We start from the raw sequence: 71,554 nt of genomic DNA on the forward strand, positions 1-71,554 counted from the left end.
AGCAGGAGCACTATGAACTAGGTTGCCCCTAGCTACTTCTAGAATCTAGATCCTCTTATTAATTATTTCCTCCTTTCTGGTTCAAGGCTTTTTGTAAGCATTAGGCATCATCATCAGTAGCCATTGATTCTAATCCACTTGACCCTCTAGCTTTTGTCCTCTTGGGCCTGGGCCTACGCTAAAGCACCAAGCAAAAACACACTAGATAAGAGACCACTAGGTGGTAGTCACTGTATGGTGCCCTATCCCTTTTGCTCCCACTAGAGAAAATCTCTCCTTCTTGTTAAGGCCAAATCACCAGACCAGCAGCAGCATGCAGTGTGTCATGCACGATCTCTCCGTTTCCTGCAAAGGTTTCTTTCTGTTGTTGTTGGGTCATGTACAGTCTCTGGCTTGCAAATGATGGTGCAGAGAATATTGCACATACAAGGGTCATCACAGCTCCAACTGCCAGGCCTACCTCTTCCAAACCTCGAGACTTTGGATGTCACAACTTAAATATATAACAAAAATACAAAATTAGTCAGGTAGCTCTGTCATTACGAGTGAATCAACTACCAAAGGCACAGGTTATTATATATATATATATATATATATATATATATATATATATATATATATATATATATATATATATATATATATGCGCGCGCGCCCGCCCAAAACGACCATATGCAAGCATATATTCTCTTGCAGTTGGTTTGTGTCGTAACATGCATGCATGCAACAGATCGGAGAGAAAGTGGCAATATGACAACAAAACCACGGCAGTAGCGAAAAGGGGCAGAGCAGAACAACTCCAGATTATTTCCGCTTTCCGGTGCATGAATTGGCATCTGTCTCTTGTTTTTCCGCAATACAAAGCATGTGAACTTTTGCAACTGGCATTCTGTATGTTTCTCTCGTGCCCCTTTCTGACTCAATTAGTGATGAATATGAATTATTATATTATTATAGTGGTAGCAACACTATAGTATGGTGTAGATAGGCTACACCGATCGGGCAATTATTCAACCTCCGCCGACAAGGTGGTTTTCAGTATTTTGTCGACACATTAGCTTAACTGCAGAATGAAAAATAAGAGAACAGTACTGCATAAGTGCATAATTAACAGCATACTATCTGAGTATATATTAAAAGTCAGGTGTACATGATGTTCCTTTTCTAAAGAACTAATTAAGGATAGTACAGCTGAGAATATGCTTAGGGTAATTATTTTTTTCGAGTATCTATAGCATGGGGTATACTATATCACCCTTTTCACTTAATTGTTTCTGTGGCTTATAAGCCGGCTGATGCTGTTTTGTTGTGAGAGAAAAACACCGTATCATAGCTGATAAGCATGGCTGATACAATAGGTGAATAATGATTTGGTTCACTGCCTTGTCAGTGTCATACTCTGAGAGGCAATAATTGCTGCACAGAAAGCTTGTTAAAATACTGGTCACCAACAGAAATATTCTGTTGCATACTACTATATTGATGCAGTCAAATCTCTAGATTGATAGCTCGATCTGGTCACTGCTAGGGAGGAGCAAGAAAAAAAATATTTGTGCCTAATCAATCTTTTCAGCGGGGATTTAGGAATTAGGACATGTTTGGTTCGAGGCTTTGAGCCCAGAAAAAACTTAATGTGAGATTATCGTATGGCTTAGTATGCCTATTCGTTTTGTTAGAAGCATTGTTAAAGTTCCCACATGCTTCTTTAGGCCTCTGAGTCTCAGGTGGACTTTCTAATTTCTTGAACTAATATTCATTGTAAATGTTTAAAGGTTACTACAATAACAACTCTTAAAGCTTATTTTGAATTTCAATATTTAATAAATACGGAATGAAAATGGATCTATCCCACCTAAAAATAGGATTTCGCAAAAGTAGACAAAAAGCACCTCATCCACTTCATCTCGTTCCACACTATAGAAATGGACAACATAAATATAGAAAACGTCATGTTCGCTTGAACTTATCATCCTAGCTTATGAGACATGGTACAATATTTTTCTCTCACAATAAATCAGATTTAGCCAGCTTATCAGCCGTAGAAACCATCAGCCAGACAGCTAGGAGTATGCATTTGTTATTGCTGCTCATTCTTGGCTTCTGCTGCTCTTGTTGATACCACCGTGTATGTTATTGCTGCTGCTCTTGTTGATACCACCGTGTATGGTATGACATGAGCAAAAAATAGTAGACGTATACTCCGGCCGTGTAGGGAGTATGCATGAACGGATCGAGGTCTCGCCCTTCATTCATGGTTGAGCAAAGATAGCAGCATTAACAGCACAATTGGCTGCTCAATGAATAACTCGATCGATACATTTTCTCATAAATCCATTTGTCCTTACTTCCACGGACAAAAGAAAGGAAAATTTTGCTGCAGGACACCACTAAAATGCATAATATGTTGATGGACACCGCCCGAACGAGAATTTGCCTAAAGACACCACAAATTCGTGGTTCTTTGATCAGACACGCCGCACCGATTATTTTAATCATTTATTAGATTTGTGGAGAGAGAAGGTGGGTGAAATGACTTTTTTGTCCTCGTCTTCAACCTCTGGCTGGTCACTGTTTTTCAGTATTTTGTCGACACATTAGCTTAACTGCAGAATGAAAAATAAGAGAACAGTACTGCATAAGGCGGCAGCGATGTGTCACAGCAAAAATCACTGACCAGCCGGAAGTTGAAGACAAGGGCAAAAAAGTCATTTCAGCCACCTTCTCTCTCCATAAATATGATAAATGATTAAAATAATCGGTGTGGTGTGTCTGGGCAAAGAACCACGAATTTGCGGTGTCTTTGGGCAAATTCTCGTTCTGACTGTGTCCATCAGCATATTATGTATTTTAGCAGTGTCCTGCAACAAAAAAGGTTAACTGTATCTATAACACTACCACACAACTAATAATTTTTTACAAGTGTCTCCTACTTTTTCCTAAGAAATTGTTTACTTAGCAAATCATTTCTAACTAAGGCCCGGGAGCACGGTTCTTACGCACCACCCTTAAAAACATATTTATTTTTAGAGATAGACGATTTAAGATACCTATTCCTAAAAATATAATTTCTAGGGGTGGTTGTTTATGTCAACCGCCGTTGAAAATGGATGATCTCTAGGCTAGTCATCAATCACCACAAGAAATTGATTTTTAGAGATGGTTGACTAAGTCAACCGCCCTAAAAAATTCAAGTAACATCGGATGGAGACATATCTTATAATCAAAGTTGTAGTGCTCAACTAGATTTAAAATTTTGTAGTTGATTTTTTTATTTAAGATTGTTTAGAAGTTAAAATAATTAATACAAGATGCGTACATGTTAATACTATGTGGAAATTTTTATGAATCCTATGTTTATGAGTATACAAGATTAGCAACGCATCTTTGATCACAGATAAAACCAGAAAATTCGCCCTCACAAGCCCCCGGTCGTCGTGAAAAATTGGCCGTGAAAGATTTTCAGCATCGAATCAACGCCGGGTTCCATGAGCCGTGGGCTGGATCGGGAGGCCCGTGACCAACCCAAGGGCCAAGGGTCCGCTGGGCTCGGCCTGGGTAGTTGGGCTGAGCCCTGTCCAGGTCCCGGGGACAGCGAGCCAGCGTTTCGCCCTACCCGGACGCACGGATAATTATCCACTGCCCCGCCTCGGTACCCGCGTCCCAGTAAAGTGACTGGGAGGGGGGGCCCACCCTGACGGCGTCGGGCCTGTCCGTTTCCACCCGACATGGGGTATTAGCAGCGGGCAACAGTAGAAAAAAAGGACTTTCTGCTGCTGCTGCTGCCACTCCACGCTTTTACTACCACCGCCTGTGCACGTATAAATGCGAGCTCAGACGATCTTGTACACCGTTTTTTCATCTCTACTGACCGATCAAAATTATATAGCTCTCCTCAGAAAAACCAAAATTATACTAGCTCTTCTTAGAAAAACGTCTCTATTGGGGGCCTTTAACTATTATGCACCTAGAAAAATATACTCAGAATTTCATCTCCATTAAAATTAAGAGCTAATAAAACACCAAAACTCAGTTGATGGAGCAGCTGCGCCAGGTGAGAATTGAGCCCGCTCGCCTTCTTGCTCCTGCTGCATTTTTTTTGTTGTATGATGAGAAATTACAGCTTCATTTTTTTATTTATTTTGGGAGCAGCATGTGACTGGGGGCGTGGTTGGCGGATCCGATCAGGTGAAGATCACCAAGCAGCTCGGCAAAACTGGTGACGAACATAGGCGCTTAATCATTGCACTGATATTGAACTCTGCAACGTTGGAAGTAATTGGTTTGTCCTTTTTTGTGATTACGTCTTCTCTAAAAACGGCCAGGTTGACACAAAAATGGCCACCTAATTTTTTGGTTCCTTATTTAAGGTGTATTCGCAAACAAGTCATGTAAATAACCGCAGATGAGACAAAAGTCTGAACTGTTCTAAATGTGTTGTCACGAATCGCTTTCAGGTTCTCTTTCCAGATCACAGATTAGTAATTTAATGTCTTGTTTATTTTTCTCTCATCGTTTGAAGGTCCTGGGAGTTGAGAAGACTGCTTCACAACAGGAAATAAAGAAGGCATATCACAAATTGGCTCTTCGCCTCCACCCAGAATGTTTTTCTACAGTCATTTAGTGCAATGTATCTCAAATATAATGTTATATGCTGCCAGGAAGCCAAAGAGAAGTTTCAGCAACTGCAGAAGGTTATATCCATTCTTGGAGATGCAGAGAAGAGAGCTTTATATGATCAGACTGGCATCACTGATGATGATGTGCGCACCTCTTTTGTAGCACTCCATTTCTACCTTTGAGATTCAAGCAATATTTTTCTGATTCTTCCTTTTCATCTTAGGCACTAGTGGGAGAAGCTGCAAACAATCTTCAGGAGTACTTCAGAATAATGTACAAGGAAGTATGGTTGCTTCTATGTCAGTTGCAGGCTAATGTTGCCTATTAATTTACAATTATATTTTTTTGGGGAAATAAAGTAGGGAAAACCCTTTTGTAGCCTATTAATTTACAATTATATTTTTTAGGAAATAAAGTAGGGAAAACCCTTTTGAGTTTAGTTTACCCTGTTTTATCTTATGAAACTTGCTTGCTTAAGAAAAGGAGAACGATGAACAACTGTAAAAAAAATGCTTCAGCATAAACATTGCAATTGGATTCTTTAGGCACATACCTCAGTATGATTATGTTTAGTTGGAACACTTATTCCTAATCTCCTGTCATGTTCTCTAATATTTTTGCTAATTTTTTGCCCTCTACGGGTCTGGTTTGGATGACGACGTACATTGACACAAAACCATGTACGCAATCCTAATCTGCTGCAGTGAAATTTGATTAGTTTCTTTGTGCTCAGATCAAGTTCAAAGAAACCTCTTCTCACTTCTCTCTTCTGTTTTATTTTTCTGTGGATGCTGAGGCAAGATTTAAACATAGCACATAAGTAACAGGTCTTTCAGGTTCTTTATGTATTGACAGTTTGGCTTGAGTGTCCCATGGCTACATATAACTACAAGTGGTGCTTACTAGATTTAAGGGGCTTTGAAGTTTGAAAAAATATGCTAATGAATTATAGCTCAGTGAAGTGCCTATTTTGTCAGTGTCCAGGTCAACTAATGTTGTTTTCACCAATCCTCTGAAACTGGCTTCATGGATGCAGACTGCAGAGTGATGTAAAAATTGGTAGAGAATTTTTATCGCATAGACTTATGCATTGGCTGACACATTGTTCCCTAAAACCTGCAGATGATGAAGCCAACAGAGGTCACTATGCAGTCCAAGAACAATGAACTTGCTAATGTTGCTAGCTTGCTTGAGAATCTCCAGTAGCTTAGCATGAACAACTCCTCCTCCTCCATAGCCGCCGCCCCCTGCCCTCGCCACATCCCCCTACCTCACAACAGGCGTGTTACAACAATACTTGAGCTTATTGTTGTTTGTTTTTTTAAAAAAAAAATTGTATCCTGATGCATAATCCAACACTTGATCCAAGGCCGGCTTCTGCCGAGCGAGTGATGCACAGACATCTCTGCATTTGAATCCTTAACATCCTTAACTGTATCTCTCGGTGTTTGACGTTGTTGAACTGTATCTCTGTCTTTTTCTTTGTATCAGATGATGAAACCTCGAAACAATCTTAGGACACCTTTTGACACAGTGCCGGTAGCTCTATGAGTGAGAAGGTAATTCTTTTTCTGATGATAATGCAAGTGCTCTTAATTTTGCCTTTTATTTTGGTTTTTGGGTATCTTTTGGTCTTTAAAATTGTTTGCTCTAGGTAGGTATCTTTACAAACTTACACTGTCATGTGATCTGTGGTATGCCAATCTAGAATTACCATGAGATTATTTATGCCAAAAATTGTCCGACTTGCTGTGGCTTATGTGACTATACATATTATACATTTCCTGTTTTGGTCATGTACTCATGTTAGTTTAATCTGATTATATAGACGTAGTTGTAGTCCCAATGAGGATCTCAAGACCTACCTATAGGAAGTGTTGTTTGACAATGTAAACAGCAGCTGCTTCTTTCTGCTGCAAGTGTCTATCCTTCGACCATAACCTCTGGTCTGATCTGGGATGGAACCCCATCTGTAGTTGTTTAATTCAGCTGTGGTGTGATTTAAATTGGGTCCCTAAGGGATTATAATAACTGTCTGTTAACTTATTCAACGTCTTTTAGTTTATGAACTGTAATAATATGCTATAGACAAAAAAACTACAATGAAATAAAAATTCGGGCCTAATGCCACGCTTCTGTTAGCCATGACATTGACTAGAGATGCTATGATTAGGCCGAAACAAAGTTGTTTCAACATTAGCATGGCACACTACTAGCGTTAGCATGGCGCGAGACCAATATTGTTCTAGAATTAACTTTTGACTTAATATGGTCCGTAGCGTTAGCATGTGCATCATACTAGTTAAAAATAAAAAAGACGATCTTGTACACTAAAAGGTCCTTATGTGGTTTTGGTAATTGATTGATAACCTAGGTGGACTAATTGTGTTTATGTGAGATACACAGGTGATTAGTTCACAGGTACATGTGTGTTAGCAGCATATGTCATGAAGGTGAAAATGGCTTGGAGATGTTGCAAAGCTCACACATGTGATGATGAAAGAGCTCATTGCAAATGATACATGACATTGAGTCATGTGATCAAGGTAGAGAAGATCAAGACAAGACTTGGCTTGATGGACCGGTTGTAAGCGTGAAGGGCAAGTCGGAGGCTTTGGAGTGATGGACCGCGTGGCGATGAAGTTTAAGTAAGACTTGGCACCGGTGAACGAAGGCAACGGTGAAAAGCAGGTGAAGTCAAAGATCGATGAACTAATATGATAACATGATGATATGAAGTGGATCATATTATTGTTGATTGTGTTGATGCATGTGTTGCATCGACATTGGAGGAGATGGAATGAAATGCGCAAGGCAAAGGTATAATCTAGGGCATTTCATTTGACCGATCATAGGTGTATAGAGAAGTTTATAACCGGGTTTAGGATAGATGGCCGTACTATCAAGAGGGGCAAATTTGTTTGCATATCGGTCATCTAGTGCCACTCGAGTGATCTAACTTTGCATTATCGCTAGGATTGAGTGGCGTGGCAAGTTGAGTGGCTAATCCTTTGGAAAATAATTGTGAAAATGCTAACACGCATACACATGGTGGTGTACACTTGGTGGTGTTGGCACATTTATAAAGGAGATAAAGTTATAGTTGATGTGAATCAATTCGGTGAAGGAACGGAGGCAAGGGTTCGAAACTCCACCGGCGCCCTATACCCAAAAGACAGGGTCTCACAGAGTCGATCAGACGCTGGTCACGTGGTGATTGGACGCTGGGGTCCTACATCCGGTTAGTGGCAGCAGAGTGCGTGCAGGCATCGATCCTCGACCGGACACTAGCATGGTGCGTCCGGTCAGGCTGACGTACGGTGACATAGGCGACGTAGAAAAGTTGGAGAAGGACCCGACATTGATGCTGTGTCCGATCGTGACCGACCGAACGCGTCTGGTCACGAGTGGAACCTTACTGGAAGTGAGCGGACGCTGAGGTCCTACGTCTGGTCATACACTGTGCTGCGTCCAGTCACAACTTAACCGTTGAGATCAGGTGCTCAGTATTTGAAGCCAGGGATGACGTGGCAGCCATCTGTTGACCGGACGCTGGCAGGGTGCGTCCGGTCGATACGACCGGAGCGTCTGGTCGTCCCAAAATTTGCCCAGTGAAGGGGTAACTGCTAGTTTAGCCCGTGGGGCTATAAATAGAAGGGGGTCTCGGCCATGGCTAGTGATAGAGCACCTCGGGGGACTTTGTGTCCATGCTTGAGAGTGCTTGGGAGCCCTCCATCTCACATATGCTTGATAGTGATCATCCGATTGTGTGTGAGAGCGATTCTAGTGTGATTGCATCGTGAGATTGCATCGAGCGGTACTAGGTGATCGAGTTGCAAGCCGATGGTGCTTCTTACTCTTGGAGGTTGCTACCTCCTAGACGGCTTGGTGGTGGTCTCCGTCGAAGCCCGCAAGAAGCTTGTGTGGTGCTCTGGAGAAGAGCTTTGTGAGGGACATTGTGTTGGCTCCGCGGGAGCTGCGAAGAGTAACTCTAGTTGAGTGTGTCATTGAGCTACCCTCACTTTCAGAGTAGGTTCTTGCGGTCCCCGATATGCGGGCTTGGCGGGTGATGCCAATCAGCCGTCGAACCACCAAGTGAGCGGTCGACACAACGGGAACTAGCGTGTTGACAAGCACGTGAACCTCGGGAGAAAATCACCGTATCAACCTTGTTCTTCCTGTTAGTTTGCAATCTCTTTACACAAGCTTGTGATTACTTTTATATACATTGTGCTTGTGTAGTTGCTCTTATAATTATTTAGCTTGTGTAGCTCTCTAGTTATCTTCTTGCTTGTATAGCATAGAAGTAGCTCTCTTGCGTGGCTAATTTGATTTGTGTAACCTTGTTAGTCATATTGCTTAGTTTGTGTAACTAAGTAACTTGCGCTTTATAATTTGGCTTGTGTAGCTTTGTTATTGAGCATTGCTAGTGAGCTTAGGTGGCTTTGTGCTTTTGATTACTAACATGTGTAGAAGCTCCACCGTTGCTTGAAGTACTAGTGGCATAGGTTTGTATGACCTTGCTGGTAGAATTGATTAGGTGAGCTCTAGCTAGCCCGGCACCCTAATTACTTAATTAGGATATTTGTAATGTGCTAAAGAACATAGATAGAGGGGTATAGTCTTGGCTAGACCGATAGTTTTAATTCCACATTTTGTTTCGGTAAGCTGACACGATTAATTTTAGAAAGAACTATTCACCCCCTATAGTCCGCCGTCTCGACCTTACGTACACCCGAGTGTGCACTTGTCAATTCCAGAACTTGTACTCCTACCTTATTATTATTGGAAAAAAAAAACTCCAAAAGTTGTACCCCTCCTCCTAAATTAACGCCCACATTGTATTTTGAGAAGTCAATTAATTCAAAATTTACTAGATTTACAAAAGAATAATATTTATATTTATATTTATATATCCAAATAGATTTTCTAATAATTTGGTATCATGAATTTTAGTAACTTTTATATAAATTTTGTTAGACTTTAGATTATTTGCTATTTTGGTACGAACTACACGGAGGAAGTACAGACTCTGCACATTAATACTGAGGGCTTCGTGCATGCGGTCCTCTGTCCTTTTCTGTGTGGCCTTCGTCACAGAAGAATTAAATCAAACTATAAATGAGGATTCAATGGTGCTCATCACAAAGCAGAAGGATCCTTTGAAACAAAAAAAAAAGTTCATAAGAATCATCCAGAAAAAAATCACAGAAATTAATTTATTTTTATATGAAAAACATAGGATTCATAAACATTTCCACATTCCGACAGGGCTTAAGACGGATAAAAAAATTGATATGGAAAATATATTATTTTCACCAATTGAAAATCAACAGAGTTTTCTAAACTGAATTTTGGGGTTTCCAAAGTCTTTCTTTTTGTTGACTACACTACAGTAGTTACATCATCAAGGGCCTAAACGACGAGCAAACACGCACGAGCACTTGCGTTGAAACTTCATCAGAGTGCGTTGAAACTGTCTCAAACCGTCACGAAGTCGATGCGTCCTGTCCTGTGCTCGGCAGGCGATGACACAAAAAGTAGCCTGTACGTACCTGCACGACTGTAACAGACGTGACTGGCCTGTTTGTAGTAAATAAATGCATGCGTATACGGTGCGTGTAGCGATATGCGAGCGTATAAAGGTACGTGCAAATGTTTGACCATTGAAAGGCAGCGCAAATGTGCGATGCCAAATGATAATCCTACCGTGTCGGCGAGCACACACGGAAAAACTTCTTCCTTTTTTTTATTTGAAAACAACACATGAGGGTGTTTGGTTCCAGAGACTAAAGTTTAGTCTCTATTACATCGGACATTTAGATGCTAATTAGAAGGATTAAACATGAGTTAATTATAAAACTAATTACATAGACAGATACTAATTTACGAGATGAATCTATTAAGCCTAATTAATACATTATTAGCACATATTTACTATAGCATCACATTGTCAAATCATGGACTAATTAGGTTTAATAGATTCGTCTCGCAAATTAGTCTCAATCTATACAATTAGTTTGTAATTAGTCTATATTTAATACTCTAAATTAGTGTCAAACATCTGATGTGACAGGGACTAAAATTTAGTCCGTGGAACCAAACACCCCCTAAGGATGCAAGCAAATTTATTGGTAAATAGTTTTAAATTTTTTATAATGATTACACCCAGGCCGACCCACCCGTGCTGCACACTGCGTGCCCCGTCCTCACTCCGCCTAATGCTGTTTTTGCCACTCCCAAGATCCACCGGGCGACGAGAGATCCGGTGGTGGCTAGGGTTATGGCATCGGCTACGGGGGGCTGCGTGTCCTGTGGGAGCCTAGGATATCGGCAGCCACGAAGGGGTCCCTCGTCGGCCTCGCAGTAGGCGGAATCGATCTAATCGATGGTGGCGACGACGCGGCTGCCTCCAGTGAACTCAACATGCCGACGAGCCTCACCAATCTCCCAAGTAGCAAGGAGATGTTGTATTGAAAGCAATGTTGTAAGCATATGTTTAATGTGTTTCAGATGTTTCATAGGTACTACATCCGTCCTTAAAAGAATGCAATTCTAGCACAGTGTCACGTTTTAGCATCTTAAGTTTGACCAATTATAAATAAAAAAGTATCTATGTTTATGATACCAAACAAATACCATAGATTAATTACGAAATGTATTTTTATAATAAATTAATTTAAAGACATAACTGTGAATATTATTCACTAAAAACTTGGCCAAACGTGAACCACTTTTCGTGGCACACAGCCCATAGTTGCATTCTTTTCAGGACGAAGGTAGTATGTTGCAAGTGTTTTATATGGATATTGCAAAAGTAGATCGGAATGTTGCATATGTTGCAATGATTGTACACGTATGTTGCAAGCTTTTATTTCCAATGTTTTATCTGTTTTTCAGACATATGTTGCAAGTGTGTTTAGTTAGATGTTGCATATGTTTCACATATATATGTTTCAAGTATTTTATCTGGATGTTGTGTATGTTTGCAATGATTTTAAGTTTTTTTCAGGTATTTTTATAAGTGTTTCAGACACATGTTTTAAGTGTTTCATCTGTCTTTAGACGTACTATTTTGCAAATGATGCATCTAGATGTTTCAAAAGTACATCAAGTGTCGCATCTCCTTCCTCGCCTTCTATTGCCTCGCCTCGTGTCTCCTCCTCACCTTTTGTTGCCTTGCATCTTTCTCAGGCTGCGGTGGGGGCTACGGCGGGGGATGGCAGCGTAGACACGATAACGCGCTCTCTCCTTCTCTGTTACGCGGGCAGAGTAGGGATACCGCTTCTGTTGTCTCTGTTAGTGCGAGCGGCCTGAGATCGGATTCCCGTTGGTGGGCCGCGACACGTGGTGGAGTCGATTCGCGGTTGGCTGGTAGACGCGTCCTGGGTGCCGGACGTCAAGCGCTAGCCTCTCCATTAAATTTTTGCAGGTTATAGATAACCTGTAAAGTTAAGTCTACTTATAGATTCACATATAAATCAGTTTGAAATAAATCTTAACTCTTCTTTCCCTAATGCAAAAACTAAATCTGCCACACCGGGATGGCCATATCAAGACGCATATCCCCTGCAACGGCTAACCGGAGACGAGTTACCATCTCTGTCTCCCATATGCCTTCATCCAAGCGGTCTGCAACCAAGTTGCAACCTAGGAAAATTTATCGTAACATCTACCTCATCCACCGTGCAACTTTTGATAAGTAAAGGCCAAATGATTCTTATTATTTAGAGAATTTCTAGATTTATTTTTACTCTAGCATGTGTAGCCTTGACTAAACATGGAGTCTATTGGGAGCCTTGTATAGTTCTTTTGTTTGAGACCACGCTACTAAATTATTAGCTGCTTACAGTTTGTTGTCGGTAAGTTTTCTCTACCTTATATATAGATAACTAAACAAATAGCTTGTACAATGAGTTGCATGTTTAATTGTCTATAAATTATTTAATGCTTCCATGGTCAAACATGAATAGAAGCGAGAAATTGTTTAACTGTCTGCAACTTTCAATCTTGATCAACTTCGGAAAAATAGAAGAACATTCTATTTTTTCCAAAGAACTTGCAAATCGGCTGAAACTTATAAATAAAATCCATATAAAATAAAAGAAGTTGACAAACCACTTTGTATTTGGATCCCTAAATTTATGTAAGTTTATTTCTCGCTTATGTTTTATTGCATTTTCACCTAGAACTCACCACTTCTTCCTATTTTTGCCATCAGCTCCTTGCTTAAATAGATCACGAACTCGGGAACGGCCGCTATGGCCGGCCGGGGCTGGCCATGCCACCGCCGCGCCATTCGACGGCCGTGCCGTCGTCGTGCCCTTGGACGATCATGCTATCGCTGGCCTCTTTGGCTCCTCCATCGTGTGCTTCTATGGTGACAATGGAATGGGGAGGCAGGGAGAGCACGGGGAATAGGCAACGCCCACACAGGATCGGCTCATTCGTTACCGGGAGAAGACACGCTCTACAACACATCATCGATTTCTCGGAGCATGGACCGAAAACTGGCATTTCGCGAGACGATGACCTCGTCCGAACCGCTGCTCGCGAGGGAGTTTGTTGAAAGTGTTACGACTTAGGGCATGCACAACTCACAGACGGAGTCGTCTGCAACACCCTCGAATCTAGCAAATAGACAGCTAAAAAGATAGGTAATACAATAGAGAGTATGTTGCACTGTCTACAAGTTGTTTAATGTTTTGCATGTACCTAGATCAACCGTGAACACTATTTTGTATATATTTGATAGAAACGGATCAAAAATAAATTAGATGAACATGATTACAATATTTATTTTAAAACCATCAATATAAATTAATATAAGTCATATATATTTTTTTTTAAAAATGGAACACTATATAAGCCTGCACACTAGTTTCAGAAATCAACATGACAGCTTCATACATCAACTTACCTCCATACACCATGAGAGGAAACAAAATCACTTGGTGCGCAAAGAAACCTCGCGAGCGCCGTGCGGGATCCGAGCGTGGGGCGAGTCGCGGAGACGAAGGCCTACAACGCTGCTGCGCTTGTTGGTTCTGCCTCGGAGCACGGGCCCGTGCGTCTGCAAGCTGAGCCGAGGACTTTTTCGCAAAAAAGACGTCTCCGAGACGGGGTACAGACGGCCGTTGTACGTGCCCTTATGAGACGCCAACGACTCAAGGAAACGTGTTGTATGTGCTCTAACAGCTTTTATTAGCTAGGCCCATCAAGATTCTCGAGGTATCTCACGGTCCCAAAGAATGGTAGAAGGCAAGGACAAGAGGTTTGACAAAACAGCGACTACAAATCTTTACACGATTTGGAATATCTAGAAAGAAAAATGTAGAAAGGTCTTTAAAGTTTAATCGCACTACACTTGTCCCTCTACAGATTGCCATTATGATCAAGCAGGGCATCGAACTATTGCTGCTAGGGCACGAGATGTAGGGGTTTATGCTAGAAAATGTAATAATTTAGTTTCTTCCTGTATTTTGTTTTTCCTTTTAGTCCTGTAAATATTTGTCAAACTATATGCTTTCTACTAATTTTACTATTTTTCCATATATTTGATCATGTTTAAAAAAAAATGATTTCTCTATGTGCAATTATTTAAGATGTAGGAATATAGTTTTTTGCAAGTAGTTTTTTTTTATCAATCTAGGAATCCGTCTACCAGTAGACTTGGTTAAATGGAAATTGCAACCCATCATCTCACAATATAGGTTGCTAAACAACGGTTACATTTTCAAAATCAAGATTTTTGCTATCTAACCCTTTCATGATTGAGAGCATCCTAGCAATAGCCCTCAAATTAGAGCCTTTATTTCTGATTCAAGGGTTCCTCTACTTTTGAGGGATTTGTTTTTATCCCGACTCCGACAACAACCCTTAAATCAAGATCTAGTCACATTACACTTATTTTTTGTTTCTTTTTTCTTCCATCTTTCACTTTTTTCTCTGTCATCGATAACACTGCCCTGCACCACCGCCCGTTCTCTTCCCTCTAACATGCGACCCTTCTCCTTGGCGCCTTGACGACATTGGCTCTTGTGCGAGTCCCCACCCTCCTCCCCGTTGGTGCGAGTGCGGCGGTGGAGGGCGCGAGCGTGAGGAGATCAGTGCAAGTGTGTATGGTGGAGGCCAGGAACGGAGAAGACATCGCGAGGAGACCGTCACGTGCGCGGTGAGTCCCTACCCCCCTCATCGGTGCAGTCGCGATGGTGGTGGAGGCCGGTGCAGACACAAGTGCTAGATGTTGAGAATGTAGGATGAACAAAGGAGCCATTGCAGAGAGACCATGATAGAGGTTGATGCCGAGTACAAAGAGAGCGGGTGGTGGCGGATCAGACATCTCGCGAGAGACAACGGCAGATCGGATGAAGGGGGAGGGGATTTAAGGGCCCTCTAATTTTAATGACAAGAGTAGGAGTACGTATGCTCGAAAGTATTTTTTTTATCTCATGGACCCTCAAATATAAGGTAGGTTGTTTTATTTCCCCTAAACCTTGCTGCTAACAGTTCACGAATAGCTTTTCACCGCACGAAGCAGAACAACTAGTGGTACAAGAGATACTACTAGTGTACTATCACAAATGCCGCAATTAACAAGCGGTGATTGCCATTGCAATAGCATAATCAACAAGCGTCACATCCAACGAGCCAATCAGCGTGAATTCAACTCGACCGGAAAAAAATTACCAAAAATCCTGACGACCTGTTGCTTTGCTGCCAGTCTGATTGGAGATGAGCGCGTGCGCGTGCAGGTTTTAAATAACAGGCCCCCTGTCAGCCTCCCCTTCCCCCCTCACCTGGGAGAGAGACGGAGAAGTGGATTAGACATTAGTGGAAGGAGGAGGAAGAAAACCCCTCTCTGGTCTCCGCTACTCAAGAACAGTTACCCCCCGTTACCCCGGCCCCCGGGGGAAAAGAGAGATTAGCAGAGGAAACAAACCCAGGCTTCCAGCTTGTATATGTATAAATACCCAAACCCCACCCAGCACCTAAGAACCGCATATTCGAGCAGGAAGGAGGCGCCTTTCCGGGGGTTTCCCTCTCCAACTCGGGGGTTTTCGATCGGGGGCGGTTTCCGGCGAGATTTTTGACCCGGCCCGGTGGTTGTTTCCATTGATTTCCGTCTGCTATTCCTTCCCCGTTCTTGTTGGTTGCTTTACCTTCCCATTCCCTGATCGGAGCCTGTCGCCGGCGGGGACTCCTCGTGTGAGTTTACTGCCCGTTACTGGGAGAAGGAACAGTGAACAAAATTCTTTGGGTTCTGATCGGATCCGAGGACGGGGCAATGTGGTAGGAGCGGCCATTACTGCCGGAGTTTGATCCATCCAAGGAGGCCGCTTTCTTTTCTGGTGAGCTTTTTGGCCTCTGCGCCGTCTCTGTTCATTCTTTAAAGCGACTACGCAGCAAAAGCGGTCGCAGAAGTTGCCATCTTTTTCCCTTTCATCATTGCTGATGGCATCGCCTGCCTGCTCACACTCACGCAGAAGCAGAGGCGCTCGCCATGCTGCGCAACAGATCGAGAAGAGCGGTTGGTGGTGCTGGTGCTGGTGCCAACCAAGGAGGAGCAGGCGGCCTCATGGCTGAGCTCCCCGCGGCCACTGCCGCCCAATCGCCGAGGCATCCATCGTCGTCCTCTTCTGCTGCCGCTCCTGTGTTCCCTTCCCCGAGGCCGTTAGTGGCGATGGCGCTGCCCCAGGCCGGGCTCCTGCTGGACGGGTCCTCCGAGGGCCCCTCGTCAGCCGTGAGCCCCACCTCCATTCTCGAGACCAAGCAGTTCTGCTGCTCCGCGCTGCCCCCGTTCCTGTCGGAGAGGAGCCTCCGGAGGGCGCACACGGACGCGACCGCGCCTCCGGAGCCGGCCGGCGTCGGCCTCGCCGACGTGCTCCGGGACCACGGGGACGCCAAGGTCGCCGGGGGCAAGGTGGTGTTCGGGTCCCAGCTCAGAATCCAGGTCCCATCCGGCAGGGCCATCGAGCTGGTCTCCTCCCCGATCGAGTTCGGCGCCAAGAACAGGGACGCGCAGCTCGCGGTGCTGTCGCCGGCCAGGAGGTTCCTGCCGGAGATCGTGAGCTCGCCGTCCGCTCGGGTGTTCGCCGGCGGCGTGGCCGTCGTGCCCCCCGGGGAAATGGCCATGTCGGAGGACTACACCTGCGTCATCTCGCGCGGCCCGAATCCGAGGACCACGCACATCTTCGACGACTGCATCGTCGAGAGCTGCGGGGATTTGCTAGTCGACAAGGCTGACAAGGCCGCGGCCGCCGTCGCCGGCGGCGGAGCTGTGGCGTGTGGCTTCTTGAGCTCTTGCCATGCATGCAACAAACAACTTGGACATGGCAATGACATCTTAATCTATCAGTGAGTAATCATCTCTGATTTCCTTCTGTTTCCGCAGTAACGATTTTCTGAATGAAAATCCATTTGGGTTCACTGTAGATCAACAGAACTAATTGCTGTATTTTCAGTAATTGATTTGGATTCCTCTGCTCCTTGCTCGTAAAGTTAAATGCATGAATGATATGTTCACATGAGAGGAAGGACAAATCACTGTCAGACTATTGCCTGTCCTAGAGGAAGCATGAATGAAAAATACATAATGATCGTTTGATGTTAGGAGTTAGGACACCAGCTTTGATAACATGATCTGCTAGATCTGAACCACACAACACCACCACCAAAATAACACATTCAGACACGCAGTGTATGTGTTACCAGTTTATAAGACTTAAAGGGTGTAGTGTAGCAGGAAGAAGAATTTAGCTTCCTGTACTAAAATTGACAGCACCCTGTGTTCTCACAGTGTAATATTTTTCCCATTAGTGACCCAGGAATGTAAAATAACGCTGGTTTCATAACTCCTGCTTAGTCTGTTCACTTGTTGGTTTCAGTCAGGGCTTATCAGCCAGCCAACAGTGTTTTCCTCTCACAACAAACCAGCACCAACCGGGCTTATCAGCCCAGAAACCAACCAGCGAACAGGCTCTAGATGATAATAAGTGAATTGTCATAGGGTTGACACCCTATGGGAGTGAATTTAGGCTAGCTAAAAAAAATCCCATCACCAGCAAAGGCGGGGTTAGGAGATTTTTTAGGCTAACAATGTTGAGTTCTTTTATTGTACCTTAAAAGCAATGCCCTGGAGAGTTTTGGTTATGTACTGTTATTTGACACGAAGATGGCTTTCATCATTGCCTCGGGGACCTTGTGAGTAGTTCTAACGTTGGAGTCGTTTATGACTTTCTGATTGGAGTGTGGATCATACAGTACATATTTAGTGGATCTTATCAAGATTATATCAGTTTTAGTGTGACCAATCTTCACTGATAGTTTGATACCCCTTTAAATTTAATACTATACACTGCTCATCGGAAACATGTTGCTTGCTCATTTGAGATCGTGACGCCTTGATTTCCTGTTGCTTTCGAAGGGAAACTTGCTCCTTGTTTAAGCCACATATTTAAAATACAGTGCCACCGTGCATCAAGAGGTCCCTTTGTATGTTTACTTGGAGTAGCTGCTTATAAGATTTAGAATTCCAGATTGTTACGTTTCGCTTTCACATCGAAAACTACACAAAGGAGTTCATTATCCTATGGCAGGGGTTTTTATATTGACAATTTGCAAATTAATTTGCACCCATTGATGCTGCTAAATGAGGTCCACGTCCCAAGCCGTGCTGGTCTTGGTGCTCCTACTCCTAACTCCTGACCATGAGCAGGACCAGCCATCATCGCCAAAACAAAAGTTTCAACATCGTAGTTGCGAATTTGACAGCCTCTTGATACCAAAAGATATATACTGAGTTTGCTTTGATAAGACGGGGAAAGGGATTTTCGCCTTGTCTTGTTCTCGTTTTTCCTTGCTTGCTGCTGTGTATGATCCATGGAAGTGCTAAACGGTAGCTTTGAGATGTGCTCCCAAAACATTTTTGGTTCGCATCTTGCTGGTTCTCTAATTCCTCGAGCACAGTAGTTTTATTTGTGCCTGTGCTGTTCACAAAGACGTAGCGTGAGCAGTGCTTCTCTCGAAAAGCTATACACGTTTTCTAATCCATCAGTTAGGTCATCACTGTTCTGTTATGATATAATTGTTCCTTTTTTTGTCTCTCTTTTCTCCAGAGGTGATAAAGCATTCTGCAGCAGTGAGTGCCGGTACCAGGAGATGCTTTTCGACGAAGCAGTGGACAATTTGCGCTAGGCGATGAAGGGACAGGAGGGTGTTAGTGGAGAAGGCATGATAATCCTGAATAACCGAGAAGAGATTTCTTTCTTCTTCTTTTTTCCCCTTTCTTTTGTTTCCTTTCGTTCTGTCACCTTTGCGAGATTGCATGCTGTTTTTGGTCATGGAGGAGGAGGAGGGAATGATATAGTCTTTTGCGGATTAAAGACCTTTGGAGCCCACTTTTGTAAGAGGTTGAAGATTGATGACCTGGGCTTCTTGTTCATGCAACTTTCCCAGTTAGTTCCGAGCTATGATGCTCCTGTTCTGTTCTGCTTCGAATGCTTGTCCATGTGACTCGCTCATTCAGAGTGGATTCTGAAGTAAATTGAAAGAAAGAAAAACTTAGCTTCCTTTGCCCCGTTTCTATGCGTCCTGTAAGAAAAATAGACCCTAGGTCTATTTACTTGGAATTTTGGTGTTTGATGACCAACACAACTAAATTAGACTAATAGATTTACAAGTAATTGTTTTATAGTTCAATAGGATGCAAAACATGACTTGGACGAAGGCGACGTGATGATCCGATGATCAACACCTCAAGAAAGACATGTGAAGATGCATAGAAGACATACAAGGTTAAGCAAAGTCCAAGCACGAAGATTGAAACCAAGCCGGACGTAAGATCACGAAGAAACGAGCCCGGCAGAGATGATCGGACGCGGCCCTATGAGTGACCGGACGCGTCCGATCAGGTGCTCGGCAACACTAGGCGTCGGTAGTTGTGACCGGACGCTGAGCAACAGTGATCGGACGCTGAGCGAAGCAGTGTCCGGACGCACCGGCGACACTGTTCATCGTAACGACAGTGTTTTCAGCGTGACCGGACGCGGCAGATTAGACGACCGGACACACGAAGTGCACCGTCCGATCGAGTCCAGAGAGATTCCAGAGCGGCGCCAGCGCGACCAGACGCGTCCAGTCGATGATGACCGGACTATGAGCCGAGTCCGATCAACGCGCGCGCTCCAACGGTCGGGACGACTGGACGCGTCCGGTTAATAGCAGAAAGCTAGGTTTCGTCCCCAACGGCTACTTTCTCTGTGGGACTTATAAATAGACTCACCCAACCGGCCTTTTGAGTAGAGTGAAGCCGAGAAAACATACGAAGGGTGTTGATACATCATTTTAGTGATCTCCACTTGTATAGGGCTTAGTGATTTATTATGTGATTAGCGTAGGTGTTTTTACGAAGTGCTTATGTTGATTAAACCACCGCTTATGCTCTTGCTCTAGGTTTAGTCTTAGTGTTTAGTGAGGTTTGCATACTTTTACCACTCGGTGCTTGCGCGCACCATTGTTGTACATCGAATGGGCTTGTAGTCTTGTGAGATCATATCAACCGCGTTTGTGGTGTGGCCGCCACCGTATACCGAAGGGAACAAGACCCGCGGCAGTTCGGCCGAAAGCTTGATAGTGAAGACGGCGGGGAGCATCCGGGAGAGGCTTACCGGAAGGCACGTCGGAGACCCACTTGTGCGTTGGGGAAGGCCCGAGGTTTTCCACGGAGATACCCGACCGGGAGCTTGGCCCTTGTGAGGGATTCCTTGCGAGGGGCTCCAATAAGGACTAGGGAGAAGCTTACGCGCTTCTCGATACCTCGATAAAAATACCGGAGTCGTCGGCAGGAGTTTGCATATCTCTACCCTACTCTTTAGCTTCCGCATTTATATTATTTGTATAACTCCTTTTGCGATAGAGATATCGTCACACTAACAAAATCGTAGTTGCACATTTAGATAGTTTATCTTTTGCATAGGTTTTGCTAATAATAGAAAAAGATGTCATAGTTTAGAATTAGACTTTTAAGTTGCCTAATTCATTTCTCTCTTAGACGCCACGGTCCCCTTTGACGTCCATCGTCATATTCTGTGCTTGGTAATCCATCAGAATCAGATTTGTACTGTCTAGTAGTATTTTCCAAAAGGATGATCCACAGAATAAAAAAAAAAACACAGACTTTTTCAGTGATTCAGGGTGCTAAAGAAGGGGTAGGGTGGAGAGCTTGGTGTAGCAGCTAGGCTAGCTCCATGGGGGGGCAGCCGGCCAACCAGCAGCACAGCCAATCACTTGTATAAACTTGTAAGGCCTGCCCACAAGTATACTAACATCTCAACAACCCCTAATCATCATAATGTTTTCTGGGAGTGTGCTGGACCGATGCTAGCTGATTGTGATTTGTCCTGGCGTTGTGTTCATCTCCACGCTTTGGCCCGTGGACGGTCTGATTCTCTTCGCTTTCCTTTCCTCCTGCTTTTGGTCTCTCCTCTCTGGTACTACTCTACTGCATTATTGCGTCGGCACAGCGTATGAAATTATTGTGAATGAATCAAGCGCTCGTGCTTTAGCAGTTGTTAATCATGGCAAAGGACGCTGCAGCTTTTGACCCTGGAAACTGTTCTGGGAGACATTCGGATGGATGCTTGTGGCCGGCCGTTTGGGCAAAACTGGTAGAGTGATAGGCATCAGTATGGCCGGTCTGGCTCAGTGAAAGATGCAGTTTTAGCTTCATCTGCTCGTGCTTGCTAGTGTCCCTCTCTTCTGAAACTAAGGCGTCAGTATTATGGCTCCATCCAGGTGTTGCAGTTCAATTTATTGAATTGAAGCCAGGCCATCATCAACTCTGGACAGCTAATGCGCGCTGCACCTATCGATAAGATTCTCGGTATGCATGGAAGAGAATATGAGGACTTTATTTTAATGGGTCAAATATAATTCCTCATTATCTTAGGTCATTTGTTATGAAGTAGGACAGACTAGCATTATTCAGAAGTCTGAAATATTCGTACTTGATGATGTCGAACGTTACTTAAGAAATGCTAACATTCTCAACCTAATGTTTCAGAAATGTTGACAAGGCCATGTTCGCTTCTCTTATAATCTGTCTTTTTCAGCTTGTTTTTTTAACCGGAACAGTATTTTTCTCTCACAACAAAATAGCCGGAACAATGTTTCGGTTTGTTTTTTCGACGAAGCTAAAAAGCCCTCTTCTAGTCCGATACCCTGTCTTTATCATTCATTGGAGCTACGCGATTCCTCTATTATTTCTCTGATGATACCGGAGTATAATATGTGTCAAGTGTTCTGGGGCTGCGTGTTACACAAAACAAGCATTTCTCTCACACGCCTTCTGTAGCTCTGCACTGTTTTTTTCTAATAACAGTGCCTTCTGTACTTCGATCACCAGAAAATGGTTGCTTGTTTAGTTGACGGGCTCTTGCCGGTGAGATTTTAGATGTGTGAGTCGGTCCCAAATTCAAATTAGCAAACGTTGGCTGGTTTTCAAAATCAGAGAACAAACATGACCATTTTGTTTTCTTAGGAAAAAGTTGTTTCTGCAGTTTTCATTTTTGGAAGCTACAAAGTTATATTTATAACTTTTATGCATAGTATTTTACGGGACATAACTTATCACTACAATTTGTAATCATAATTTTTCAATATATTTTGACAAAATTTTATAGACAACTTATCTTGACAATTTTTCTACATGACTTTTGGAACCCAACTTTTCTACAATGATTCTGTGGCCGTGGCATCTAATCCGACATGTACTTCACGTTTTCTCACTCTCTTTTCACATTTTATTTTTTATTTTCTTTTCTTTTTAATTTTTGTATTAACTTTATCTTTTTTTCTTCTCTATACTATGAACAAAAAATGTAGAAAAGTTTACCCAGAACAAATTATATCAAAAAATATGCCGGATAAGTTGTGTATAAATATCTTGAAAGACGCTGAACAACAAAAGTTATGTGTATAAGTTATATTATTTGTAAAAATTTATTATATAGTAAAAGTGTAGATATAAAATTTATGTTGAGAAATTATTATGATAATTGCTGATAGTTATGAGTAAAAATTGGGTTGACAAGGTCATGTAGACAAAAGTTGTCATGATAATTTGTCTATAAAAAATACATAAAAAACTATATTGGAAAGTTTATGATAAGAAGTTGTGGTGATAAATTTGGTCCTGCAAAATACTATGCATAAAAGTTATGAGTATAACTTTATAACTTTCTAAAAATAGAAAGTTTTGCAAACATTTTTTTTTTACAAAAAAGGAAAGTTGCACAAGTTTGTCTCATGGTTCGATCATATGAAACTATTAAAATGGGTCACTTTTCGATTGTTATTCACCCAAAAAATTATATTATAAAACTATGTACTTTTATGATTTTTTTCATATAACATAATGACTTTTGCTACTCTTAAGAATTGGAATCAATTGGCCCTTGAGTAGTTTCTCATGATTCTGATTCTTGCTTCCTACATCTCCTCTTATTTAGAAATATTTGAAGTGGTTCTCTTCAAGTGAAACCAATTAAATGGGTTGGTTTCGATTTTTTGAATTGTTCTTCACCTATGAATAAATTACATTATAAGACATCTATGTTTACGATGTTTTCATATGAAATAATGATTTTTTGCTACTCTTAAGAATTAGAATCTGGCCAGCTCGGGAAAAAAACGATTTGAGAAAGCGATTTTGATTCTCGGGAAGAAACTGGATACAAAACAAGGGATGACTAATGTGGTAGTTGTGGCAGCGGATGGACAGTGGCAAATCTAGAAATGAGGCAAGAGGGGGTTGAGAGTTAGGGTGTCTGGTCGGGTGGGGCTGGGCCTTCAGAATTTTCATAGATTATCGAGAGAGAAAAATTAGAGGGTTTTTCATGTGTGCCATTACAAAAGATGGCAATTACCTACGTGCCACAAAAAAGTTCAAGCGCACTCAGGTGTCATCTACCGTAACTTCTTTGTCGTTCATGCCATTTCCGTCAATGTTCGGTTTGGTTTTCACGGTCTAAGCTCTGACATGTGGGACCTGCAAGTGAATATGTCCAAAATGCCCCCTCTCTCCTATGCCTTATCCTCTCCTTCACCCGATTGCGAGTCAGGAGCAGCCGCGCTGCCGTTGGCGTTGGGCCGCCTGGGGGCCTGGGCAGTGACCTGTGGACCTTGGCGGAGTCGGCAGCCGCGGAGGCTGGCGCTCAGCTACCACAGCGGATGGCGGCAGCCAGCGAGCGCGGCGACCTCGGCGGTGGTCCCCACTCCGGTGCTCCCCGCTACTCTTCTCCCGTCCGATGTCCATGATTGGTGCGAGCAGCCCGACGATGGCGCATAGTGTGCAGTGCCGATGCCGCAGCACGTCGACTGCGGCCAAGCAGCACGCGCAGCGAGCGCTCGGCGACCGCCACGGCCTCGTCGGCCTTGCCGTTCCGCGAGGGTTGCCTTGGGCGTGAGGTCGGCCACAAGGTGCCGCCATGAGCACCCGCATCTGTCTCTGTCTCTCTGTATGCGTGCGGGCAGGGGCGGGCTACTGGTACTTGCAGATGGCTGGGCCTCTGCTTCTCGAGGGATCGATCAATCGGTGCCCCTCGTGCGATGCGTGCATAGTAGATGGCTGGGCGGGAGGACGGAGAATGCCGGGTGGGAGCACGGTTTGCACAGTAGTAGGCCCCTGCATCTTTGCGGTGATGCCGAAGGAAGACGCACATGCACACCACATGTTCGAGCGAATGCCTGATCCACGGGCTGCCACCCGCTCCATATTCTCTTGTTTGAAAAGGATTGTTTGTCATTTTTAAAATTATGCTTGCTAATACAAGGAGATGTCTGATGATATTGTTTTTGTTTTTCAATATTTAGTTTAACTTAATATTATTTTTGTTTTGATTTTAGTCCTCAAAAATATTGCTGTCAAAATATGTTGTGTAGCAAGATTTTCAAATTTATGATATTCAAAATAAAAAATATTGCAAATAATTTAAATACCAATTAAATTAGTGCGGTCAATAATGGTCAACAGCAATTAGTTTGGTGCCAAAACACTCAGCCAGGGAGTGGCATAGGGGAAAACAGAACTTTATCTCGCTTCTCTAGCCTGAGGGTATTTAAGTCTTTTCACAGCTCCGTTAGCCACCGGTAGCAACGAATGTGAACGGAATGACGTGGACGATAAAAAAGTTTCAGCCGATGGCATCTAGGTGCGCTCAAACTTTTTAGTGGTCTATAGGTAATTACCATCTTTTATAATAGCACACAGTTAAAACCCTCGAAAAATTATTAGTAGTGTAGTAGTCACCTTGTTTTGGAATGGACTAGGCCTGGAGCCCCCAAACCCCCCACCCCAACCGCCCGTGTGCAGGTATGCCTCTGCGGACGGGAGTATAGTATGTTGCCTGCTATAGGTTGCGACGTACATAGTCACATAGAGCATGTTTCGATCAGCTAGAACTAATTATTAGCTAGGATTAAAATTAGCGCAAAATTATTGAAGCTACTTACCTAACAACTAGTTGGAGATTTGGCTTAAAAGTTAGCCCATCTATTAGCCCACTATTTGGCTAAGAAATAGTTAAAAATTAGTTAGCTAGCATTTAGCCATATTATACATCAAACATCCCATAAATGGAAGAAAGATTTTTTGTGTGAATGATGGGACGTATGGGAATGTTTAACATCAGTCTCTACCCTGCAAAGGAATAAGGAATTTGTTTAATTGGGCCAAATAATTTCTGATTAGCTTGGTCCATTTAATATGAGGATGTGGTACTATATAACTGCAAAAAAGTCAGAACATCCATACCTGTACTTGACACCATACATTTATCTCAGAGATGCTATGTTCTCACAAAAATATTGCAGAAACATCGACGAAGTCATATGGTCCAATACCGTGTACTGAGGTTCATGCGGAGCCTCCCTAGATATAATGAAGTTGCGTTTGCTAGAATTCGAACTAAGAGATTTTTATGACCTTGCTTGATGATGTTAAATTGAGTTTTATGTCCTATATAATCAGTTGCACGGTTGCACCCAAAAAGTCATTGAGGTAATGAGCTGCATGTGGCGACCACTTGCACTCAAATGTCTAAACTGATGGAGAAATTGGACTATACAATTAAGGGCATTTTTAGATTGATTAAAATAATTAAGTCACTAGCTACTAAAATAACCGTAGCTAATTCAAACAGTCTAGTTTGTAGTCTATTTTAAACTTTTCAATCATATAACATATTGTTGTGGTTCGTTTGTGCGCGGTACGCACGCTCTAAAGCAACGGCACAAATTGACCATCAAAATCCGTCAGTCATCAGCTCGACGGTCGCCATCTGGTGCGTATCAACTTAAAAAATGCTATTAACTAGTTTCCTCCAGCTATTGCAGCTTATAAAAAAAGTTTAGCTGATCCAAACATGGTCTAAGCTTCAACACCATCATTCAACGGAGGAAATTGATTATTTATTTGTATTCATTTTCCTACTGAGAGTCTGAGACCCGGAGTTGTATGTCCTGATCAATTGCACGGTTGCACCCAAAAATCATTGACCTGCATGTGGTGACCACTTGCACTCAAAGGTCTAAACTGACGGAGAAAAATGGACACTTAACCTTCGTTCAGCACCATGTCTTGATCATTCACCAGAGGAAATTTGATTCTTTCTTTGTAGCAGCATTCATTTTCCTGCTGAGAACCGCAGTGTAAAACCGTCACTGCCAAGTTGCATGCATACACAAATTCTGGAACGCACACGCACATTACAGTTACAGAACACACAACCATCTCCAGGTAGCACAGCGACACCGGTCACCGGGTCACGCACGGTCGGACGACAAGAAGCTATAGATCACCGCGTCTCTGGCCTCGCGGCCGCCGCGTCCGGCGATGTAGCGGCGCAGCACCCCCTCCCTGTGGAAGCCGGCCTTCTCCAGCACCCTCTGCGACCGCACGTTCTCCACGTCCGTTATCGCCTCCAGCCGCTCCAGTCCCGGCAGGTCGTCGAACACCCTGCCCACCACCTGCGCGAGCACCGCACCGCCGGGCGCATCATGGAGAAAGACACACGATTACGAACGACGCCATGTCCAAGAACGCCCCGTGCGCGAGCTGGTCATTACAGTACCATCCTGATGGCGGCGGCGGCGATGCCGCGGCCCCACTGGTCGTGCGCGAGGGCGTAGCCGAGGTTGGCCCTGCGGCCGCCCTCGTCGGCGTACGGCCACACGGACACCTGCCCCACGGGCACGGGGCGGCCGTCGCCGACGCAGACGGCGCGGAACCACGGGTGGCCCAGCACGGTGTCCCTGATCTGCGCCACGGCCTGCTCCAGCGTGGCGCAGAGCGGCCGCTTCAGGTACCGCATCACGCGGTCGTCCGACGCCCACGCCATGAAGGCGTCCGCGTCCGCCAGGCCCAGCTCCCGCAGCGACACCACCGGTGCGTGATGCTGCCCTCCGTCCCGTCTCTGCCCGTGGTGCACGTCGCCGTCGGCCGCCGGCTCCATCGTCGTTGCTCGCCTCTGGCTGAGATTAGCTTAATTTGCCTCCCAGCCCCGCATCGATTGCTGCAACTGTGTATACGACTTTGATGTGTTGCGATTCGCGTCAAACGTGTCGCGGTCAATCGGTCGGTCATATGGATAAGAACATGATACTACGAGTAATTAACAATGTTGCACGCACTACCAAATGATCTTATCTTGATCTCCTTTTGACTTTCCAATTCATAATTTTCTTCTTCAAATTTTCACTCACACACATCATACGTGACGTATGCGCAACAGCGACAGGCCAGGAAGATTATTAGCATCGCAGCCCATCGGGCTTGTTCTGCTGCCGCCGACGGTCCGTATCCGTATCGACGACGATGCTGAACATGACCATGTCCCTGGGCCTGCCCTTGAGCAGGATGTACTTGCGCAGCACGCCCTCCCTGACGAAGCCGGCCTTCTCCAGCACGCGCTGCGACGCCGGGTTCTCCACGTCGGCCACGGCCTCCAGCCGCAGCAGCCACGGCCACGCCGCGAACACGGCCTCGGCCGCCGCCCGCACCGCGCGCGTCGCCACGCCGAGGCCCCAGTGCGCGCGCGCCACGCGGTACCCCACGGACGCCCTGAACAGCCGCCCGTCGTCCTCGGCGGCGGGGCCGGGCTTCACGGAGATGGACCCGACCACGGGGAGGGGAGCGCCGGCGCCGACGCCGGTACCGGCGCAGATGGCGATGTAGCGGCGGGCCTGGTCGACGTGCTCGTAGGCGTCGCGGCGCTGGAAGCGGACCGCGCGAGGATCGGGCGCCCATGACATGAACGCTTCCACTTCCTCGTTCGCGACAATTGGAGGCCTCCTTACATATCTGTCTTTGTAAACAGTAACTCTTCTATGTTTTGTTATTTTTTATGAGGTGGCACGTCAGATAAGCACGTCAGCGTGACAGGAAGCTTGAGAACCCTAACTTAACACGTGAAATGACCACGCTGCCCTCGCCTCCGTCTTCTGTCTTCAGCTAGTCCAGCCCTGAGTCAAACCCAGTTTCCCACTCCCCTTCTTCCCCACTCCTGGCGACGGCGACGGCGGCTGTGGCGGACGCGGCGGTGGCGGTGGCATCGAGTCTCCTTCCCCTTCCTTGGACGCAGAATGACCATATTGGGTACTGCCCGCACTCCCCTAAACCCTATTTCCCCAGTTGATCCTCGCTCCCCGTACACCCCATGGCTTGGAGAACGAAGCCCTCTTCGTCAAGGAGCATGGCATCGTGGGCTATCGAGGAGGAAGACACCGGGAAGGAGACTGGGCTCCCGCGTGTCCCACATGCAAGAGAGAGAGGGTAATCGAGCTGATAGTGAGGACAACGGAGAACGGCAACCAGGGGTGCGTGTTCTTCGAGTGTCCCAGAAATGTGCCCGGGGTAAGGGTTTTTCTTGATCCATTTTGATTTTTTCTTAATTTTAGTTTTGGTTTTGGGTTTGGTTGAATAACCCTAACTGTTGGGCATTTTACAGATGGCTAGTAGATGTAGGTTCAATGAATTCCAGAAAGCGTACTTGAAGAAGCTGGTGGAGTTGAAGTTTGTTGTCATTGATCTTGAAGCTGGCCTAGATGCAGAAGAAGTAGAAGAAGCTTGCGGATTTGGTGAAGAAGAAGCTCGATCAAAGTGTGCTAGGAAGAACAGCATGGACGCTAAGATGGATGTCCTGATTTCTTTGCTTAAGATGTTGATTTTAGTGTTATTTGTTGTATGCATTGTTGCCATAATGTATGTGTTCCAGTGAATGGTTGTTCTCAGTAGTAGGAAAATGTATGTTGAACATGTTAATGCAATGGAAAAATGTATGCTGAAATGTGATGTGAGTCACTTTGTAGATCCTTATTCTGTTTTTTCATCGTAGTGTTAGTTACCAGAACATTTGCCAGTTAGAAAGAGCATGGGTGGGGATTGGGCTTATGAGGCATTGAATGAGAAGTTCTAGTGAGAGCTTAAGGACTTTGTTTCGATGAGAAAGTGATGGATGTATTCCGAAGCAAAGGAGTTTGACAAATAATTAGTTTTTGATAATTATGTCTTTAGAAGCAAAACTTGTGGTCATGACTAGTCTAATAAACCAAAAAATTCTTGAAAAAAAAACAAATGTTGATCTTCACTCATCGTCTTGGCAGGCTGCACTGACTTTAAATCGGAGTTGGAACGGGACAATAAAGGAAGTAGGCAGCATAGTTTGACACTAACCACTTTGAAGGAGATTTAGAAAACCAAATGAGCTAGACTTCTCTTTTACCAAGCTAATCCATTATTAGGTTCAGCAGTTGCCATACACAACTGATCCATACATAATAGGTCCATACTGGCAATGACAGCCATACATAACATGTCCATGATAGCCATACATAATTGGTCATAGGAGTTTCAGTCTCCAAAATACATACAAAAGAACAGCCATTCAAATAGTGGTTATGCCTTAGTTACCAGCCTTTGTTGGTGTTGCCTTCTTTACCTTAGTAGCTAGCTGTTTCTTCCTTGGGGTCATTTTTTGGCTGGTTGCACTGCTGCAGCTTCATTTGCTGGTACTACCTCCAGTGGCACTGGTCCATCTAAGTCCAGCCTCTTGCAAGTGAATAACTAGTTAGTTGATTGTGCATCTCACAGTACATTAGTGGCTGGTTGATGTAAATGGAAGCAACAAACCTTTTGTTGTCTGGTGCTTGATCCACCTGCACTGCTGATCCTTGCACAGCTTGACCTGCAGCTCCATCATGTGCTTGCTTAGCTGCTGCCTCCCTTGCTGATGCTGCTCTGGTCCTTGTTGTCCTTGCAGGTTTTGTTTGTTGCTACCTCTCCCTCCTTAGTTGTTTCTTTGTCAGCAGTTTTCTTCTTCTTTCTTGTAGTCTTTGTTGTTGCTGCCTTAGTGGTGGGAGCTGATGTTTCCTCTCCCTCCTTTGCTGGTTCATCCTCACTAGGTTTCTGCTTCTTCCTTCTAGACTTAGTGGTTGTCTTCTTGGTCCTCTTCCTATACATGATGTGTTAGTAACTTAGATAGATTAGTGTAACAATAACTGCAGAAACTGCAAAAGAAACATACCTTTTTGTGCCTGTTAGTGGACACCTCTAGCTGGTGGCTCTATGGCCAAGCTCACCACAACTCTTACATGTCACTTGCCTTGTTGCTTTCCCTGTCCTCTCCAAATAACTGAGAATCCTATTCTTCCTTTGTCTCCTAGGTCATGTCTTTTTCTTGGCCACTGGTGGAAACACTTTGAAGCCCTTGTCAACTGTAGGCCATTGTTGCTTGTCAGTTATGCTGGGTATCACACCTGCATAAGCTGCATATAACTTCTTCACTGAGTAGTACCCATTGACATACTTTTCCATGTCTGGCTACCTTTTAGTGGTGATCACAGCAAGGGCATGTGGGGAGGGCTTGCCACTGAACTGCCACTCCCTACATGTACACTCCTACAGATCTAGGTAGACAACATGCCTTCTGATCTCCTCTCCCTTGTACATCATAGTCACTTCAGCTTCTTGGGGGTTCCCTTTAGTCACGTGGAGATGATCTAGTCCCTTGCTGGTAGCATTTAGTTGGTGAAAGACAGCAGGAAAGATGACACCAGTCAAAGCTAGTGAGATCTTCCTTCTTTTCTCAAACAAGACCATTGTCTTGATCCTAATTGCATCTACAAGGGAGTCCAGTGGCAGGTCTTTGAGATGTTTGATCCAAGCATTCCAGCACTCAGCAAGATTATTATTTATGTAGTCACACTTAATGTCTACTGAGAACTTGCTTCTAGCCCAGAGTAACTTGTGATGCTCATTTAGCCAAGGTAAGATGTCTACTGAACCTACAACAACCTTGGCCATGAGCCTCTCATACTTCTCCTCTGTGTAAGCTCTAACTGCTGGCCACATGTATTGACCCAACAATGAACCACTACCTTGCCATTGAGAAAACCTTTTCTTTATGTTGTCCATCAAATGCCTAAAGCATTTCCTCTGCTCTACCCTTAGGAATACATGTTTAACTACAGCCTCTAGATCCTTGCAGGCATCTGTGCACACAGCTAGTTTGTCTAATGGACCAAGTGCCTTGCCTAACCACTCCATGAACCAAATCTAGTTCTCTTTGGTCTCAGAATTAAAGAAACCAAATGCTATTGGGAACATCCAATTGTGCCCATCTATAGCATTGGCTGCAGGCATGTGTCCATTCCACTGCCCATTGAGAGCAGTGAAATGTATACTAATGTATGGCCTGTAGCCCTCTAAGAAGCCATCTATACTACCCTTGAATGCATAGAAAAAACTACTGAAATGAACCTTCTTGTCTACTTTCATAGTGTCTATCTCAACAACACTATCTAGGGATCTAAGCTCTATCTCTGCTTTGAATCTGAATAACCAATCAAATGAATCATCCCACTTACCAAAAAGCTTATCTGTAGCCCTCTGCTTACCATACCAGCAAGTCTGATAATTTATGTTGATCTTGTATTTCTTCTCAAGTTCTTGTTTGAGCTCCCTTGCCCCATCTAAGGCTTGTCTTTAAGCAGAGGCACTGCTCTCTCTGCAATCCATGCCTAGGATGCCATCCTATTCAAAACTCTCCTTCTTGAGGCACAAGTATGCACATTAGAGTTTATTTGTATCTGCAAATAAACAAACAAGCAAGCCAACATTAGACTATATTTATGAACTAAGTTTCATACAAACCATAGAACAACTGGTTAACTAGATAAAAAAATAGTGATATGTTCTAGAACAAAAAATAGTTAGTAATAAATACCCTGACACTGTTATCTCTCTGAGTTCTAGCTCTAATAATCCACTTGCATCCTTTTGATTTGCAAAATCCTCTATACCTTTGAGGATTAGATTTCTTAGTGCCCAACTTAAACTCATTGACTATAGCATGTTGCTTAACTGCCAATCTAAATTGAGGCATTGATGGATATAATGTGCCTACAGACATGTTAGGATTGTCTCTATCATAAAAAACAAGGGCTCAGTTGCTTCATTATCATCAATAGGGATAGCTGCTGCTTTCATTTCTTCTTCCACCTTAGGAGGAATCTCTGGCACTAGAATCTTTGGTGGACCATTAGCTCCTTCTATCCCCTCATCTGTAGCTTTGAAACCCATGGCTTCATACATTTGTTCCTCATCCACTAAAACAGTAGCATCCCCATCTAAGTTTTCCTCAGGTAATATTATGAAAGCTGACCAATCAATAACAACATCATTTGATATTGTATGCTCTGGACTACTACAAGCATCATCTGTGCATTCAACATTTCCTTGCTTTGCTGTTACACCAAATGTGGCATGAACACTATGCTCATTTGGCACATTTCCTGCTGCTGCATCTCTGTTCTGTCTAGATGATACCTTATCCTTGTCAAGTATTTCACAACTGACATCCATTTCCTTCTCATCCCATCTAGCTTCTATCATCTCCTTGAACTGCTCATCAGTAGTAACCTTCCATTCTATCCCACTCTCCTTGTCCAGACCCTAAACAACTAGCTACTACCCACTACCCCAAATGATCTTTCTAGCCATTTCATTCACAAATTTTGATAGAGAGTAGTGACTGATAAGATCAATCCAAACATCATGCTCTTGGTCATCCATTTCGATAGATCCATAATCAACATTGGTTGTGTACTTAGCAATGCTAATGTGGATTCTAAACGCATTACCAGGATCAATCCTAACAATAATCATAAACAAATAAAGAAACATGTGGAGTTAGGAGACATCCAACTCCAAAACACTACAGGATCCCAAAAACTACACCAAACACTATGGCACATTGAACTTACTAAGGAGGGCAGTTAGTCCACTTCATCTTAACATATACGATCAACAACAATGGCTACCGCAACGTCACTACAATCAAATGGACCACCAATCAAATCGAAACCGAATCAAATCAAAACCCTAGATTGGGGAATGAGGATCAACTAGGGAAATAGGGTTTAGGGGAGTGCGTGCAGTACCTAGTATGGTCGTCCTACATCCAAGGAAGGGGAAGGAGACTCGATGCCACTACCACCACCGCGTCTGCCATAGCCACCGTCGTCGTCGCTAGGAGTGGGGAAGAAGGGGGAGTGGGGGACTTGGTTTGACTTGGGGCTGAGCCGACTAGAGATAGAAGAAGGAGCAAGGGTAGCATGGTTATTTTGTGTGCCAAGTTAGGGCTCCCAAGCTCCCTGCTACGCTAGCGTGCCCATCTAGCATGCCACCTCAGCAAAAATGGCAAAAACATAGGAGGGTTACTGTTTGCGATGGCAAATGTGTAGGGGCATGCACAAATGTAGCAAATGAAGGAGTGCCATCCATAAGGATGGCAAAAAGTTAAAAATCCCACCCAACCACAAGTCAAACCTAGTCCCCCACTCCCCCTTCTTCCCCACTCCTGGAGACGGTGACGACGGCTATGGCGGATGCGGCGGCGGCATCGAGTCTCCTTCCCCTTCCTTGGATGCAGGATGACCATACTTGGTACTACTCGCACTCCCCTAAACCCTATTTCCCTAGTTGATCCTCATTCCCCAATCTAGGGTTTCGATTTAATTGGTGGTCCATTTGATTGTAGTGATGTTGCGGTAGCCATTATTGTTGATCGTATGCATTAAGATGAAGTCGATTGACTACCCTCCTTGGTAAGTTCGATGTGCCATAGTGTTTGGTGTAGTTTTTGGGATCCCATAGTGTTTTGGAGTTGGATGTCTCCTAACTCCACATGTTTCTTTATTTATTTATGATTATTGTCAGGATTGATCCTGGCAATGCGTTTAGAATCCACGTTAGTGTTGCTAAGTACACAACCAATGTTGATTATGGATCTATCAAAATGGATGACCAAGAGCATCATGTTTGGATTGATCTTACCAGTCACTGCTCTCTATCTAAATTTGTGAATGAAATGGCTAGAAAGATCATTTGGGGTAGTGGGCAGCAGCTAGTTGTTTGGGGTCTTGGACTAGGAGAGTGGGTTAGAATGGAAGGTTACTACTGATGAGCAGCTCAGGGAGATATAGAAGCTAGATGGGATGAGAAGTAAATGGATGTCAGCTATGAAATACTTGACAAGGATAAGGTATCATCCAGATAGAATAGAGATGTGGCAGCAGGAATGTGCCAAATGAGCATAGTGTTCATGCCAACAATCTGGTGTAACAGCAAAATAGGAAATATTGAATGCATAGATGATGCTTGTAGCAGTCCAGAGCATACAGATCAGATGATGTTGTTATTGATTGGTCAGCTTTCACAATTGTCAGTGCGAAAAAGTGACCAACAAGTAAATATTTGTTATCTTTGCCGTGTTTGTGATCGAATAGTAGGCCTAGCACTCAATGACTAGGATGTATAATGGTTCAGACAAGATGCCCTACGTATAGTTTTGATCAGTTGGTGACGTTTATTCCTAAGCCTAGGTGCTCAAAGTTTGTTGTAGGATTATAAACAAGTATGGAATGAGAAGGGGGGGTGTGTTAGAAGGCCTGGTTGGACTCTAAACCAAGTTGTTCAGAGTGATAGGTGCTCTAACGTGGGCTAAGTATTGGAGCGTATGCTCTGTGTAGCTGTTGAGATCTGAGAGTTGTGGAGCTATTTGAATGCTCAGGTTCTCTAGAGCCAGATCCAGAGAGAGAATCTAGCTAGAGAGAGTCTGAATGACCGTCCCTGTTGGGAGAGAGTGCATTCCCTTTTATAGGTGAAGGGGATGGCCTTATAAGTTAGAGAGAGAAAGAGAGAGAGAGAGCATGTACGTGTGCATACCTAGTCTTGTTGCTTATGCCATCGGGTACGAGATGATTGTCGACGCCCACAATACTGTTCATAGCCTAGATGCATCTGGTAGGTTTTACCGTGTTTGCCTAGTATGGTAAATGTCGGCGTCTACAATACTGTAAGGCAAATGTTAGCGCCCATAACATTATTTGGGTTCTGACATGCCGAGAAGGTTGCATAGTACCCGCCTGGCATGGCCTAGTGGGCATTGTCCTATAGGTGCGTAGGGTATGGTAGGGTACGGTCCTTTGTATTGCGGTTGACTTGAGCATCTTGCCTTATCTCCTCCGCCTAATCCTTGGGTCCTCACCGAGCAGGCGTCCTCGTCGATCGTTCCTAGTCGGCTCTGACCATGTCGGTCGGAGAAGGATCACGAGCAGAGGTCTGGCATATCTCTGGTTGGAAAAGGAGATCAGAGTCGAACTGTGTCCCCACCTTGGCCAAGCCTTCTGGTTGAAGATCAGATCCTTCTCTCAGTCGGTCATTAGGTAACTAGGCTGGCCTAGGAGGGGGCGTTGTCACTACGCCATCTGCTGGGCTGAGTTTTTGCTAGAAAGTGGGTCTATTGGGGACCCTAGGTTTATGAACCTGATAGGAGCCCCCGAGCTCTTTTGGGACTTCTATGAAGTCATGAAAGGGTCATTTATACTCATTTTTCAAGGGCACCCAGTGGGTGTAAGATCATGAGACGAGGGGTCAGGCGCAACGGAGCGTGGACCTAGGTGTTTGGGCGCGACCGAGGGGTTGGGCATGATGGAGCATGGACCTAGGTGTTAGGCACGACCAAGGGGTTGGGCACAATGGAGCATGGACCCAGGTGTCGGCGTGACTGAGGGGTCAAGCGTGACAAAGCATGGACCTAGGTGTCGGGCATGACCGAGTGGTCGGGCATGATGGAGGCTGGACCTAGGCATCAAGCACGGCGGAGCATGGCCGAGGGGTTGGTCAAGGCAAGTCACCAACCCAAGGCATCGGGCATGGTGGGTGTGGCCGAGGGGTTGGTCAAGGCGAAGTCACCAACCCAAGGTGTCGGGCGTGGTGGAGCATGGCCAAGGGGTCAGTCAGGCAAAGTCGCCAACCCAAGGCATCGGGCACGGCGGAGCACGGCCAAGGGGGTCGGGCGAGATGGAGTCAGCAACCCAAGTGTTGGCACGGCGGAGCATGGCTGAGGGGTTGTGCGAGATAGAGTCGCCAACCCAAGTGTCGCCTTGGCACGATAGAGCATGGCTAAGGGGTCGATCTAGTTTCGTGCGTCACCCCATCCGTAGTTTCCGCAACCGGAGGGGTTGAGCTAATGTCGCTTGCCTCGATGGCTTGAGTGACACGGTTGCTGAGCTCAATAATGGGTACGTTCGAGTGGAATCTGGGTCCATCGTTCATAACGGGGTTGGCATAGTCCTCATGTGGCCTGAGCCGTTCTGGAGACCGACTCAGGTGGCCCACTGGCCTCCCCTCGATGGAGATTCTGTGGGCATGGCTCGAGTTAGGATCAAATAAGAAGGTCGAGATGACCCTGTCTGCTTTGGAGCAGATCAGGCAAGGGCCATTGGGGCCCATCTATGCTTTTCACCCTGGCTCTATTTGACATGAGGTGGCCTCGAGCCCTTTGTGGGCCAGCCTTCGAACCCTGGCTGGTCGTCGCTCATATCGAATGAGGCGACTATCGCTTCATGATGCAACGCGAAGCGTTGTGATGCAACAATTGCATATGCAATGCTTGGATGTATGGGATGAATGTATGAATGCATGCATGAAAATGGATGGATGAATGATCATGTGCCAGAAAAGGGTTTTTGGTAAAGTTACCTCGATGGCTCGAGTGATGGGTTTGGGGAGCTCTTTATCAGATATGTCTGAATGGAACCCGAGCCCATCATTCGTGATAGAGTCAGCATAGCCCATATGGGGCATCTCACTGCTCCTTACCTATCCCTCAGTAGCCGCTCAAGCCATCTGATCGACTCAGGTGACCTATTGGTCTTTCCTTGATGGAGATCCTATTGGTGGGCCCTTCCAAACCCTGCCTAGGAAGGCAGAGGGTCATTTGCGTGTGGTTGTGCCTGGTTTCTTGCCCCTAGGTTATGGTAGTGGTGGGCCCTACCTAGGCCAAGTCCCATTAACTAGGTGACATTTGTTGGGCAGGGCGCGTCCCATTAGCCAGGAGGCATCCCACCGCATGCCTCCCTGTATTAAATAGGGGGAAGGGAGAGGGTTTTCCTCCCATTCCTTCACCTTTCTCCAACTGCTGCCTCTTCTCCTTCTTCCTTTTCACCAAGCCCGTTCGTGCACCATGGTAGTCTCTAAGAGAGAGGGTAAAGTGAGAGAGAGGAGAACTTACAGATCTATTCGTGAATCCAAGGCGTGATGTCGAACTAGAGGCCATCCAACATGAATGAGGAGGTGCTGGCTGCCTTCACCAAGAAGGGGCTGCTCCCATCGAAGGAGGTGGCACATTGGAGGGCTCCTGCACCAGGACAAGTTGTTCTGCAACCCTAGGCCAATGAGGTCGTCTCCTTCCTCACTTTCCATGAGCGTGGGCTTAGGTACCCCACGCACTGGTTCTTGCACGGGCTCCTCAACGAGTGGGGCCTAGAGCTACAACACCTCAACCTGACTGGGGGCTGCATATCACCAATTTCATCATTGTCTACGAGGCCTTCCTTAGGATGGAGCCACATGTGGACCTCTTTCGGTGGATCTTCAGCAGGCGAGCCCTATCCGAGGGGAAGCTACCTAGAATCACGCTGGTTGGGGGTTTCGCATTATAGAAGAAGCCAAAGCCTTTGACCCTCTACCATGCGTACTCCCCCTATGACTCCAATCGGGGGTGGCACGATGAGTAGTTCTACATCAGGAACCCAGTGGAGGCACCATTCCTATTGTTCACCAAAAGAAGGCCGGAGAGGAGGGAAAGCTGGTCATGGGGTCCTGTTGGTCAGCAGAATAAGTTGGAGGTTATCGAGGCAGAGCTTCAAAAGCTTATGCAACATGGCCTTGATGGGTTGCGGGCCTTCCACACCTTCTTCTGCCATTGGGTCACCTCGTTGGTGGAAAGAACGCGACCGATGGATCCAGACTATGCATCGCTGGAGGAGCTACCAAAGGATGAAGTCTAGAGTTGACTTGATTGGGTGCTACAACTGAGGGATAAAGACTCCCTCGAAGGGACACCTGGACCACTACATGCCTCAAAGCTGTCCAATTTGGTATGCCCCCTTTTCTTGTGACCTTTTCCCTCTTGCTCTTGTTTGTTTTGATTTTGAGTTGCCTGTTTTGTAGGGACTCACAGGTTACAAATCCTGGCCACACCTTCCGAGGGGGGCGAAGGGCGTAGCTCAGCAAGCTACCTAGAAGGAGGCGACACTTGCCAAGATGAAGAAGAGAGCTGAGAAGGCCCAGAGGAGGTTCGAAAAGAATAAGGAAATCAGCCGATGGGTCCGGGCAGGTGAGAGCCAGAGTGATGTGGAGGTAGAGCTTGAGTTGAAGGAGCCCACAGAGATGGGTGGCGACACGAGTGCCTCCAAGGATGAAGGAGATAGGGGCACTGTTGTTACCATAGTGTAGCACCATGAGCCTATGATTGCATCCGTCGGTGGTGGACATGATACGGAGATGCGTGGCAACATTCCTGAATCAAGGAAGCATGGCATGAGCGAAGACACCATCATTGAATGAGGGGTAAAGCAGGCACGGTCGCCGTGTCCTTTGGAGGCATCGTTGGCTCCGCACCTCTCTGTTCTATGTGTGGCGGTGCACGCCGACCGGTCAAAGGAATGTGTTCATTCCCCTACATCTTTGGGCTCAGCGTGTGTGCATGACCTCCAATGGGGGGATGTTCTGCCAGTGGCTCTAGTGGTTCCGCCACAAGCTGGCGGTCACGGCCATTCATGGGCCGACTGGGGACCAACCGGGTTGGCTCCTACCTTAGTTGATGTGAGAGGGCGTGGATTGCGACCCACGAGCGGTTCTCATTCGATTGGCCCATCATCAGCTGGTTGAGGCTTCAGGGCTCTGCTGCTTTTGTCTAGGTAAGCATTCATGCTCCCTCCTATTCTCATAATAGAGCTTTTTGAGTGTGACTAACCTGTGTTTGTTTGACAGCAGCTAGAGGCTAGCGGGGCTAGGAGTCTCCCCACCTCCCGTGCGAGAAGAGTGGAGACCCAGCCTACAGTGGGTCATGACCTTCCTTACTAAGGGTTGCGTCTTCCTGGCCAGTTGCGAGCACGGCTATAGCGGCGACGGTGATGATGGCGGCGATCCCTGTGGTGACGACGGAGGTTGGGTCGGAGGTGACCCTCATGATCCCTCCCTCAATAGCTATGGAGGAGGAGAGAAGGGAAACTGGGCTCCCTGTGGAGCGCATGGTTCGCCCTCTTGGTCAGAGTTGGAGGGGTCAGGAGGAGACGTGGCTAGGCCAAAGGTAGAACATCTGTTGGCAAGCCATGGCATCTAGGCGGTGGAGATCCCCTGCTTTGGCGAGGCAGGTACTAGGGTCAAGCCGTTAGCCATCCCACCGTCATGGGAGTTGGTGATGATCCGGTCATCGCATGACACTACGATGGCTGGATCTTCTAGCAGGTCAGGGGTGACCTATGAGCTGGTGTGGCCTTGCCCTAGCAAGCCAAGAAAGGCTTGGTTCATCCTTCACAACGAGGAGGAAGTGAGGCTCTAGCACTTGCTCAGGGAAAGAGGACTGTCGATGGAGTCTGATCTCGCCCATACCAAGGTGAGGCTCAAGGAGGCTTTGGAGAAGGTTGAGCTTGTCCATCAAGCCATGATAGTCAACCTGCCATGCATCGTAGAGGTAAGTTCTCTGTGTTTTTGGTGTTATCCTTGACTCTTTGGGCTTTCAATGGTTGTGTCGGTGCAGAAAGTGACCAACACGTAAATATTTGTAGTTTTGACGTACGTTGTGATCGGATGTGGCCTAGCACTCAATGACATAGGGTTTATAGTGGTTTAGGCAACGTGCCCAACATCTAGTTTGAGTCAGTTGGTGACTTTATTCTTGAGCCCAGGTGCTCGAAGTTTGTTATGGGATTACAAATGAGAGGGAGAAGGATGGGGGTGCAAGAGGTCCGATCGGACTCTAGACTAAAGGGCCAAGAGTGACGGGAGCTCCTACATGTGCTAAGTATTCGAGCATGTGCTATGTGTAGCTTTAGAGTGTCTAAAGCTAGCAGAGGGTGAATTGATCATTGGTTGTTTGAATTGTTCGAGGAGTCATTAGAGTTGTCTGAATTGATCCTCCTTGTTGGGAGAGAGCGCATCCCCTTTTATAGATGAAGGGGATGATCTTACTAGCGAGAGAGAGAGAGAGAGAGTATATATGCTACTAAGTCTTGTTGCCCATGCCATTGGATATAATATGATGGTAGGCGCCTATAATACTATTTATGTCAGACGCATGTAGGAGGTTTTTACCGCATTCACCATGTATGGCAAATGACGGTGCCCACAACACTGTTGATGCCCAAAGGCATGTGGGGGGTCTTACCGTCTTTGCCTGGCATGGGAATTGATGGCGTCCACAACACTATAGGGCAAAGGTCGGTGCCCACAACACTACTTGGGTTCTGATATGCCTAGAAGGTTGTAGGGCACCCTTGTAACATGCCCTTTTAGTACTATCATGCAGGTGTACAGGGTACGGTCCTTGATATTGTGGTTGACTTGAGTGCCCTATTTTACTTGCTCCTCCCATTTCCTAGGTCCTCACCAAGCAGCCATCCTCGGTCGGTTGGTCCCAGTCGGCTCTGACTGCGCTAGTTGGAGAAGAGTTGTAAGCAGAGGTTCAGTGCATCCCTGGTCGGAGACGTGGGCCGAAGTCAGAGTTGAGCACTGTTCCTCCTTGGCCAGGCCTTCTGGTCAGAGAGGTGGGCTGGAGTTAGAAGAAAGGCCTTTCGGTCGGAGAGGCAGGCCAAAGTCGGAGGCAAAAGCTATTCCTCCTTGGCCAGACCTTCCATTTGGAGAGGCAGGCCAGGGTCGGAAGCGAGGCCTTCTGGTCAGAGAGGCGGGCTGGAGTCCGAGGCGAGCGAGCATTGTTCCCCCTTGGCTAGGCCTTTTAGTCAAAGACTGAATCGCCCTTCTGGCCTACCGTTTAGGTATTTTGGGCTGGCCTAGGAGTTGCGTGTTGTTCACAACATTGTCTATTAGGCTAAGCTTTTGCTAGGAGGCAGGTCCATGAGGGACCCTAGGTTTATGAACCCGACATGTTGTCTTAGCATTTCTGCTTCTTGCTTTATAGGATTTAGAGGCGATGTTGATCCGTAAGTCTTGATTTCTTCGGGAGGAGCATGGTCAGATGGGGTGGGAAGCAACAATGTCACAATGGGTTGACGAGCTTACTCACCAACTAGAGTCCACCCACCATGAGTCCCAAGACTAGGCGGCCGAGGCAACAGGAGCATGGGTGGTGGAACAACGTGTGGTCGAGCGAGCGACTACTGTCGAGCGAGAACTCGACATGGTGAAGGTCCACTTAGTGGAGACCGAGATGGCACTTCAGAAGTCCTTGGAGGCTGTAGAGGCAGAGTGGAAGGCCCGGTCAGATGCTGAACAAGAAGTGGTTGCGCTCCGAGGGTAGGTGCTTGGGGCAGAGGAGTCAAACGCTCGACTGCTCGAGAAAGTGACCCAGCAAGAGGAAGGACTCTCCATCCTCAAAAGCGCCTGCCTTGGTATGTATTTGTTCTGCCTTTGGTTGATGCCTTGGTTTTTCCTTTCCTTTGCTTCTGAACTTATCTTCTTCTAGAACTAGGTGAAAAAATTGGCTCTCTAGAGTAGGAGCTGGAGACGTCCAAAATGGTGGTTGGTTGAGGTGCAGAGGTGCTAGCCTAGTCCCTTGAGGAGCGACGCGCTCTCGAGTGAGAGCTGAACCAGATTCGCAATGTCGCTCAGGTGGTCATCTCCAAGGTGTTCGGGCTAGGACCGAACACTAGTACGCCCGTTGTCCAGCTGGCGAAGGTCTCGAATGAAGTTCGGGTGCTCATCTCCGATGGCATGTTCTACGGGATGTCAGGGGTGTTGACCTCGATGGCAACCCATCACCCCAATCTAGACTTCATGGCCATCTACAGAGGATGCATCGATGGGTGGAGCATAGATGAAATCCATACGCTAGGGGAGAGCTTGGTGCCATACACACAGATGGTCGCTGAGCAAGTCAGCATGCAGTGGGTGATGGAGGCTCATCGTTCGAGCGTGGCTGAAGACGCATGCCAAGAAGATGTCGTCCTGCCTATGGAAGGAGTGGAGACCAGGTTGGAGGTGAGTGTCGTTGTGCCCCTAATAGAGCTGAACGTTGTCCCGACCGAGAGTGAGTTGCCTTCATCCTCGTCGATCGTGCCATCAGCCGATGCCACTCGGCAGCCATAATATAGTTTAGAGTAGAAATAGTCAGTAGATGTAAATGAACAAGTTCATGGGGAAACCCCCATGTGAATAGTTTTACACTTGTGACTATTTTGAGTATGTTTTTGTGATGAAATCACTCATGAGGGGAAGCTTGTCCCATCCACCGTTGTTTTTACCCAAGCGTAGCTTTAGTTTCTTGTCCTTTCTTTTTGCACCTGCCAGTTGACCTAGAGGTTGCAACCTTAAGAACCTAGGCATGGCCCACGAGGCTCAGCTGCTCGTAACCATAGGTCATGGAGAGAGTTTATGTTTCTCCTTAGTTGACTGGGTTCTCCGGAGCACAAGATCACCGACCTTGAGGATCCTCCCCCTGATTTTTCTTTCATGGTACCTACGAAGAGTTTGCTAGTAGTGAGCAGAGCAGATGACAGTCATCTTATGAGCCTCCTTGAGTAGGTCGACCGTGTCCTACTGAGCCTCCATGGCTCGGTCTGGGTCAAAAGCCTTCACTCTTGGGGTGCCATGATCGAGGTTAGAAGGCAACACTACTTCAGCTTCGTAGGCTAGGAAGAAAGGTGTGAACCCCATGGATTAGTTTGGGGATGTTCTCAGGCTCTAGAGAATCGCTGGACCTCTACGACCCATCGCTCGGCATACTTATTGAGTCGGTCAAAGATGCAGGGCTTGAGTCCTTGGAGGACCATGCCATTGGCTCGCTCGACCTAACTAGTAGTATGCAGATGTCCAACTGAGGTCCAGTCGATCCTAATGCCGTGTCCATCACAGAAGTCTAGGAACTTCTTCCTGGTGAAGTTTGTTCTGTGGTCAATGATGATACAGTTTGGAACACCAAATTGATAGATGATGTCGAGGAAGAACTTGACCACCTCCTCTGAGCAGATGTTGGTGATGGGCTTCATCTCTATCCACTTGGTGAATTTGTCCACCACTACGAGCAGGTGAGTGAAGCCACCTATGGCCTTTTGGAGGGGTCTGATCATGTTGAGGCCCTAGACCATGAATGGCCAGGTGATGGGGATGGTTTGAAGCTCCTGTGCTGGCAAATGAGTTTGCCAAGCAAAGAACTAGCATCCCTCACAAATATGGATGACCTCCTCTACATCTCGCAAATGGATCATGGAGATCATTGATGAAGACCCCATCTAGAGATGGAACCCACCTGGCAGCCAACTTTGTGAGGAAATCAGCGGCATCATTGTCCTTTTGGGGGACATGATGCAGTTCGATCCCTTCGAACTTGTCCTTGAGCTTGTGCACCTCCTAGCAGTATGCTACCATGAGAGGGCTCTTGTAAGAGGACTCCTTCATGACTTGGTCGATGACCAACTCCGAGTCACCACGGACATACAACCATGTAGTGCTGAGCTCGACGGTGATGCGGAGTCTGTTGATGAGGGCCTCATACTCTGTGGCGTTGTTTGAGGCCAAAAAATGAAGATGGATCATGTAGCAGAGCCTGAGCCGAACGCCGTGACTGACCCATCAAAGTACATCATCCAGTACTCGTGGGTGACATCTAGGGTCAGGAGCCGGACTTCTATCCATTCGGCGATGAAGTCAGCGAGAGCCTAAGATTTAACAGCAGTGTGGGGGATATACCTGATGTCGAAGCCCATGAGCTTGAGACCCCACTTGGAGATCCAACCCATGGCATCACAGTTGTGAACGATGTCTCCGAGCAGGTATGAGGTGATGACCATGATTTCATAGTCGGTGAAGTAGTGTAAGAGCTTCTAGGTCACCATCAGCATGGCATATAGAAGCTTATGCACCTAGGGGTATCGAACCTTAGCGTCGGTAAGTACCTCACTAACAAAGTACACCGGTCGTTGAACATTTAGGGGGTGTCTCGGCTCCTCCCTTTTGATGATGAGGGCGGTGCTTACAATGTGGTTGTTAGCCACAATGTAGAGGAGGAGGGGTTCTCCCCGTTCGAGAGCAACGAGGATTGGGGCCGACATCAGTGATGCTTTGAGGCTCTCCAAAGCTTGTTGTGCCTCCTCAGTCTAGACGAATGCATCTGTCTTCTTGAGAAGTTTATAGAGAGGCATTCCTCGCTCACTTAGTCAGGAGATGAACCAGCTCAGGGCGACCAAATAGCCGATGAGCCTCTGTACGCCCTTGATATTGCGTATAGGGCCCATGTTGGAGATGATCATGATTTTTTGGGGTTGGCTTTGATATCATGTTTGGACACGACATATCCGAGCAGCTTCCCCTTCGGAATCCCAAAAACACATTTTTTGGGATTCAATTTGACATTAAACCTTTGAAGGATCACAAATATTGCGGCCAAGTTTGTGATCGGTTTGCTAGCTTGAGTTGTTTTCACCACTATGTCATCTGCATAGACGGTGATTGTTGGTTTTGGCCGTGTGGTAGAACCTCCTAAATTATAGGACTCACATGCACCTGTCACAGTCCAACGACCTCTGATGACTATGCATATGTTCCTAGTAACTTAAGAAGATTGTCGGGTGTCCCCGAGGAACCCCGAATCATCCACGATTTTTGAGCAGAATCACATTACAGAGTCATTACAGTATTACAATATTTAATCAAATATCTACATCAGAGTAAATTAGCGAAAGTCTTACGATAACTTAGTTTACAAACAAGTTGTTTCAAACCTTACAAACTAAGTTCGATAATTATTACAAACCATAGTAATAGTGGATTGGTATAATTAACATAAACATAACACACAAAATAAGCATCCTGCCCACGGATCACACATTCATTTATCGTCATCGACCTGAACAACAGTCATGCAGCAAGGTCCAAAACAAACCTGCTCAGGAGGCTCACCTGCAACAAGGGTCAATGAACCCTGAGTACAAAAGTACTCAACAAGACTTAACCAAAATAAAACTGATAGGAACACCAAAATGCAGGCTCAGGGATTCAAGGTATGGCTTTAGCGATAAACAAAGTTCTTTTGCGTAAAAGCTCTTTAACAAAATTATTTATAACAACATTTAAATATTTCATAAGATCATTTACAAAGCTAACACGATCCATAGTGAGATCATGAAACTTCATATCCAACACCTTCACAAACCTTATTCGAGTCCTAGTTATTAAACAACGATGATGAACAGAGAAGTGAGTCTCCATAACCGAGGAGCAACGACGATTCGAACCGATTATAAACCTAGCTGGGGATTCCAGACCACACAACATATGCAGGTTCCCGACCTACATATACCAACCTACCCTCAGGTCCTCTAAAACAAGAATGGGGATGCGCCACCCGAGAATACAGTACTCTACCAATCCAGCCCATTGCCACGTGGGTACACGCTATTCCCGCCATCTCTCCACTCCCAGTGTGCGAGTAGCCATTCTCGTAATAGAATAGCCAAGTTAAGGCTTACGGGAGTATGTGGTTAGTACTACAAAGTCTCACTGCACACAGTTCAACAACGGTACGGACCTTAACCGACACAGACGGAAAGAATCCGCTCACAAGACCTCCATGTCTTGTGGCTCACACACACCGAGTCCGCCCGGTCTAGATTTATTACTTCACATGCTCATATTTTATAATAACATAAGTAACCAAAGATTCATTTAAAACTCGTAGGTGATAGGTAATCACCCGACTAAACATGACTAAGCATAACTAGTCATTTACAAATAAAACAGGTAATCAAGGTAGATATGGAAAAGCAAGGCTGGTAATGCACCAATTAGGTTTCCACTTGACTTCTAATCACTTAATGCAGTACAGGAAAGCAAAAGCGAAATTAATTTATAAAACACAAGGTAGGGTTGTATGCATCCGGGGCTTACATTCGTTGACGGAAAAGTTAGGTTCCTGCAACGTTCCATAAATATCCGATCCGACCTCAACAGACGGATTAACCTCCTCAACCACTTGATTAACTACCACGTGTTCACCTTCGTTCACTACATGTAGTAACAATGCCATGTTTAACATGATGCGAGATATAAAACATGATGCTCAATGATGGATGCAAAAGTTAATAACTTGAATACAACTTTCCTTCGCGGTATAGTTACAAACCATTATCATAAAGCATTTTTAGTCGTTCTTCTAACAAGTCAAAGGTTCACTTATCATACCTGCTTACCAACTAAAGCTTTATCATGAAAAGACATGTATAAACAATATAAAAGGAAATGTATAACTTTTACTTTTTATCCAAGAGGTTGCATCTAAGAAGCAATCAAGTTTATTAACATGCATTTACTAATGAAATTCTTAATTAAGTCATTTAGAATTATTAACAAAAGGGCGAACATAAGCATATCAAGAAGGTAATCACTTGGCCATGACACAGCAGGGGGGTGTTTCATGATCTATAATCAACTTCAAAAATCATTCAGCACATCTTATGATCTATGTTTATCATTTTAACAATTATTAACTAATAATTAAGGCATATAAATAAGAGTATAATTAAACATCATCAAATTAATCCCAAACTTTTTGTGGAGGCAGGCTTTAACAATAAACAAATACACTAAAAGTTTCATGGTCACTGGATATTTATTTTAGCCTATAAAAATCACACAACAAGCATTTATTAATTAAAAGAGCAAAATTTTAAGCATCCAAAAACTGTTGATTTTCATGGTTTCATATTTTTCCTACATAGAGGACATCATGAAGAGGCTACACAAAAAGTTTCATGATTTTAGCGTGCACCAATAAATAGCAATCAAATTCACAAGTTTCAGCTGAAAATAGAAAAAGAAAAAGAAAAATCCTGTAGCGCACTATTTATCTGAGTCACAAGATTCACAATTAGGCCCTTGCCTTTGTTCTAATTGCTGCGCGAAGCCCCTGCCGTGATTTTTAGAACAGAGGACGCCGGAGAAGCTCGATTTCCGGCCGGTGAAGACTCGTCGGCGGCAATTGGAGGGATGGTCAAGCGATAGGGTGGCGAGGCGAGCCTGAGGGTCGTCGCAGCTCAGCTCGTCGCGACCCATGACGGTCTGGCCACGCGAGCCCGCGGCTCAGCGGCGGAGAGGCACGTCGGTAGGGAGTCACGACGGCGAAGCGAGGTCGAAGTGGAGTTGCGGAGGTACAGCCTGGTCCGGGGAGGCTGGTGGCTGTGGTTACTAGGCACAAGGAGGCGCGGAGGCTCAGGAGCTAGTGACGGCTGTGGAAACTGGCACGGCAGCCATGGCGGCGAGAAAAGCAGAGGATGCAAACGGAGAAGAACAGCGACGTCGGAGGCTTTAAAATGCGGCCAGGAAGAATGAAGAAGCCACGTAGGAGCCTTTCCCACGCCAGAGCGGAGTCGAAGGCGGCCACAGGCGTGACGGGAAGACAATCGAAGCTCACCGTCGGTGAGTTGGTTTCCGCGGGTACTGTTCACCGTAATTACAGAATTGCCACTCGCTTAATTTCCCCATTTACTCCAAATTTTATATGGTAACTCAAAAATTTCCAAAAATAAAAGTTGTTCAAAAACAAAAGTTCTACAACTTTGCTTTTATAACCACCCCCTAATTCGGTCTACATTTTGAAATGCAAATTTGAATTCAAAAGGGGACACTTTAAGTACATTTCGCCTTTTCAAATTACTTCAAATTTTTCATAACAACTTTGAAAACTTCAAAAACAAACTTTGTACAACTCAACAAGCCCTACAATTTTGCTTTAAGGCTCAACCCTAAAATATGCTTAGATTTTGAAATGAGTTTTTAGGGTAGGATTTAAATATTGAAAATCAGGATTTTCGAAATTTCAAATCAATACAAAGATTTCGAACTTGATTCAAACAATACCAAGCAATACTTATAACATAAATGTAAACTTGTTTTAGTGAATACATATCAAAGTTTGCCATATGACCAATGCCTTGCAATGCATATGATGATATGTCTAGTTTTTAATACTTAAACACCCGAGGTGTTACAATCCTTCCCCCTAAAAGAAATCTCGCCCCGAGATTCAAATCCATAGGGTAGGTAATGGAAAAGGAAATGTGTCAATCCAAAAATATCCAATTCTTATCCTTAAAACAATTGAGGTTCCTTTACAAACAGGGTTCGCCACAACAGAGCAAACTAACATTAATCTATATCAATGCAAGAAACTCTAGAAAATTTTCTAACAAGTAATCTTCAGATTCCCAAGTAGCTTCTTCTTCTTAATGTTGATTCCATTGTATCTTGTAGAACTTGATTGTCCTTCTTCGAGTAACACGATGTTTCTAATCCAAAACTCAGATAAGATATTCAGAATAAGTCAGATCTGGTTCAAGTTCCACTCCTTCAACCTCAACATTTTGCTCAGGCACTCGGAGACACTTCTTCAATTGAGAAACATGGAATACATCATGCACAGCTGCGAGATGTTCTGGTAATTTCAAGCGATATGCCACTTTTCCATACCTCTCCAAAATTTGAAATGGTCTAATATATCGAGGTGCCAACTTTCCTTTAACACCAAAACGGGTAACTCCCTTCATTGGTGATACTTTCAGATATACAAAATCTCCTTTGTTAAATACCAATGGTCTCCGTCGTCTATCTGCATAACTCTTTTGACGGGACTGAGCTATCTTCAAATTACTCTGTATTTGTCTAACCTTGTCTTCTATTTCTTTCACAAGGTCAACTCCAAAGAATCTTCTTTCTCCAGGCTCAGACCAACTCAGCAATGTTCTACACCTACGACCATAGAGTGCTTCAAATGGAGCCATTCTAATGCTTTCCTAATAACTATTGTTGTATGAGAATTCGGCCAAAGGCAGACACTCATCCCACTTTTTGGAATAGTTAAGAACACAACATCTTAACATATCTTCAAATACTTGATTGACTCTTTCAGTCTGACCATCAGTCTGGTGATGATAAGCTGTACTGTACAGAAGTTTGGTACCTAATGAAGAATGCAAGTGTTTTCAAAAGCTAGAGACAAACTGTGTACCCCTATCTGACACAATAGTCTTGGGTACTCCATGGAGACTCACAATTCGCTCTAAATACATCTTGGCATACCATAGAGTGGGATATGTATTCTGAACTAGAAGAAAATATGCTGATTTGGTTAGTCGATCTACAATAATCCATATTGAGTCAAATCCCTTTGATGTCTTGGGTAGACCAACAATAAAATCCATACTTATGTCCTCCTACTTCCAACATGGAATAGGTAATGGTTGTAATTCACCAGCAGACCTCAAATGTATAGCTTTCACCTTTTGACAAGTATCACACTTTGCTATATATCTAGCAATCTCTATTTTCATTTTAGTCCACCAAAGTCTTTGCTTCAAGTCATGATACATCTTGTTACTTCCCGGATGGATAGATAACCTAGTAGCATGTGCCTCTTCCAGAATTGACTGCCGCAACTTAGGAACCTTTGGTACCACCAGACGATCCTTGAACCATAACACACCTTCATCATCTATGCTGAAGCATTCTGCTTTTCCATTCCTGACCCTTTCTTTGATATGAGCTATACCCTTATTTTCCTTCTGAGTAGCAATAACTTGATCTCGAATAGTGGCTTCAACAATTATGTTGGTCAACCAACCTTGTTGAATTACTTCTACATTCAACTTCTCCATTTCTTGACATAACATCAAACCCATTGTTCTCACTGTCAGACAATTCCAATAACTTTTGCGACTGAGGGCATCTACAACCACATTTACTTTATCAGGGTGATAATGTACTTCCAAGTCATAATCTTTAATCAGTTCTAACCATCTTCTTTGTCGCATATTCAACTCTGACTGAGTAAAGATATACTTTAAGCTCTTGTGGTCTATATAAATATGGCACGTATTACCAAGTAGGTAATGCCGCCAAATCTTCAGAGCATGGACCATAGCTGCTAACTCTAGATCATGAGTCGGATAGTGTTCTTCATGTTGCTTAAGTTGCCTGGATGCATAGGCAATGACTCGGCCTTCTTGCATCAACACACATCCAATACTAATACCTGAAGCATCACAATAAACATCAAATGGCTTCTTGATATCAGGTTGGGCTAATACTGGTGCAGTAGCCAACAGTCTCTTCAAAGCTTGGAAAGCCTCTTCACAATCAGATGACTAGACAAACTTGACTTGGTTCTTCAACAACTCAGTTATGGATTTTGATACTTTAGAGAAATCTAGAATAAACCAACGGTAATACCCTGCTAATCCCAGAAAACTCCAAACTTGATGAACTATGGTTGGCGGTTTCCAATCAAGCACATCCTTCACTTTGCTTGGATCAACAGCAACGCCTTCAGCTGACAAGACATGTCCAAGAAATTGTACTTCCTTAAGCCAAAAATCACACTTGCTGAACTTGGCATATAGTTGATGTTCTCTCAAGTGGGTCAGAACAATTCTGAGATGTTCCACATGTTCTTTCTTATTCTTGGAATATACTAGGATGTCATCGATAAACACTACTACAAACTTATCTAGCTCAGGTATGAATACTGAATTCATTAGATACATGAAATGAGCTGGAGCATTTGTCAAACCAAAAGACATCACCAAGTATTCATATAATCCATATCTTATGGTAAATGCCATTTTGGGAATATCTTCTGGCTTTATCTTGATTTGGTGATATCCTGACCTCAAATCTATCTTAGAGAAAACTTTTGCTCCGGCTAATTGATCAAAAAGCAAATCTATCCGAGGTAAGGGATACTTATTCTTGATGGTCACTTCATTCAACGGACGATAGTCAACACATAACCTTAGGGTCTCATCTTTATTTTTCACAAATATTGTCGGACATCCCCAAGGTGATGAACTAGGTTGAATAAATCCTTTTTCAATCAATTCTTGTAACTAAGTCTTCAACTCGGCCAATTCCTTAGGTGGCATCCTATAAGCTCTCTGAGAAATCAGAGCTATTCCAGGTTGCAACTCTATGTTAAACTGGACATCCCTATCAGGTGGTAGACCAGGTAAATCTTCAGAAAATACATCAGGAAATTCACACACTACCGGGATATCTCTAATCTCTTTGACAGTAGTTGCACAAACCTTACCCACTGATCTTCTTAAAGTTGGAAGTTGGATGAGAAGTTGAGAATTACTATCAGGCAAACTCACCCATAATGTCCTATTCAAAGCATCTATAACAGCCTTATGCTGATACATCCAATTCATCCCCAAGATTATATCTATATCCTGATCCTTAAGGATAATCATGGTAGTGAGAAAAATATGCCCACCCAGGTTTATGGGTACCTAGTATACCATTTCTTTAGTACACAGACGTTCCCCGGGCGACTGTATAAAGAAATTTTCCTTTGTTGCCCCAATTGAAAGTTCATGCTTTACCACAAATGTTCTATTAATGAATGAATGAGATGCACCCGAATCAAAAAATATAACTACAGGGTGATTAGCAACAGGAAACATACCCATCATCACTGGCCCTCCTTCTAGAATTTCTCCAACTTGAATATAGAACACTCGTCATGTCTTCCTCTCATCTTTGCCCTTCTGAGCATTCTGATTGGGGTTCTTGTTTGGTGCCTGACCCTGTTGTTGATTGGCAGGGGCCTTCTGATAATTTTGATTAGCCTGTCTAAGATATGAACATTCCCTAGAGAAATGGCTGGGCCTTCCACAATTGTAACATGGATAATTGTGACCCTAGGACGTTGGAGCATTGCCACTAGGAGCATTGGTCTGCTGTGGATTCGGTTGGGTTATAGTAGGACGAACATTTGACTGTGGCCCGACTTGGAACTATGGCGGACGATAAGGACGATTATGATTTACTGGATGATAAATCACCCTCTGTCTCTTCTGATTTCCCCCAAAAGATCCAGACAGTATACTCTTTTTCTTTTTGAGCTCCTTATGCTGCCGATACTTTGCCTCTGAAGTAATTGCAATATTTACAGCCTCATGATAAGTAACATTAGTACAAATTGTCATCATTGTCTGCAGCTTGGTATTCTGGCCTCTCATAAACCACCTCTTCTTTTTAGCATTAGTATTGACATGTTCAGGTGCATATTGTGACAGGTGATTGAATTTTCCCATATACTGCATCATGGTTTGATCCCCTTGCTTCAAAGCAAGGAATTCATCCAGCTTCATAGCCATCACTCTTCCAGGGATATAATGGGCTCTGAAAGCAGTACAAAACTCCATCCAAGTTAGCGGAACACCTACGGGTTGCATGGCCATAAGATTTGCATACCAAGCACCAGCTACACCTCTAAGTTGCTGAGCAGCAAAGACTAGTTTCTGAAACTCTGTGCATGGTATAAGATCAAATTTCTGCTCCATGGTCCTAAGCCAATCATCAGCCTCCAATGGTTCATCTGCCTTAGTGAACACTAGGGTTTTGTATCTATGAAGTCCACATATGTAGCCTCCTGCCTGTTATGATGGCGACCACGGTTTCCATGCATCTGATTCTGATTACTTTGAGCCATCTCATGAAGCAAACGAGAATTTTCAGCCGTCACATTAACAAGTGCGGTTATAGCATCAGCCAGATTTGTTGGAACTGGTGGCGGATCTGGAATACCATCCTCATCTTGTGAAGTTCCCGGAATATACGAACCCCGCGTACGATGCATCTGCTCATAACAAACCAAACTTTATTCATAAGTCTTTATTGAATTGCACAAAAGCTTACTCCAGACGCATTACATAGAGTTTACTAAAATAAACACAAACCCGCATGAACCTAAACAGAACTACTTAACTTTAACTAGAACTAACTATTATACAACTCTACTCCTTTCCTTGATTACTTCAAACTTTAGGCTAGGTATCCATTCCAGAAATATTACCGCCTTCATTATCACTTTCATCGATCATTACTAATTCTTCAGGATCTTCTTCTTCTTCTTCTGATTCGTCATCATCGGCAAGGATGACACCGGGGTCCATGGCATCAGCTTGGGGTTCATGATTTGGATTTAGTAGATTGCTAAGCCTATGAACTTCCTCATGTAGATAGGTATTATGTTCTTCTAAATCTTCTACATAGAATTCTAGCTCATGAGTTCTAGCTCTAGCTACATCTTCCCTATGCCAAGCTTCATTCCTTCCCTCCACCATATGAACTAACATGCTTTTGCAGTTCCTGTGTGCGGTGGTGAGACGCCTCAATTGATCATGTAATTCTCCTACCTATATAGCATCCAAAGCCCTATCTCTAGTAGCTTGTGCTAACTCTGTAGAAATCCTCTATATCTCTGCCTGGGGATCAGGCCTAGAGCTGCTACTACTAGCACCATCATTCCTAGGGGCAAGTTGGTGATGAGGAACTCCTTTGGGTCTAGTGGACTTACGGGGTGTCATCTTGGTATGAGCCATACTGTAGGAAACCAATTTAATCCAAGTAAGACCATTTGATCAAAGTCTAAAGAGCAGCTAGGATGGATTACATTACTCAAACTAGACTCACTACTCAACTCCAGACTCAGAGGTGAAGGAAGTAACGAGTGAATTAATCATGATGCATGAATCATTCTTACGAACAAAATCATCAAAGCTTATAATGCACATAAACAACATTTGTTTTTATATAGGGCATAGTAAGATTACTACTCCACCACATGAAACCTTTTTTAATCAATTAAGGAATGGTGAGAAAGAAATAAGATAAGTCAGAAGCAATTTAGACCAAATTAACAAGTTAAGTTTAGTCATCCTAAATTATTTTGAAGTTTTTATAAACCAATACAACAAAGACTTTGTAACGATCGCTCTGATACTATTCTGTGGTAGAACCTCCTAAATTATAGGATCCACATGCACCTGTCACTGTCCAACGACCTCTGACGACTATGCATATGTTCCTAGTAACTTAAGAAGATTGTCGGGTATCCCTGAGGAACCTCGAATCATCCACGATTTCTGAGCAGAATCATATTACAGAGTCATTATAGTATTACAACATTTAATCAAATATCTACATCAAAGTAAATTAGTGGAAGTCTTACGATAACTTAGTTTACAAACCAGTTGTTTCAAACCTTATAAACTAAGTTCGATAATTATTACAAACCATAGTAGTAGTGGAGTGGCATAATTAACAAAAACATAACCCACAAAATAAGCATCCTGCCCACGGATCACATATTCATTTATCATCATTGACCTGAACAACAGTCATGCAGCAAGGTCCAAAACAAACCTGCTCAGGAGGCTCACCTGCAACAAGGGTCAACGAACCCTGAGTACAAAAGTACTCAACAAGACTTAACCGAAATAAAACCGATAGGAACACCGGAATGCAGGCTCAGAGATTCAAGGTATGGCTTTAGCGAGAAACAAAGTTCTTTTGCGTAAAAGCTCTTTAACAAAATTATTTATAACAATATTTAAATATTTCATAAGATCATATACAAAGCTAACATGATCCATAGTGAGATCATGAAACTTCATATCCAACACCTCACAAACCTTATTCGAGTCCTAGTTATTAAACTACGATGGTGAACAGAGAAGTGAGTCTCCATAACCGAGGAGCAACGACGATTCGAACTGATTATAAACCCAGCTGGGGATTCCAGACCACACGACATATGCAGGTTCCCGACCTACATATACCAACCTACCCTCAGGTCCTCTAAAACAAGAATGGGGACGCGCCACCCGAGAATACAGTACTCCACCAATCCAGCCCATTGCCACATGGGTACACGCTATTCCCGCCATCTCTCCACTCCCAGTGTGCGAGTAGCCATTCTCGTAATAGAATAGCCAAGTTAAGGCTTACGGGAGTATGTGGTTAGTACTACAAAGTTTCACCGCACACAGTTCAACAACGGTACGGACCTTAACCGACACAGACGGAAAGAATCCGCTCACAAGACCTCCATGTCTTGTGGCTCACACACACCGAGTCCGCCCGGTCTAGATTTATTACTTCACATGCTCATATTTCATGATAACATAAGTAACCAAAGATCCATTTAAAACTCGTAGGTGACAGGTAATCATCTGACTAAACATGACTGAGCATAACTAGTCATTTACGAATAAAACAGGTAATCAAGGTAGATATGGAAAAGCAAGGTTGGTAATGCACCAATTAGGTTTCCACTTGACTTCTAATCACTTAATGCAGTACAGGAAAGCAAAAGCGAAATTAATTTATAAAACACAAGGTAGGGTTGTATGCATCCGGGACTTGCCTTCGTTGACAGAAAAGTTAGGTTCCTGCAACGTTCCACAAATATCCGATCCGACCTCAACAGACGGATTAACCTCCTCAACCACTTGATTAACTACCACGTGTTCACCTTCGTTCACTACACGTAGTAACAATGCCATGTTTAACATGATGCGAGATATAAAACATGATGCTCGATGATGGATGCAAAAGTTAATAACTTGAATACAACTTTTCTTCGCGGTATAGTTACAAACCATTATCATAAAGCATTTTTAGTCGTTCTTCTAACAAGTCAAAGGTTCACTTATCATACCTGCTTACCAACTAAAGCTTTATAATGAAAAGACATGTATAAACAATATACAAGGAAATATATAACTTTTACTTTTTACCCAAGAGGTTGCATCTAAGAAGCAATCAAGTTTATTAACATGCATTTACTAATGAAATTCTTAATTAAGTCATTTAGAATTATTAACTAAAGGTCAAACATAAGCATATCAAGAAGGTAATCACTTGGCCATGACATAGCAGGGGGGTGTTTCATGATCTATAATCAACTTCAAAAATCATTCAGCACATCTCATGATCTATGTTTATCATTTTGACAATTATTAACTAATAATTAAGGCATATAAATAAGAGTATAATTAAACATCATCAAATTAATCCCAAACTTTTTGTGGAGGCAGGCTTTAACAATAAACAAATACACTAAAAGTTTCATGGTCACTAGATATTTATTTTGGCCTATAAAAATCACACAACAATCATTTATTAATTAAAAGAGCAAATTTTTAAGCATCCAAAAACTGTTGATTTTCATGATTTCATATTTTTCCTACATAGAGGACATCATGAAGAGGCTACACAAAAAGTTTCATGATTTTAGCGTGCACCAATAAATAGCAATCAAATTCACAAGTTTCAGCTGAAAATAGAAAAAGAAAAAAAAAATCCTGCAGCACACTATTTATCTGAGTCACAAGATTCACAATTAGGCCCTTGCCTTTGTTCTAATTGCTGCGCGAAGCCCCTGTCGCGATTTTCAGAACAGAGGACGCCAGAGAAGTTCGATTTTTGGCCGGTGAAGACTCGTCGGCGGCAATTGGAGGGATGGTCAAGCGATGGGGTGGCGAGGCGAGCCTGAGGGTGGTCGTAGCTCGGCTCGTCGCGACCCGTGACGGTCTAGCCACACGAGCCCGTGGCTCGGCGGCGGAGAGGCACGTCGGCAGGGAGTCACGACGGCGAAGCGAGGTCGAAGTGGAGTTGTAGAGGTACAGCCTTGTCTAGGGAGGCTGGTGGCTATGGTTACTAGGCACAAGGAGGCGCGGAGGCTCAGGAGCTAGTGACGGCTGCGGAAACCGGCATGGCAGCCATGGCGGCGAGAAAAACAGAGGACGCAAACGGAGAAGAACGGCGACGTCGGAGGCTTTAAAATGTGGCCAAGAAGAATGAAGAAGCCACGTAGGAGCCTTTCCCACGCCAGCGCAGAGCCAAAGGCGGCCACAAGCGTGACTGGAAGACAATTGAAGCTCGCCGTCGGTGAGTTGGTTGCCGCGGTTACTGTTCACCGTAATTACAAAATTGCCACTCGCTTAATTTCCCCATTTACTCTAAATTTTATATGGTAACTCAAAAATCTCCAAAAATAAAAGTTGTTCAAAAACAAAAGTTCTACAACTTTGCTTTTATAACCACCCCCTAATTCGGTCTACATTTTGAAATGCAAATTTGAATTCAAAAGGGGACACTTTAAGTACATTTCGCCTTTTCAAATTACTTCAAATTTTTCATAACAACTTTGAAAACTCCAAAAACAAACTTTGTACAACTCAACAAGCCCTACAATTTTTCTTTAAGGCTCAACCCTAAAATATGCTTAGATTTTGAAATGAGTTTTTAGGGTAGGATTTAAATATTGAAAATCAGGATTTTTGAAATTTCAAATCAATACAAAGATTTCGAACTTGATTCAAACAATACCAAGCAATACTTATAACATAAATGTAAACTTGTTTTAGTGAATGCATATCAAAGTTTGCCATATGACCAATGCCTTGCAATGCATATGATGATATGTCCAGTTTTTAATACTTAAACACCCGAGGTGTTACAGGCCACCCATCCTGGTCAGGTTGGTTAGGTGGGTCGATTTGGTTGGTGAAGCACTGTTGCATGCACTATTGATAGGTGGAACTAGTGTTCTTCAGACCAAAAGGCATGGTTATGTAACAGTACGGACCATATGGGGTGATGAATGAAGTCGCGACCTGGTTGGACTCTTTCATCGTGGTCTGGTGGTAGCTAGAGTAGGCATCTAGAAAGGAGAGGATTTCGCATCCTAAGGTGGAGCCAATTATCTGGTCTATGCATGGCAAAGAAAAATGGTCCTTTAGACATGCCTTATTGAGGCCAGTATAATCGACACACATTCTCTATTTCCCGGTCTTCTTTTTAACAAGAACAGGAATGGCTAGCCAGTCGGAGTGGTATACCTATTTGATGAATCTAGCAGCCAGGAGTTTGGCGATCTCCTCGCCTATTGTCCTGCGCCTCTCATCATCAAAGCGACATAGGCATTGCTTGGCGGGCTTTGAGCAAGGGACAAGGCGTAGTACATGCTCGGTGACCTCCCATGGTATGCTCGGCATGTCAGAAGGTTTCCACGCGAAGACATCGCGATTGGCGTGTAGGAAGTCGGTGAGCTCGCTCTCCTATTTGGCCGAGAGCTTGGTCCTGATCCGTACTATCTTAGTCGGGTTGGTGGGGTCGATTCCCACCGCCTTGGTTTCCTCTGTTGGGTGGAAGGCACTCAAGGAGGTCGGCTCATTGCGATCTGGGACTGCTAGAGTCGATGAATTCCTGAGCTCTAGGAGCTCAATGGAGTTGATGATGGCCGTGGTGAGCTCGTAATGCTCGCGGTCGCACATGTAGGCATGCGAAAAGGTGCTACCCACGGTGATGACGCCATTCGGTCCCAGCATCTTCAACTTGAGGTAGGTATAGTTGGGGATGGCCATGAACTTGACGTAGCATGGCTACCCCAAGATGGCGTGCTAGGACCCTAGAAAGTCCACCACCTCAAAGGTGAGGACCTCTGAGCGAAAGTTGGCTCGGTCACCAAACGTGATGGGCAGGTCGATCTACTCGAGCAGGTACACCTGCATCCCTAGGATCACACTATGGAAGGGAGAGCTTACTGGATGGAGATCTGACCAGGGGATGCGCATGGCGTCGAGGGTGTCAACGTAGAGGCTGTTGTCGCTGCTGCCTCCAACCATCAGCACCTTAGTGAGGCGCTTCTTGCAGATGATAGGGTTGACAACGAGCGATTAGCGACCCAGTCGGGCGACGTTGGAAGGATGGTCCACCCGTTCAAAAGTGATCGGGGAGTCCGACCAGCTAAGGAAAGAGGGGACGATCGATTCAGCGGTGTATGCCTTTTGTAGCGTACCTTGGGCTGGCGCTTCGAGTGGATGGCGTCGGATCCCCCAAAGATCATGAGGCATTCCTCGGAGTTAGGGAATCCTTCATCATCCCTACCCACCATGCCTCCTTTCTTGGTCACTGCCTCTTTGCCCTTTCCTTCCTTTGGCTTGTCGGCGTGCCATAGAAAGCACTTGAGGAGCTCGCAGTCCTTGTAGAGGTGCTTGACAAGGTAGGCATGGTTGGTGCATGGACTTTCCATGAGCTTATCAAAGTGGTCGGACTGGCCCTGCTGGGGCTACTTGCTCACATGATCGGCTATGGTGACCAAGGCTAGGTTGGCCGGTCGGTGCTGATCCTTCTTGTTCTTCTTACCCTTTGTGTGGAGGGGCCTTCACCTTGGTCCTCGTGCTTAGCCTTGCCCCTATCTCGACCACCGCTAAAGACCACTCCAACCACTTCCTCACTAGAGGCATGGTTCATGGCGACGTCGAGTAGGTCATGGCCTCATGGGTGGTGCGAGGCTTCAGATGGCCGAGCTTGTGGATCAAGGACTCACAAGTTGTCCTAGAGAGGAACGCACTGATGATGTTAGCGTCAACGACATCAGGAAGGGAGTTGCAATGCTTTGAGAACCTATGGATGTAATCCCATAGGGACTTGTTGGGCTTCTACTGGCAGCTCTTGAGGTCCTAGGAATTCCTAGGATGGACGTATGTCCCCTAGAAATTTTTTATGAAGACCCTCTTAAGATCCACCCAGTCGCGGATGCTGTTGGGTGGGAGGAATTTGAGCCATGCTTGAACATGCTCCCCACGCAGATAGGGAGATATTGAATGCTGAAGTGGTCATCATTCACCCCTCTGACTCGGTGGGCGAGCTAGAAGTCTTTGAGCCATATACCAGGGTTGGTCTCCCTGGTGTATCTGGCAATGTTGGTGGGTGGTCGAAAGTGTTGTGGAAATGGGGCTCTCTAGATGCGATGACCAAAGGCCCATGGTCCTAGGCCATCTAGGCTAGGACTCTGGTCATTGGGTTGGCGACCATGCCTGGGGTGCGTGTCCCTGCAGTCCTCGATGGTCAGGCCAAGATCCATGTAGCCTGCTCTTGCCGCCACTCGATAAACATCATCATCATGTTAGGCATGGCGTCAATTGTCGATGAAGCTATGAGCATCATGGTTCAGCCCAAGATGTTCATGCACAAGTGGTCAGTGTAGGGCGAGCGTTGGGTTGGGCTGCGGTGCAGCCATGGCATCCTGCCCCACTCCCAGCAACTATAGTGGCGAGTGGATGGAGCGAGTTGACTGGTGCTGCTCCTATCCCCTGGTGGGGCAAGAGGCCATGAGCCAATGTCACGACATGGATCTCTCCTCCTGTTGAACGACGGTGGTCTCCACCAGCGCCCGGAGGTTCTGGTGGATTGCTTGCTCCTAGGGGTCGATCGGCTGGGGAGGCCACACAGAAGCATTGCCGTAGTAGCGATGTTCTGGCCAGCTCGAGCAAATTGAGGGGGTTGTTCCCCTATCTAGGATGTTGTGCTAGACCTAATGGGTGTGACCCTAGGCGCCGCTCACCGAGTTACGCATGTGAGGCATCAACGTACTATGCTGAGCGCGCTAGCGTGGCTGGCGGCTGGCTATGCTTTCTTTGTCATAACTCCTAGGTCATGCTCCTATGCACATGCGAGGGCCTCCGCACGAGGGTCTAGAGGGGTGTGAGTTTGTAGAGACTCCGCTACCACCGACGGTTATCCTAGGGCATCCGCCATAGCGCACTCCCGAGATAGAGGGTGGCTAGGTACCATGACTGTAAGGAAAATAGACCCTAGGCCCATTTACTTTGGATTTTGGTGTTTGATGACCAACGCAACCAAATTGGACTAATAAATTTGCAAGTGATTGTTTTATAGTTCAATAGGATGCAAGATGTGACTTGGACAAAGGTGACATGATGATCCGATGATCGACACCTCAAGCAAGACCTTAGGAGCACAAGATAAGACCCAAGATATCAAGCAAAGTCCAAGCATAAAGATAGGAACCAAGCCGCACGCAAGATCACGAAGAAATGAGCTCATAGAAGTGACCGGACGCTGGACTGGACGCTGGATGAAAAGCGACCAGATGCTTCGATTAGAGGCTCAGCAACAGCAACAGCGACCGGATGTTGGACCGAACGCTGGCGGCAAATTGACTGGATGCAGGACAGCAGCATCCGATCAAGTACAGAGAGGTTCTAGAGCGGTGAACTTGCGACCGGACGTGTCTGGTGGCAAGTGACCAGATGCTGGCATCGTTCGATCAATTGTTCGTGGCTCCAATGGTCGGGATGACTGGATGCATCCGATCATGATGACTCCAGCGTCTGGTCAGTAGCAGAAAAGCAGGACTTCATCCCCAACGGCTACTTTCTCAGTGGAGCTTATAAATACAACCCCCAACAAGCCATTTGAGTAGAGTGGAGCTAAAGAAACATACCAAGGGTGTTGATACACCATTTTAGTGATCTCCACTTGCATAGTGCTTAGTGTTTTATTAGGTGATTAGAGTAGGTGCTTTGCGAAGTGCTTAGGTTGATTAGACCATCGCTTATGCGCTTGTTCTAGGTTTAGACCTAGTGTTTAGTGAGGTTTGCATATCTCTTATCACTCGGTGCTTGCAAGCACCATTGTTGTACATCGGAGGGCTTATAGTCTTACGAGATCACACCAACCGTGTTTATGGTGTGGCCGCCACTACGTACCGGAAGGAACAAGGCCCGCAGCATTTCGGCCAGAAGCTTGATAGTAAAGACAGTGGGGAGCATCCGGAAGAGGCTTGCCGGAAGGCACGTTAGTGACCCACTTGCACGTGGGGAAGGCCTGAGGCTATCCACGGAGTTACTCGACCGGGAGCTTAGCCCTTGTGAGGGATTCCTTGCGAGGGGCTTCAACGAGGACTAGGGGGAAGCTTGCATGCTTCTTGATACCTTGATAAAAATACCAGTCATCGATGGGAGTTTGCATATCTCTACCTTGCTCTTTAGCTTCCACATTTACATTGATTGCTTTACTCCTTTTGCGGTAGAGATAGCAACACACTAGCAAAACTATAGTTGCACATTTAGATAGTTTATCTTTTACATAGGTTTGGCTAAGGTTAGAAAAATGGGCCATAGTTTAGAGTTAGATTTTTAAGTTCCCTAATTCACCCCCCTCTTAGGCATCACGGTCCCCTTCAACGACGTCATCGATGCTAGAGCTGTCACTTTCAACCTCATCATCCATGAGGTAGTGGAAAGAGGCAGGAGCGTAGCTCGCTATCCCTATGAATTTGGATGTAAGAGGGGCATCGTCAGCATCCTTCGAAGCCCCCACACGTATGCATTCATGGGGGATGCGAGGCCATAGGGGAACTGGTCGCATGGCGGTTATGATGGGGACAACGGGGTCCCTCTAGAGAGTCAGCGGAAGGTATTAAATAGCGAGTAAAGAACAATATGTATGTTACTCATAGTGGGGTTTGAGCCCAGTGTGGGCTCGAAGCGAAGCACAGGTGTCTCGTTGTTGAGGTTGTCAAGTGGCCTAGGGCTGGCGGAGGGCACTCCTCCTCTAGTGGGCACTGGGAGAGGTGCCTCCTTGTGGAGGTGGAGTACGTCAAGTCGGTCAGTGATGAACTCTAGACTTCCAAAGAGGAAGGTCTAGAGTGGCTCGAAGATAGGAGGAACCCACATCCCAAATGGTGAGAGCGTGGGAAACTCTAGCGAGCCAAAGTGGATCGTATCGCTTGAGCTCGCCATGTCAAAGATGGTGGAAAGATGGGTCATCCGATGACCAAAAGCGTGAATGCACGGTGTCTTCCCCATGGATGGCACCAACTGTCGGTGCGAAAAGTGACCAACAAGTAAATATTTGAAATTTTTCTATGCGTTGTGATCGAATATGACCTAGCACTCATTGACATAAGATCTATATTGGTTCAGGCAACGTGCCCTATGTCTAGTTTCAGACGATCGGTCCTAAGCCTAGGTGCTCAAAGTTTGTTGTGGGGTTACAAACAGGTATGGAATGAGAAGAGGAGTGTTAGAGGCCTGGTCAGACTCTAAACCAAGTGGTTAAGAGTGATAGGTGCTCTAACATGCGCTAAGTATTAGAGTGTATGCTCTATGTAGCTATTGAGATCTAGAGATGTGGAGCTGTTTGAATGCTCAGGTTCTCTAGAGCTAGATCTAGAGAGAGAATCTAGCCGGAGAGAGTCTGAACGGCCGTTCCTATTGGGAGAGAGCGCATCCCCTTTTATAGGTGAAGGGGATGGCCTTACAAGTTAGAGAGAGAAAGAGAGAGAGAGCATGCATGTGTGCTACCTAGCCTTGTTGCTCAAACCATCAGGTACGAGATGATTGTCGGCGCCCACAATACTATTCATGCCCAGATGCGTCTAGCAGGTTTTACTGTGTCCGCCTAGTATGGTAAATGTCGGCGCCTACAATACGGTAAGGCAATTGTTGGCGCCCACAGCACTGTTTGGGTTTTGATACATCAGGAAGGTTGCATAGTACCCACCTGGCATGGCCTAGTGGCACTGTCCTGTAGGTGCACAGGGCATGGTAGGGTACGGTCCTCGATATTGCGGTTGACTTGAGCATCTTGGCTTATCTCCTCTGCCTGATCCTTGGGTCCTCACCGAGCGGGCGTCCCCGATTGGTCGTTCCCAGTCGGCCCCAACCATGTCGGTTGGAGAAGGATCATGAGTGGAGGTCCGGCGTATCCCTAGTCGAAAAAGGAGGTCAGAGTCAGATTGTGTCCCCACCTTGGCCAAGCCTTCCGATCGGAGATTGGATCCTTCTCTTGGCCAGTCATTAGGTAACTAGGCCAGCCTGGAAGGTGCGCGTTGTCATTACGCTGTCTGCTAGGCTGAGTTTTTGCTAGGAAGCGGGTTCATTGGGGACCCCGGGTTTATGAACCCGACAACAATATTACCTGAGGAAAACTTAGATGAGGATGCTACTATTTTAGTGGATGAGAAACAAATCTATGAAGCCATGGGCTTCAAAGCAGCAGATGAGGGGATAGCAGGTGCTGATGGTCCACCAGAGGTTCCAGTGCCAGAGATTCCTCCTAAGGTGGAAGAAGAAATGGAAGCAGTAGTTATCCTTGTTGATGATAATGAAGCATATGAGCCCTTGTTTTTCTATGATAGAGACAGTCCTGACATGTCTGTAGGCACACTGTATCCATCAATGCCTCAATTAGATTGGTAGTTAAGCAACATGCTATAGTCAAAGAGTTTGAGTTGGGCACTGAGAAATCTGATCCTCAAAGGTTTAGAGGATTTTGCAAATCAAAAGGATGCAAGTGGATTATTAGAGCTAGAACTCAAGGAGATAACAATGTCAGGGTATATATTACTAACTATTTTTTGTTCTAGAACATGTCACTATTTTTTTATCTAGTTAACTTACTGTTCTGTGGTTTGTATGAAACTTAGTTCATAAGTATAGTCTATTGTTGGCTTGCTTATTTGTTTGTTTGCATATACAAATAAACTCTAATGTGCATACTTGTGCCTCAAGAAGGAGAGTTTTGAATAGGATGGCATCCTAGGCATGGATTACAGAGAGAGCAGTGCCTTCGCTTAAAGACAAGCCTTAGATGGGGGCAAGGGAGCTCAAAGAAGAACTTGAGAAGAAATACAAGATCAACATAAATTACCGGACTTGCTGGTATGGTAGGCAGAGGGCTACATATAAGCTTTTTGGTAAGTGGGACGATTCATTTGATTGGTTATTCAGATTCAAAGCAGAGATAGAGCTTAGTTCCCCAGGTAGTGTTGTTGAGATAGACACTATGAAAGTAGGCAAGAAGGTTCATTTCAGTAGATTTTTCTGTGCATTCAAGGGTAGTATAGATGGCTTCCTAGAGGGATGCATACCATACATTAGTATAAATTCCACTGCTCTCAATGGGCAATGGAATGGACACATGCCTATAGCCAATGCTATAGATGGGCACAATTGGATGTTCCCAATAGTATTTGGTTTCTTTGATTCTGCAACCAAAGAGAACTGGATTTGGTTCATGGAGCAGTTGGCAAGGCACTTGGTCCATTAGACAAACTAGCTGGGTGCATAGATGCCTGCAAGGGTCTAGAGGCTGTAGTTAAATAGGTATTCCCAAGGGCAGAGTAGAGGGAATGCTTTAGGCATTTGATGGACAACATGAAGAAAAGGTTTTCTCAAGGGTAGGGCAGTGGTTCATTGTTGGGTCAATACATGTGGCTAGTAGCTAGAGCTTACACAGAGAAGTGTGAGAGGCTCATGGCCAAGGTTGTTGTAGGTTCAGCAGACATCTTACCTTGGCTGAATGAGCATCACAAGTTACTCTGGGCTAGAAGCAAGTTCTTAGCAGACATTAAGTGTGACTACATAAACAATAATCTTGCTGAGTGCTGGAATGCTTGGATCAAACATCTCAAAGACCTGCCACTGGACTCCCTTATAGATGCAATTAGGATCAAGACAATGGTCTTGTTTGAGAAAAGAAGGAAGATCTCACTAGCTTTGAATGGTGTCATCCTTCCTACTATCATTCACTAGCTAAATGCTACCAGTAAGGGACTAGATCATCTCCAGGTGATTAAAGGAAACCCCCAAGAAGCTGAAGTGACTGTGATGTACAAGGGTGAGGAAATCAGAAGGCATGTTGTCTACCTAGATTTGCAAGAGTGTACATGTAGGGAGTGGCAGGTCAGTGGCAAGCCCTGCCCACATGCCCTTGCTGTGATCACCACTGAAAGGCAGCCTAGACATGGAAAAGTATGTCAATGGGTACTACTCAGTGAAGAAGTTACATGTAGCTTATGCAGGTGTGATACCCAGCATAACTGACAAGCAACAATGGCCTGCAGTTGACAAGGGCTTCAAAGTGTTTCCACCAGTGGCCAAGAAAAAGATAGGACCTAGGAGACAAAGGAAGAATAGGATTCTTAGCTGTTTAGAGAGGACAGGGAAAGCAACAAGGCCAGTGACATGTAAGAGTTATGGTGAGCTTGGCCATAGAGCCACTAGCTAGAGGTGTCCACTAACAGGCATAAAAAATGTATGTTTTTTTTATAATTTCATCAGTTATTGTTACACTAATCTATCTAAGTTACTAACACGTCATGTATAAGAAGAGGACCAAGAAGACAACCACTAAGTCTGGAAGGAAGAAGTAGAAACCTAGTGAGGATGAACCAGCAAAGGAGGGAGAGAAAATATCAGCTCCTACCACTAAGGCAGCAACAATAAAGACTACAAGGAAGAAGAAGAAAACTGCTGACAAAGAAACAACTAAGGAGGGAGAGGTAGCAACAAAGGAACCTACAAGGACACCAAGGACCAGAGCAGCATTTGCAAGGGAGGCAGCAGCTAAGCAAGCACATGAAGGAGTTGCAGGCCAAGCTGTGCAAGGATCAGCAGTGTAGGTGGATCAAGCACTAGGCAGCAAAAGGTTTGTTGCTTCCATTTACATCAACTAGCCACTAATGTATTGTCAGATGCATAAGCAACTAACTAGTTATTCACTTGTAGGAGGTTGGACTTGGATGAACTAGTGCCACTAAAGGTATTACCAGCAGATGAAGCTGCAACAGTGCAACCAGCCAAAAAAATGACCCCCAAGAAAGAAACAGCTAGCTACTAAGGTGAAGAAGGCAACACAGACAAAGGCTGACAACTAAGGCATAACCACTATTTGAATGGCTGTTCTTTTGTATGTATTTTGGAGATAGAAACTCCTATGATCAATTATGTATGGCTATCATGGATATGTTATGTATGGGATAGACCAGTTATGTATGGCTGTCATTGCCAGTATGGACCTATTATGTATGGACCAGTTGTGTTTGGAACCTGCTGAACCTAATAATGTATTAGCTTGGTAAAAGAGAAGTCTAGCTCATTTGGTTTTTTAAATCTCCTTCAAAGTGGTTAGTGTCAAACTATGTTGCCTACTACCTTGATTGTCCCGTTCCAACTCTGGTTTAAAGTCAGTGCAGCCTGCCAAGATGATGAGTGAAGATCAACATTTGCTTTTTTGAGAATTTTTTGGTTTATTAGACTAGTCATGACCACAAGTCTTGCTTCTAAAGACATAATTATCAAAATCTAATTATTTGTCAAACTCCTTTGCTTCAGAATGCATCCATCACTTTCTCATCGAAACAAAGTCCTTAAGCTCTCACTCGAACTTCTCATTCAATGCCTCATAAGCCTAATCTCCACCCATGCTCTTTCTAACTGGCAAATGTTCTAGTAACTAAAACTATGATGAAAAAACAGAATAAGGATCTATAAAGTGACTCACATCACACTTCAACATACATTTTTCCATTGCATTAACATGTTCAGCATACACTTTCCTACTTCTGAGAACAACCATTCACTTGAACACATACATTATGGCAACAATGCATACAACAAATAACACTAAAATCAACATCTTAAGCAAAGAAATCAGGGCATCCATCTTGGCTTCCATGCTGTTCTTCCCAACACACTTTTGACTGTGCTTCTTCTTCACCAAATCCCCAAGCTTCTTCTACTTCTTCTACACCCAGGCCAGCTTCAAGATCAATGACAACAAACTTCAACTCTGCTAGCTTCTTCAAGTATGCTTTCTAGAATTCATAGAACCTACATCTACCAACCATATGCAAAATGCCCAATAGTTAGGGTTCTTCAACCAAACCCAAAACCAAAACCAAAACCAAGAAAAAATCAAAATGGATCAAGGAAAACCCTTACACCTGGTACATTTCTGAGACACTTGAAGAACACACGCCCCTGGTTCCCGTTCTCAGTTGTCCTCACTATCAGCTCGATTACCCTCTCTCTTGCATGTGGAACACACGATCAACGGGAGCCTAGTCTCCTTTCCGGTGTCTTCCTCCTCGATAGCCACGGCGCCATGCTCCTTGACGAAGAGGGCTCTGTCCTCCGAGCCATGGGGTGCACGGGAGATGAGGATCAACTGGGGAAATAGGGTTTAGGGGAGTGCGGGCAGTACCTAGTATGGTCGTCCTGCGTCCAAGGAAGGGGAAGGGGAAGGGGAAGGAGACTCGATGTTGCAGCCACCGCCGCGTCCACCACAGCCGCCGTCGTCGTCGCCAGGAGTGGGGAAGAAGGGGTAGTGGAGGACTGGGTTTGACTCGGGGCTGGGCCGGCTGGAGACAGAAGGAGGAGGCGAGGACAACGTGGTCATTTCGCGTGCCAAGTTAGGGCTCCCAAGCTCCCTGCCACGCTGGCGTGCCCATCTAGCGCGCCATCTCAGCAAAAATGGCAAAAACGTAGGAGAATTACTGTTTACGATGATAAATATGTAAGGGCACGCACAAATGTGGTAAACGAAGGAGTGCCATCCGTAAGGATGACAGAAAGTTAAAAATCCCCTTTCTTGGTTGCCAAAACGTTCGCATTGGGCTACAAGTGGGCCTAATAAATGGGTTTATCTAACATACAGCCCAGCCCAACCAAGTTACTGAGCTCAACCGAGGCAGATCCATTCCATCCATACAGCCAGCCAGGACAGGGCATACCGGCAAAACCCAAACCCAGGAGGCACACAGCATCGCCGGCGGCGATGGATCCACTCTCCGTGCTCCGCGATTACGCCGCCCGCAACGAGCTGGACAAGATCATCTTCTCCGGCGACGAGATCCACTTCGGCTCCGACTACACCTTCCCGGCCTCCACTCCCACCGCCTTCGCCTCCAAGCAGTCAGGCCGCCCCTACCCGCTCTCCGCCGCCGTCTTCCTCGCGCAGCACCACGACCTCAAGCACACGGACTTCATCCAGGCCGCGCGCCTCCGCCGCATCCCGCCCGTCTCCCTCCCCGACCGCAAGACCTTCCTCGACTTCCTCCGCTTCGGCCACAACTCCCTCCCCTCCGCCGATCCACTCCTCCCCTCCGCCTTCCAGCCGCAGGAGCCCCACCTCCACCCGCCCTCGCCGCCGCCGGAGGACCCCGCGGCCGCCGAGGAGGCCACCACGGGGAAGCAAATCCGCGCGCTCGAGCGGCCCTTCAAGGACCGCAACGCAATCCTCGACGCCCGCGGCCGCGATTTCCTCGCCGTCTTCCAGGCCGCCGTGCGCCGCCAGGACGAGCAGCGCAAGGCCAGCGGCAAGGACGCGGCGCCCTCTTCCCGCCCCGACTCTGGCTCCGCCGCTGCAGCCCTGGCCAAGCCCAAGGTGCTGGACAGGTCCCTGGGCGACGGCGTCGTCCCCATCATCCTCGTGCCCAGCGCCTCGCAGACGCTGATTACGATCTACAACGTCAAGGAGTTCCTCGAGGACGGGGTGTTCGTGCCCAGCGAGGAGAGGATGCGAGCGACCAAGGGAGGGAAGCCGGAGAGCGTAACAGTGCAGAAGAAGCTGATTCGTACGGAGAGAGCTGGAGGCGCTGGGGGTGCCGTCTCCTTCGAGGTTAGGGACAAAGCCGGCTTCGCTCAAATCAGACGATTGGGGGCGGGTGGTGGCTGTGTTTGTGCTCGGCAAGGAGTGGCAGTTCAAGGACTGGCCCTTCAAGGACCATGTAGAGATCTTCAACAGAGGTGTGCCTCTTGCTCCTTCATTATTGTACATGGTATTCATCATGCATATGCAATCTGTTTTTGGCATGGTCGTGTAGCTTCGGTGTGGTTGAAATTTATGTTTGTAGCTTCATTTGACATGTAGAATGTTTTATCCATATTATAGGATATAATGGCTTCGGTGCCATTTTGTTAGGAGCTTACCTTTTTATCACAAATGAGTTAAAGGATACGGCACTTGTCGCTTTGAGCAAGAAATTGGTTTTTCTGCAGTGTTTGTTGCCACTTCAGGAATTAAACAGCAGCATGTAATAGTTGAGCTTCCCTGTTTAGCTTCTTTAGACTAGATATAATTTTTATGTTCAGATAATCTAAAATGAGAGGGCTTGTTTTATGCTTGACACAAGAGCCCTCCTGAACGACAGCTCTATCGCAAGCTAGATTAACCAAAAATGGAATGGAAAAAGCGAATGATGGAAGCAAGGTACAGAATCAAGTAAGAATTACATGCATGAAGTAAGAATGGAACAGACCTTTGATTCTGGCGATGGCAATGCTCTGGCCTCCGGGCTATGGGGGTACTCCAGTTAGGGTTAGAGTTTAGGACTTGAGTTAGGGGTTCAGGTGGGGGATGTGGATAGGGATTTGTGGATGCTCCATGTGATGGTGATGGCGGCGCTCCAGTTAGGTTTAGGGATCGGGCTTAGGGTTCAGGTGGGGGATGAGGAATAGGGATTTGTTATTGGCGGGCCTAAAGTGAAGGTTGGGGACGTTGCCAGTTTTGGCAATGGCTGGCAGCGGTCAGGACAGTGAGGTGGTGGGCACGCAACCCACTGCAGTGGCTGAGGCGGCTGGAAAGAAGGGTTGGTTGCTGGGGAGGCTCACCGGTGTGGTTAGGTTAGGGTGGGTAATAGGGGTGGTGGTGCGTACGGGTGGTGATGTCACCTAGGGAAACGCCGGAGGCTGTGCGTGCGGTGGGCGGGGGTGGCGGACGATGGACATGTGTAGTCACAGCTACTAGGCGTTACCAACCACCCTACTTTTGAACGGGTCTATCTATTCTATTTAGTACTGGATAAATGCTTTAACAACTGTAAGTTCAGATCACCATATTCTGTTATAGATTTTCAATTCCTGTATATTTACTTGCCATATGCCTATATCACTGCTTGATATGTACCATCATTTTTCTAGACATGATTAACTTGGTAATGAAATGTTGTCTTGAGTGCAAAGAAGGAAATCACTATATATTATTCTTATTCTCATGCAAACGATGTAGGATACTATTTGTGTTGTCTTATTGAGTTGCATGCACCGACCAGTTCAACCCAAAAGCTTAAGCCTATGGGGGAAAGATGGGCAATTCACTTATATTCCAACACTCCCCCTTATGTGGAGGCTCCCTCAGGCCTCAGACGTGGAATAGGAGCGAGCAACAATTATTTTATTTTAATTGTGCTAACCAGGATTCGAACTCGAGACCTCTGGCTTTGATACCATGTTGAGTTGCATGCACCGATCAGTTCAACCCAAAAGTTTAAGCTTATGGGGGCAGATGGGCAATTCACTTATATTCCAACACATCTAATGTCTTGAAACTTTGACAGTTATTGGTTTCTATGTGCGCTTCGAAGATGATAGTGTGGAGGCAGCCAAGGTGGTGAAACAGTGGAATGTGAAAATCATATCTGTAAGTCTGGGATGAAAGTTGGTATATTCTTGGGCGCAATCTGTTCCAATGCTGCAGTGCTTACATCTACATGGTTATGTTGTGGTGCAGATAAGCAAAAATAAAAGGCATCAAGACAGAACAGCTGCTCTTGAAGTATGGGAGCGCTTGGAGGAATTTATGCGGGCACGCATGTAATTGGCGTGCAGTCATGTAAACCTTCTATTTTCACTTTTACTGAGTTCTTGTTATATTACACAGCAAGTTCTAACAGGATTGGGTATCATGTTCTGTATGATTAAATTGTCTGCTCAGTGACCATAGGGGAATAAGCAATACATTTGTATTCACTGAAAATTTGTTGAGTCTATAGTATATTACTATGGAATAATCAGCTAATTTTGGAATATAGTCAAAGGGTATACCTTTAGTTATGTGCACTTTCTGTTGATAGTAATTGAACTAGCTCGTTTCATGAACTGAATAACTTTCTTATCTATTCCATCTGTGAAGTGTTAGAAT

The 71,554-nt window shown here is 45.2% G+C and overlaps 5 protein-coding genes, 1 non-coding gene and 2 pseudogenes across 6 annotated transcripts; 5 read left to right on the plus strand and 3 right to left on the minus strand.

Annotated features, from left to right (window-relative positions):
* The first annotated feature begins 6,100 nt into the window (after window positions 1-6,100).
* Window positions 6,101-6,199, plus strand: LOC136541081 (small nucleolar RNA snoR31/Z110/Z27; annotated as a pseudogene).
* A 257-nt stretch (window positions 6,200-6,456) lies between these two features.
* LOC136541075 (small nucleolar RNA Z112) lies at window positions 6,457-6,640 on the plus strand. The gene has a single exon (XR_010780179.1). It is a non-coding gene; the product is annotated as a small nucleolar RNA Z112 (small nucleolar RNA).
* A 95-nt stretch (window positions 6,641-6,735) lies between these two features.
* Window positions 6,736-6,816, plus strand: LOC136541100 (small nucleolar RNA snoR2/U65; annotated as a pseudogene).
* An 8,608-nt stretch (window positions 6,817-15,424) lies between these two features.
* LOC136538470 (FCS-Like Zinc finger 8-like) lies at window positions 15,425-19,184 on the plus strand. The gene is made up of 3 exons (XM_066530435.1): window positions 15,425-15,968; window positions 16,104-16,974; window positions 18,735-19,184. Exons 2-3 carry the CDS (start codon window positions 16,121-16,123, stop codon window positions 18,811-18,813), a joined length of 933 nt encoding a protein of 310 aa, XP_066386532.1. The 5' UTR covers window positions 15,425-15,968; window positions 16,104-16,120; the 3' UTR covers window positions 18,814-19,184.
* Window positions 19,185-26,286: 7,102 nt separating this feature from the next.
* LOC136538471 (uncharacterized) lies at window positions 26,287-27,261 on the minus strand. Its single transcript, XM_066530436.1, has 2 exons — window positions 26,748-27,261; window positions 26,287-26,643 (listed from the first exon to the last, which is right to left on the minus strand). The coding sequence occupies exons 1-2, from the start codon at window positions 27,126-27,128 to the stop codon at window positions 26,440-26,442; spliced, it is 585 nt and encodes a 194-aa protein (XP_066386533.1). The 5' UTR covers window positions 27,129-27,261; the 3' UTR covers window positions 26,287-26,439.
* Window positions 27,262-27,312: 51 nt separating this feature from the next.
* Window positions 27,313-28,005, minus strand: LOC136536344 (uncharacterized; the record flags this gene model as incomplete). Its single annotated transcript, XM_066528673.1, has 1 exon — window positions 27,313-28,005. A coding segment is annotated over one exon (579 nt), but the record flags the coding sequence as incomplete, so codon positions are not given.
* Window positions 28,006-58,098: 30,093 nt separating this feature from the next.
* Window positions 58,099-58,404, minus strand: LOC136536345 (uncharacterized). The gene has a single exon (XM_066528674.1). It carries the CDS (start codon window positions 58,402-58,404, stop codon window positions 58,099-58,101), a length of 306 nt encoding a protein of 101 aa, XP_066384771.1.
* A 9,943-nt stretch (window positions 58,405-68,347) lies between these two features.
* LOC136538473 (protein CDC73 homolog) lies at window positions 68,348-71,443 on the plus strand. The gene is given in 4 exon segments (XM_066530437.1): window positions 68,348-69,262; window positions 69,264-69,381; window positions 70,971-71,053; window positions 71,144-71,443. Coding segments are annotated over 4 exon segments (1,140 nt in total). The 5' UTR covers window positions 68,348-68,410; the 3' UTR covers window positions 71,231-71,443.
* Window positions 71,444-71,554: the final 111 nt, after the last annotated feature.

The sequence above is a fragment of the Miscanthus floridulus genome, chromosome 2 (genome assembly GCF_019320115.1).
Source record: "Miscanthus floridulus cultivar M001 chromosome 2, ASM1932011v1, whole genome shotgun sequence".
NCBI lineage: Eukaryota > Viridiplantae > Streptophyta > Magnoliopsida > Poales > Poaceae > Miscanthus > Miscanthus floridulus.

Excerpts from the sequence above, each read along its gene's own strand:
- LOC136538470 (XM_066530435.1), top strand. The coding sequence starts at position 16,121 with ATGCTGCGCAACAGATCGAGAAGAGCGGTTGGTGGTGCTGGTGCTGGT. Across the intron at positions 16,975-18,734 it reads AATGACATCTTAATCTATCA|AGGTGATAAAGCATTCTGCA; the intron begins GTGAGTAATCAT and ends TCTTTTCTCCAG.
- LOC136538471 (XM_066530436.1), bottom strand. The coding sequence starts at position 27,128 with ATGGAGCCGGCGGCCGACGGCGACGTGCACCACGGGCAGAGACGGGAC. Across the intron at positions 26,644-26,747 it reads CCGCCGCCGCCATCAGGATG|GTGGTGGGCAGGGTGTTCGA; the intron begins GTACTGTAATGA and ends GTGCTCGCGCAG.
- LOC136536345 (XM_066528674.1), bottom strand. The coding sequence starts at position 58,404 with ATGGCCATCCCCAACTATACCTACCTCAAGTTGAAGATGCTGGGACCG.